Here is a 70,824-nt window from a genome sequence, read left to right as displayed (position 1 = left end):
ATCTATCTATCTATCTATCTATCTATCTATCTATCTATCTATCTATCACTGGAAACTCATGAGCTATGGTTATTGGGACCACACAGAGTTCTTTGAACTTGTGATAGCTGTTTTCTGGGGTACCTTCTCTGTGACTTAGGAATTTAGTCAGCCTGTTAGTACATACTTCCAAATGTACATTATATAGATGATATTGAGAAATACCCTCATGGATCCTAGGCAGGTAAGAGAACCATCAAAGTCAACAATACCAAATTGTTTAGCATTTAGAGTAAAGGATTTGTTTTGAGTCTCAACTGTACTGTGCATAAATGGGAATAATATTGGTTATACCTGGAAAGACTTATATGAACTGATGCATAGTAAAGTGAACAGAACCAGGAGACTGTTATACACAGTAACAGCAATATTGTTGAATGAAGAATTGTGAATTACTTAGCTATTCTCAGCAATATAATGATCCAAGATAATCCCAAAGGATTAATGATGAAGCATACTATCTGACTCCAAAGAAAGAACTGATATTGTCTGAACACAAACTGCAGCATACTATTTCACTTTATTTCTTTCATTTTTTTTCTTTTATTTGATTCTTTTTGTACAAAATGACTAATTTGGAAATGTTTTATGTAATTGCACATGTATATACTATATCTGACTGCTTGCCATCTCAAAGAGAGGGGAGGGGAGGAAGGAAGCAAGATATAGAGTTTGGAACTCAAAACTTTAAATAAAAATGTTCAAATAAAATTTAGAAAATATATGTGGCAAAAATAATACTGGTTAGAAAGGGCTTTAAATGTATAATCTTGTATTTGATCCTGCAGATTTTAGGGAATTTATTATGTATGGGAGGGGGCAAGATGTGAATTGATTAGGTCTGTGCTTTAGGAAAATAGTTTTGGCAATCATATGGAGGAGTCATTGCAATGGGAAAAGACTTGAGCTTGAGACCAATTAAGTTTTTGCAATAGTCAGGTAAAAGGTGATTAATACTTTATCTCGGATTGTGACTACATGAGTGAAAAGAAGGGCACCAATATGAGAAATATTTCAGAGATAGAAATGACAAAATTTAGCAACTGATTGGACATGTGGAGTGAATGAGAGTTGGAGATCTGTATGAAATGAAGAGAAGAGAGGGGAATGGCAATATGACCTTGAAGTTACAATGGGAGAATGAAAAATTGATAGAAATAAGAAAGTTTGGAAGAAGAGTGAGTTTTGAGGGGAAAGCTAATGAGATGTGTTTTGTTCATCTTGAATTTGAGATGTTTATTGTATATTCAGTTCAAAGTTTTCAATAAGCAGTTTGTGATGCAGGACTGAAACTCAGGAGAGAAGTAAAGGTGTATATATATAAAGATTGGGGAATCATCATCATAGATACAATAATTAAGTCCATGTATGTTCATGAGGTTACTAAAAGGAGAATGTAGAGGGAGAAGAGAAAGAACAGATTCTAGGGGTATGCCCAAGTCAGGGGTATAGTATGGATCTCTTATTAAAACAGGCTGATAATATTGAAAATGATAAATTCCAGAATTCATTCAATTAAGTATAATTACCCTCCCCCTTCTCATTGCCAGAAGTCATATTGCTCTGATGCCTCATCATGATATGTACAGAATATTAAGTTGTCCAAGGTTATATCAGTAACCATAGGTTCTAGGAAATCTCATCAAAATGAAATTTTTAGTTAAATTTGGAGAAATTAATCAACCAAAGTTTAACATAAAGTCATAAAATTACAAGTTGTGAATGTTTACAGGACTCTAAGAAATCATGTAGTCCAATCTTTTACTCTTTAGGAATCCATTCTACAATGTCTCTGATCAATGGACATCTAAACTTTGCTGCAAGATGATAAATAACTCACCACCTCTTGAAGCATTTCATTTTGTTTTTGAACTGCTTTTTAATCATTAAGAAGTGTTTCCATATATTCTGCTTTAATTTTTACTCATTGGTCCTAGTTCTTTCCTCTGGGGTTGAATGCAAGTCTGCTGCCTCTTCTAAGGGATGGCCCTTGACAAACTTGAAAAAAATTTTTAAAAATTTTCAGGTCAATTCAACAAATACCCTCTGTACATAGACAGTGGATATGTGTGTAAGGTGAGTTTGAAGGAATGACACAACAATCAAGGGATGAGAGACAGGAGTACACTGGGTATATAAGGAAGAGAGAGGTAGAATGGGGTAAATTATTTCACATGAAGAGGTGTGAAAGTGTTATTATGGTGGAGAGGAAGATGGGAGGGTGGGCAACAAGCATGACTTGAATCTTACTCTCATCAGTATCGACTCAAAAAGAGAATCATATATGCAATCAGTTGAATATAGAAATCTATCTTACCAAACAGGGAAGTAGGAGGGGAGGAGTTCAAGTAAAAGGGGGTGAGGACTGACAGAAGGAAGGGCAGATCAGGAGAGGTGGTAGACAGAAGCAAAACACTTATGAGGAGAGAGAGGGTGAAAGGAGAAAAAGGACAGACAGGAGGAAAAATAGGATGAAGGAAAATACACAAGTACTAATCGTAACTATGAACATGAATGGGATGAACTCTCCCATAAAGGGGAACCAGAGAGCAGAGTGGACCAAAAACCAGAATCCTACAATATGTTGTTTACAAGAAACACACTTGAAGCCAAGAGACACACACAAAGTAAAGGTAAGGGTCTAGAACAGAATCTATTATGATTCAACTGAAGTAAAAAAAAAAACAATCCTGATCTCAAAGTAAAACCAAAAATGGACCTAATTACAAAAGATAAGAAAGGAAAGTACATCCCACAAAAATGTACCATGGACAATGAAGCTATTCAACGCTACACATATATGCATCAATTGGCATAGCATTCAAATTCTTAAAAGAAAACTTATTAGTTACAGGAAGAAATTGACAGCAAAACTGTAGTAATGGGGAACCTTAACCACCCCCTCTCATAACTTGACAAATCCAACCAAAAAATAAACAAGAAAGAAACTAAGGAGGCAAATAGATTATTAGAAAAGTTAGATATGGCAGACCTTTAGCATGATTTTGACATAAAGAGTGGCATCATATGGAAATTAAGAGCAAGGAATAGTCTACCTGTCGGATCTATGGGGAGTGAAAGAATTCACATGACCAAAGAAGAGATAACATTACAAAATACTAAATAATTTTGATTACATTAAATTAAAAAAAAAACTTTTGCACAAACAAAACCAGAGCAACTAAAATTAGAAGGAAAGCAGGAAGATGAGTACTTGTAGCAAGTATATATGAAAAAGGCCTCATTTTTCTAATATATAAAGAACTGAATCAAATTTATAAAAATGCAAGTCATTTACCAACTGATAAATGATCAAAGGATATAAACAGGCAATTTTCAGCAAAAAAAAAAAAACCCAAACTATCTGTAGTCATATGAAGAAATGTTCTAAATCACTTTTGATTAGAGAAAAGAAAATTAAAAGAACTCTGAGGTACCACACTGAACAGACTGGATAATATGACAGAAAAGGAAAATGATAAATGTTGGAGAGGTTGAGGGAAAATTGGGACATTAGCGCATTGTCAGTGAAATGATCTAATCATTCTGGAGAGCAATATGGAACTATGCCCAAAGGTCAGCCCAACTGTGCATACCCTTTTATCCAGCAGTACTGCTACTAGACCTGTATCCCAAAGAGATCATAAAAAGAGAAAAGGACCTACCTATGCAAAAATATTTTGTGGCAACAAAATGTTGGAGATTGAAGAGATGCCCTCAATTCAGGAATGGCCAAACAAGCTGTGGTATATGAATGCAATGGAATACTGTTTTGCAATAAGAAATGAAGATACGGGTAGATTTCAGAAAAAAAAAAAAACCAAACATAGAAAGACAGTACACAAATTGATTCAAAGTGAAATGAGCAGAACCAGGAAAACTTTGTACATATATCAGCAACATTGTATCATGATCAACTATGAATGACTCAGCTCTTCTCAGCAACACAAGCATCTAGGACAAGTACAAAGAACTCCTGAAGGAAAATGCTGTCCATATCCAGATAAAGAACTGATGCACTTTAAATTCAAATTGCAATTTTTTTTCACTTACTTTATTCTTTCTTGCATTTTTTCCCTTTTGATCTGTTCTTTAACAAATGTGACTAATATGGAAATATTTTTAAATGATAGCACATGTATAATCTATATCAAATTCCTTACCATTTTTGGAAGAGGGGAGGAAAAGGAGTGAGGGAGAATACAATTTAAATGAAAAAATTAAAAAGCACTTACCATTTGCCAGGCACTGTACTAAATTTGGAGGACACAAAAGAACCAACAACATGTAGATGGTGTTTTCAAGGAGATTAAGAATGAAGGGAAGGAGAGATAAAGAATGATAATAGCTTAGTGGCAGATGGTAAGAACAAGTGAGGGTTTTTTTGAGATTGGGTGAGACTTGAAATCTTTTTAGGGAATAGGAAAAGAACTAGTAGGTAGGGAGAGGGAGAGGGAAAGAGAGAAGGTAAGGGGGGGCAAAAGAGGGGGGAGAGAGAGAATGATAGTGGGGACATATTGCTGAAATAAGGAAGCAATGAGTTCAAGAATGCATAAAGATGAAGAGAGAGAAAGATAGTGGAAAAAGATGTCTGAATGATATGAGATTTGGAGGAGGGGGAAGGACGGAGCTCTCAGCAAATGAGTTCTATTTTTTTGTGAAATATGAAGTAAGGTCGTTGACTGAAAGCGTGGTGGTTGGAGTTGCTCTGGAAGCCTTAAGGAGAAATGAGGTTTGAAATAGCTGTTAAAGTAGGGTGGTGAATCAGTTCTGGAACAATAGAATATTTGAGTAATTGTAATAGGGGTCCAATTGAGATTAAATAACATAAATTTGTACTGAATATGCTCAGGAGTTTCATAATTTCTCCTAGTTCCATTTAGTAGCATGCAATAAGGACCTAAGATGTTGTGAGTTATCCAGGATTAGGGGTTTGCCGGGTAAAATGAGTGATAAAATAAAAGTGCAAGGGAATCACGAATAGTATATAGAATAGCATAGAGTTCATTTGGTCCACCAAAAGGTCAAGATAGGGAAGAGTTAGGAGAATGTAGTTAGTGCGGGGGTGAGGGCCCAGGAAAGAACTAAAGGGAATGATTGATTTGCATTTTGTATAACTAGACAAAGTATTCACAACTATTAATCACATATCTTCTTCGAAATAATAAACTGGACTATGAGTGAATAGTATACATGTATTTTAAATGAAATATAAAATCACTTAGAAGTTACTTAATGGAAGAATTTATATAGAATCTTCTGGATAATGTTTTCCTCAGAGCAAAGTTCTATGGGGCCAGGTAATGTCACATTACCTTCATAAGCTTTTGATCAATCAGGACAAATGAAAAAAAAAAAACTCAAGCTTTTTTCTTTGTGATACCAAAACATTTATATGAAGAATGATCAATTCAGTCAATCATCCCAGATGTTTTGTCTATAGGATACCAAATATGCAGACAGTAGGAGATGATTGACTGATTTATCCTCCATCATCTATTCATTCATTATTAAGCATATGTAGAAACAGATGTGGGAAAAATTTGTAAGCTTTTTTTTTTTAAGCACCAAGGATGATAGGTAGAAGAACTGTTACAAGAGGAGTCATGTAGTGGTGGGCTTTGGGAGGAAAAAAAAGGAATTCTATTTTAAAGTTGCATGCAGTAGGTAAAGAGATTAAATCCTAGAAAACAAGGAAGAAAACATATTTATTAGTCCAAGAGCATGCATGCACACACATGCACACATAGGGAATGGGCAGTTAAGCCTCTACATGCTGTATGAGAACGATTACCAAGCATTTCAGCAATGTTCCAAATGAGCTTAACAGCTGGCTCTTGTTTGCCAAATCTCCACTAATGTATATAACCTCTCTATCGTGAGTCATTAACTTTCTTAGTATCACAGTGTCGCTCAATGTTTCCCACATAAAGTAATTACTGAGTGGTCTCTCCTGTGTGGCTGGATTAGCTGGACTCTGGAAAGTCTCCTTGAAAAGGAATAAGCGAGTTGCCTAAAGGAGCTAATATTTACCACAGAAATGCTATTGATGTCATGTTAAGGCTGAGAAATTAAATGTTCAAAAGTGAAGAAGGAATCGAAAAGTCAAGGTTCTCTGCCAAATTGCCATTTGACTATGCTGCATGTATTGTATTAAGGACTTGGGGGAAGTGTTGATGTCATATCATAATGTCTCATTACTGTGATGAAATCTCTATTTGGCTAAATATGTAAAGAAGGAAAGAATGTTTCAGATGGCTCAGCTGAGTAGCTAATGATGCACTCTGAGAACACGCACACTTTGTGTGTTTGAAAGTAGATGTTTGCTATTAGTAAGTCTATTTCTTTTATACAGTAGCTAGAGCTGGGATTAGAATAAGGATAAAAATGACCTCAACACTGAGGGGTTTGTTGCCATATGGGAAAGTTAATTACATATGGAAACAGCTTCTTTTCCTAATCCACACATTGACTACCAATTAATTATCCAATCCGAAGGAGTCCTTGTAGCTCAGTACAAACTCTACCACCACTGCTGGCAAAACAGCCCAAAGTGCATTGATAACATATTGGGGGATGCTTTTTTTTGTTTTATTACATGATGATATCCTTAGTCAAGCACCATTTCTTAACCACAAAATATTTTATTATTAGGGTTAAAGTTTAGGACTGGGTCTGTGGTTCCCTTGGTAGAGAGCACCCCCGAATGAGGAAATTTCCTCAGCTAGTGTATTATACAGCACCTTCTCTGCTATTGTGAGTCTTAGAGAATGGTCTCTAGAGCATGGAGAGGTTAATTGATTTACCCATGAAGGCAGGTGTCAGAGGTGGGAGTTTAACAGGTTTTTCAGGATCCAGGGCTAGCTCTCTATAACCATTATGCAGTTATTGACAATATTTTTATTATTAATTTCTAAGAATAATAATTTAGAAAAATTTTACTCAATCTCCAAAGATAAAAGGTAATTCCATTAATTTTCAGGTTACCAATTCTCTTCTGATGAATTACTTAAGCCATTCCCTTGAAAGAGGCCATGTTGCATGAACTGAATTGTGCAATACTTGGGTACTGTAATTCCATTGCTTAGCACAGTGTCTGGCACATAGCAGTCATTTAATAAATGCTTGTTGACTGAATATTGAAAGAGACTAGAAGGCAAATATTTCATAAGCAGTCTCTTTATATGTTAACACCATCACTATAAACTTATGGAGCATGTTTTCCCTTCTAAAACTGTTTTCTATTTGTATTCACCATGTTCTTGCTAATTTGTTTACCTTCTGTCTAGCCTATTATAATGGAAGTTATTTGAGGGAAGGTAATGTTTTTGCCTTTTATTTGTATCTGAAGTTCTTAGCACACTACCTAGTATATAGTAAACACTTAGTAAATGCTTGTTGGCTAATTTATTGATTTGCCATAAATCTTAAATTATAGGTGGACTAAGAAGAAAGACTGCATTGTCTGGTGAAGATGTTAATCACATTAGGGAGAATATAGTCCATGTAGAAATGGGGTAAAGTACACAGAGAGAATATAACTATGAATTAATAGAAGAAATTATAAGATAACTAATATTAAAGCTTGATCTGAAAAGGAGGTCAACAAGAATCAGTGAACTATCTGAAAAAATTGATGTTTAAATCTGCATGCTATATTTCAAAAATCATAAATAAAACTATTATAACCAGAGGGCAAAATAAATGTAAAAAGAATCCACCAACCACCTCTTGAGAGAAACCACAAAAAGAAAAGTCCCCAAAATATCATGAGCAAAATCAGGACTTACCTTGTAAAAAAAATAAACTCCAGAAAGAAACAGTTCAATAACCAAGGATACAGAAGTTTCAAAAAACAAAACATGTGTTTGCTGAGATTACACTGGTAGAAGTGTAGTGCCTAGAACAAAGGAAGTCACTATTTCACTCTATACATCATTGAACATTCGAAATATGGGGCCTTGTTTGCAGCAATGGCTCCCCATCTTAAGGAAAGACATCAACAAGCTTGAGAATATCCTGAGTAAGATATCCATAATGGTCAGAAGACTCAAAAACATATTATAGGAGTGAAGGAACTGTGAATGCTAGTAGGTAGAAAAGAGAAGCCTCAGAGGAGACAAAATCTAATTGCCTTTAAGTATTGGAAGTGTTATCATTTTGAAAGCTACCAAGATGGCAGCTAGATAATGAAGTGAATAGAGTGTCAGTCCCAGAGCAGGAAGAACTGAGTTCAAACACAACCTCAAACACTTTCTGGTTGTATGACCTTGGGCAAGTCACTTAACTTCTATTTGCCTCAGTTTCCTTCTCTATAAAATGGGGATAACAATAGCACCTACTTCCAAAAGTTGTGTGAAAAGAGGTGATCTTTGTGTGCTTAGCAAGGTGTCTGTCACACAGCAAGTGATATATAAATACTAGCTATTATTGCCATAATTGCTTTCTATCTCTCCAAAAGGTGAGAAACAAGATGTCGAAATAACAAGGGAGCAGATTTCAATTGGATGCAAAAAAGTGCTTCTTAAAAATTAGGGCTGTTCAAAAGTAGAATGGATTGCCTCTGGAGAGAATAGATTTACCAATACTAGAGATCTTCAAGTGGAAGTTGAATAAGTACTTATAAGATACTGTAGAGAGTGTTTTCTTGTTTAGGTTGGTTTAATGGTGTATGAGGTCTTTTCCAAATTTAAGTTATAATAATAATAGCATTTATACAAAAAATTAAGGTTTATGAAGTAGTTACATGTTATCTCATTTGACTCTCATGACTTTGCGAGGAAGGTAGTATAATTATACCCATTTTCCAGATGAGGAAACCAGGGCTCATGGAGGTTAGATAAGTGGCCTAGGATCACGTAGCTATTGCGTCTAGAGACAAAGATAAGATTGTGGAGTAAAGTTAGCATTTTTGCTGAAGTCTTTCAACATTCCCTCTAAACAAGTTAAAAAGCATGCCAAATTGATTTCTAAGCATCACAAACAACAAAAAGTCACAATGAGTCATTTTTTCAACCCAGTGCATCTTAGTAAGACAAAAAGAGAAGTCTACAGACACTAAGGTGGAGGTTAGCCAGAAGGGTGGTGAGACAGAAGTCATACCATCTGTGTACCTTAGAGGCAGAAGCAGCAGCAGCAGCAATAGTACTCAGATCACTCAGCACCCAAGCATGGTAAGAAGATGAACACCCGAGAAAGTGATTATAGGACTAACCATCAATATGGCCATATGATTTATACATAAAGGGTGATACCATAAGTATATTAGAAGAAAATGCCAGATCTATGAATAAGGGTAGAATTTATCACCAAAGAAGAGATATAGAGAATTATAGGATATAAAATGGATAATTTTGATCACATTAAATAAAAAAAAAGGGTTTGCACAAACAAAATCATTGCAGCCAAGATTAAAAAGGGGAAAAAACTGGGAGAAAATTTTTATAGCATCTCTCTAATAAAGGCCTAATTTCTCAAATGTATACAGATCTGAGTCAAATATATAAGAATACAAGTCATTCCTCAATTGATAAATGGATAAAGGATATGAACAGACCATTTTTAGATCAAGAAATCAAAACTATCCATAGTCATAAGAAAAAAAGTGTTCTGAAAAAGTATTGGTTGGAGAAATACAAATTAAAACAACTCTGAGGTACCACATCACAGATGTACTAACAGATTATCTAATTAGCTATCAGATTGGCTAATATGACAGAAAATGTAAATAACAAATGTTGAAGGAGATGTGGGAAAATTGGGACACTGATGCACTGTTGCTAGAGTTGTGAACTGATCAATCCATTCTGGAGAGCAATTTGAAGCTATACCTAAAGGTCTATAAAATTATGTATACCATTTGACCCAGCAATACCACTACTAGGTCTGTATCCCAAAGAGAGAGAAAAAGGAAAAGGGCCTATAAGTATAATAATATTTATAGCAGTTCTTTTTGTGGTGGCAAAGAATTGGAAACAGAGGGTATGCCTATCAGTCAGAGATTGGCTAAACAATTCATGTTATATGATTTTGATGGAAATGATGAGGAGGATGCTGTCAGGAAAACCTGGAAAGATTTACATGATTTGATGCAAAAGAAGTGAAAAGACCTGGAACGATGTAACAGCCATATCGCATGATGATCTACTATGACTGACTTAGCTATTCCCAACAATACAATGATCTAAGACAGTTCTGAAGGATTTTTGATGAAAAATGTTATACACCTTCATAGAAAGAACTGATGGAGTCTGAATGCATATTGAAGCATTTTTAAAATTTTATTTTTATTTTTTTTTGGTCTGTGTTTTCTCTTACAGCATGACTAATATGGAAATGTTTTGCATGAGTACACATGTGTAACCTTATCAAAATGCTTGATTTCTCAATGGAGGGAGGGAGCATAACACCAATGAGATATTCATAGTGCCCACAGTGGTTACAAATATGCTGGTGTAGTTCTGAATCACAAAATGTAGCAGACTTTCCACATGAAAGACAGAACCAAAACATTTATTCAAACTGGAGAAAGCTGAATTCCAAGACTAGAAAACTAAATCCATCATAGCAACCAAGATGTTGGTACACATAAGCAACGCAGCAAACACCAACATCCCCAGGCCTTCCCTCTGTCAGGCCTTCAAAACAAAACAGGTTCCCTTAAGCAAAAATGCCCCTCTCTCACTCATACTAGCTTATCCTCCTCTGAGCTGCCTGTTCTCAGCTCTGCTTGTGCTGCCCCCTCCTCCTTCCTACTCTACCCTTCCTGTTCCACCCTTTCAGCAAGCTTCTCCCACCGTGGACTCCATGTGATTACATTTGACCTATTAAGGGCTGGGAAGGTCTTTAAATTTCCTTAGGCCTATTAAGGGGCAGGAAGATCTTCAAATTCCCATTTCCATTACATTTGGCCCCAGGATCTTTCATGTCCCTTAAATAGATCAATGGGAATTTAGGGGTAACTGGTGTCAACAGAACTTTACAGCAATATAACAGGAATAACACACAAAAAACAACAGAAAACAGTATCTTAGGGTGGGGGTTGAGCACAAGCACTCCATTCAGACCCAACTATCTTGGGGTAAGGGGCAAATGTCTCTTCTTCTATGGCTATTTCCTGCTGAAATTGGATATAGAGCTGTCCCTGTCCCACAAGGTTTCATTCAAGAGGTCAGTTCCTTTTTTTTTTTTTTGCTTATTTTTTTGGAGGGGGGAAGGCAGAGCAATTGGGGTTAAGTGCTTGCCAAACGTCACACAGCTAGCAAGTGTTAATGTCTGAGGTTGGATTTGAACTCAGGTCCTCCTGACTCCTGGGATGGTGCTCTATTCACTGTGCTACCTAACCACCCCAAAAAGTAAGTTCTTTACCTCGCATCTGGAATATGATTGATGCCATGTCCTGGGGTGACATGTCACAGCTGTGGACAGGAGTAACATCCAGCTTAAGTGATCAGACATCTACAGGTGGAAGGTACCAGCCCTACAGGAAAAAAATCTAGAAAACAAGGTGAACAGACAAAAAACCAAGAAGAAAAAAAGAGACAGTAAACAGAAACAGGGTAGATATAGGGTCAGTAGTGTTTCTGGAGTCCATGAACCCACTATTGTAGCCTCACTCATGGTAGAATATATGAGTTAAGGGTACAATTTGGTAATCATCTTCTCCTGAATAAACAAAAATTACAATATCATCCTTCCTATGTGCTATAATTTCTGCAGTCTTTGGAACATCGTCTGTCTTCCACTTTACCGATACTTCAGCTCCCAATTTTATTCTATCAGTAGAACCAAACCCTTCACTTCCTCTGATAGTTATTTCACAAGGATGGACAGTTTTTACAAGTGGTACTTTTTCATAAGGAATAATAATCACTTGAACTATTCTATCATATTTACAAAATTGTATAGGTTCTTTACCTAAATTTTGGAATGTCACAATAATTTCTCCTTGATAATTAGAATCTATTACTCCAATCAATACATATATTCCTCAAGCTGCTAATCCTGATTTGGGTAATATCCATTCAAAGTGATTTTTATGGATTCTCATACATATTCCAGTGGAGATTTTTTCTAATTTCTTTTCTATCCAAGCAGAAGTCCTCTTTCAGGACTTCTCTAACAATAGTAAAGTTCTCTTTCAACAGAATTCTTTTGTCTGATAAAGCAATATCAACACAGATAGAACAACAGACGGAGTGCCAACAGCACACATTCTCTTTCTTAGCTCTGAGCACAACCAGTTCTGCTGGAGCTTTTCTATGCTCTGCTCCTTCCTGTTCCACCCTTCCTGTTCCATCCTTCCTGTTCTGCTCTTTTGGTGGGTTCCTCCCCCCAAGGGCTCCCTGTGATTAAGTTAGGCCTATTAAGGGCAGAGAAAGTCTTCAAATTCCCTTAGGCCTGTTAAGGTCAGGGGAGGTCTTCAAACTCCCTTAGGCCTAGTAAAAGCAGCACAATGTATACTGTTTCCAACAGAGACTCTTGATACAATCAAAGGTGAGGCTCAAAGGCACTTGAATAGCTGAAACAAGCAGCAAGGTACTATTTTACTTACTACCGGTATTAAAGGGAGAGAAAGAATTTGGAACTCAATATTTTAAAAAAGAATGTTCAAAATTATTTTTACATGTAATTAGAAGAAAAATGAAAAAAAAAAAGTTTACAGGGGATTCCTTTTCTAACACTGAGCATAAGACCTAGCTCCATTTGGCAAATCCATTGTGCATTAATTATCCAGTTGTAGGTGCTAATTCCATAGCAGAGAGGAATACTTGTAGATACAAGTAATTAGTGATGCTACCTGGGTGTGGGTTGCAGTTCCAGGAAAGAGAGAAATCATAGTCATGAGGAAACAGAGGATCTACCTATGTAAGTCTCCAAATGTAGACCAGGAAGACATTAACCGGACCTCTTTTCAAATCATCCCACTTTGGAGGCATCAAAAACTTACAGAAGTTCACACTGAGCTATAGAAGTTCATTCCTCCACCCATCAAAGGTGAACAAAGTTCAATTCTTACATAAAGTTAGGCTGGAAAAAAGAGAAAACAACAATAAAAAAGACCCTGACTATAAAAATCTTCTATGACAGGGAAGCTGAAGACACAAACTCAGAGGAAGACAATGAGTTTAAAACATCTACAAGCAAAGTTTCAAAGAAAAAAATGCATATTGGACAAAAGTCCAAGAAGAATTCCTAGAATAAAGTTTAAAAAGTTAAAAAATTGCTTTAAAAATCAAATAAGAGTGGTAGAGGGAGAATAGGGAAAGAAATGAGAGTAATACAATATAGTTATAAAAAGAGAATTAATGTTTAGTAAAAAATAAAACTAAAAAATGCTGAAGAAAATATCTCCTCAAAAATCAAAATTAGCTATATGGTTAAATAAACAAATAAAAGGTACAAACCTTTACTAAACAAAATAATTTTTTAAAAATTAGAATGGACAAAGTTGCTAATAAGTGATTGAAGAATGATTCAAACTCTAACCTTCCTAAATCCAAATTCAGGCACATATAATTCTAAATATACATTTAATGAGGATTGGCAAAAAAAAAGATTTGTTACCTTTGATAAACTCTGTTCTCTAATTATTGGTCTAGGAAATATGGCCACTGTATATAATAGCCTTTTCCTATTTCTCCCTGTTGGAATAACCAGCAGGACAATGATATGCCATCACTCTTCTATAGCTACTGACTAAAGCTGTGTCTGCACATAGCCAAAACCATCTGTCAATTAAATTTTTTGTTTGTTTTAAGAGAGGTAAACCAGACAAATATATTTCACATAAAATAGTCAAAAAATCAGTAAATTGATTTTTCCTCCTAATTTTCTACTTGCTTTACTGGGTTGGGTCAGAGTCATTGACTCAAATCTTTTAGAGGTGTGGAAATCGGCCCTAAGGCCTTGTTGGTGTCCAATCTACCATTCAAACAAGCTACTCCTGTGACCTACCCAGTTCTTGATGTAAAATCCTATGATGCACTAAACAATGTGATTGTGCAAATCAAGGTGCTTTGAAATGTGGCCATTAATGTCCAATGATGTATGTCCTGGCTTGCAGATTCTGAATGTAAGTAATGAGAGGGTGTGGGGCTTGAACTCTAAAGGGACAACATATAAAAGTGGTAGATAGCCCAATTGCATCTTCAAGCAGCCAACATCCTCTAAAGGAAGCCAAACACCTCAGGCATTATTCAAGGTACAAAAAGATATAAAATGGAATCTGGCAGCCTATAAACATAACTGGAGATTAGGTAATGCCAGGCATCCTGCCTATGGGGAGCTATGAAGAACAGGGTCTGTATGATCCTTGACTTGTGGGCCTGCCAAAGAAACCCAACAATTTTTGTTTAAGTTCTAAGCTGGATTTGATTGAAGAGAGATTGGCAAATTTTAAATGACTAAAATGAAAAGCTCTATAAGGCTGAACTGTTTAGTCTTAAAATGAGCTCAATAATCCAGAATTAGAGAAAAGCATGTTCCTGCCCAAACAGAAAGTCATCCATGCTTCTTTGTCTCCATTGTTTTTTGTTTTTCCCTTTCTCCCTATATCTTTCACTAAAATGCAGACATAATGGTAGAGGGTATTGTTTCATGATATGAATGATGAGGAACACTTCTGTTGTTGCCAGTTACTGTTGATTAAAGGGTGAGTGCTGAATAGACAATGAGAGAAGAGACTCATTTAAGGGATTCATTTTTTTTAAAGGGATTCATATGCTGCCTTATGTATCTTCAGAAGCTGAGAAATTTACCCCACCCCTTTTTGCTCTAATCTATAAAAAGATATGACTGTTCTTTTTTGTATACTATATTATTCCTTAGTATCCTAAGATAACAATTGCCAACATTACTAAAGGAAACACATGGTTCAGGAACTGTAACTTTAGTGTGGTCACACTTCTCCCAGGCCATGCAATTCACAACTTTTTCTCCTCTTTAGACAGCCTTTGTGTGATTTTTGTGACTATAAAGCATTCATTACTCATGGGCGAACTTTCAGTAATAAGCCTTTCAAAAGACTTATAAAATGTGAGGGGGGGAGGGAGAAGGAGGGAGAGTTACATCATATATAAGAGCCATTGATCAGCCTGTAATTTTATTTTTTTTTCTTTTCAATGTCTTATAATTAGTCTTTAATAATTTCCTTATCTTTCTTTTTTTAGCAACTTTTTATTATTACCAATTTAAAAAATTTTTTTAATTTATTAATTTGTTTGTTTCCTTATAGTTTACAGGATTCAATTCCACAATTCCTTGAATTTCACATTTTGTCCCCCTCCCTTCCCTCCCCCCCTCATGGCAGCTTATAGTCAAGTATAGGATCTGTAAATACTTTCACATTATACAATGGTCAGGTTATAAGGATGGATTGTACCAGCTGGAATGAAAAATGGTAAAGAGGACATAAAATCAAATAAGAGAAAAAGATCAGGTATTTTGCTTCCACCTGGATATAAATTTAGTTCTTTCTAGTTCTTTCTCTGGATGCACTTTTTTCTCTCCATCATGCGTCTTTTGGGATTGACTTATATCCCTGCATTGTTGAGAAGAGTCCAGTCTATCAAAGTTGGTCATCACATATATGTTGTGTCTGTAATTGTGTACAAATTTCTCCTGGTTCTACTCTTCTCACTCAGCATCAGTTCTTTTAAGCCTCTCCAGGTAAATATGAAGACTGCCTGCTCCTCATTTCTTATAGCACAATAGTATTCCATAACATGCATATACCACAACTTGTTCAGCCATTCCCCAATTGATGGGCACCCCCTTAATTTCCAATTCTTTACCACAACAAAAAGAGCTGCTATAAACATTTTTGTACATATGGGTCTTTCTCCCATTTCTATGATCTCTTTGGGATATAACCCTAGGAGCTCAGCCTGTAATTTTAGCATTTTCCAGATTACTAGGCCCTGCCAGAGTTTGTGCTTTTCTGACCTTTGGAAATCTAAATTCACCTTAATGACAAAAAGAGGCATTGGAATAAGACTTCAGTGGAGGAAGAGAAGCACATGGCTATGGTTTGGGGGGAAGGAGTGAAATAAGGTAAGAGAGTATAATTACATTCTTTTAAAAAAATTAATGGTAGATTGAAAATTGGAAAGTAAAAATTCTGTCTCCTTAAATTTTGCTGTGCCACAGATTCAAACACTGTGCCCCCACCCCCATACTAGCTGAACAATACTATAAAATACAACCTTGGTAACAAAGTCTCTCTCTCTCTCTCTCTCTCTCTCTCTCTCTCTCTCTCTCTCTCTCAATCTCTCTCTCTCTCTCTCTCAATCTCTCTCTCTTTCTCTCTCTGTTTCCCTGTCTCTCTCTCTCTTTCTGTGTGTGTGTCTCTCAATTTCTGATGCATACATACATGCACACATAATTTAAATTGTTGCCTTTTCTAACTAAGATTTAGTTTATGTCAAAAAAATCTCACTTGTGGGTCTGCTAAAGGTTATCTTTCTTTCCCACATCTATTTATGGATATTCAGATAAATTAGAAGACATTATCATCCCTATTTGCTCTTCTAGTTTTTCATGTCAAGTCTTCCAATATCATGTAGAATAATTTGGGGATTGGAGGGATACAAATAAGGGGCAAAATTATCTCATTTTTTTAAATGGAAGAGTATCTCACTTGCTTTTGAGTTATCATTAAAGCTTTAAATTATTTTGGAAATTGTGGCCACCAATTTGCTTACCCATTTTCTGAAATGAAATGTTCTAGTGACTGCAGAGTCTCCTTTCTCCAGAATTTGGCAGAATTATATTCTCATTCTCCAGCCACACTCTATTTCATAACTTTTGGCCCATACTTTTATACCTTGAAAGAATTTGTGATTGACATACTTAGCAGAAGAATGACAGTATTTTGAAAGGGTAAAAATAAGATAGTGTGGGGTACAGTATGAAAAATCTCAGATTTTATTGAGAATTATGTATATTAAACAGTGGAAAAAATAGAATTACAAAATTCAAATGTTATTCAGAAAAGATTGACAATGAGAAATACTGTATTAGTTGTTAATTAAATATGCTCATCAACTGTCCCTTCATGATAACCAAAGGATCATAATGAAAAACGATTTGTATCTCTATATAATATGACTCTATGGCATTTCTTAACAGACAAAACTGAAATTACAAGGTAAAGTGGTTTTAAAAAATAAATTCCAACAAATCTAGTGGTAGGATAACCAGTACAAAACAAAAGTAAATATGCTATAAGGCATAGAAAGACCAGATATTAGGAAGCCTTTAAATTGCTGTTAGCTCTTACTAATAGCTAATGGCTCTATGATATCCTTGTGGTTGCATTCCAGAGGAAAGGTTCTCATAAGTCTTTCAGTTCAATTTCATTCAATTTAGCAAATATGTTAATCACCTACTATGGGCTTGGACTCTGCCAGCCACTGGAGATGTAGAAAAAAAAATGAAATAAATTTTGTCCTTAAGGAGCTTACATTCTCTTAGGTGGGAGGCAGACATGTACACTAATGAGTAAATACAAGATAATTTTGAGAAAGGAGAGAGTACTAACAAATATAGGAGTGGGAAAGGCTTACTATGTGAGTGGGATGATCTCCAAGTTGAGATTTAAAGAAAATCAGAGATTCTGATCAATGGAGGAAAGGAGGAGAAGAGGGAGAATACAGCATTCCAAGCATGGTATACATTATACTCAAAGGCAGACCAGAGATGGAATGCCAAGTCTGAAGAACAGTTAGTAAGTTACCCTTAGCTGGAATGTAGAAGACATAAAAGAGAGTATTAAGAAATATCTGAAAAGGTAGGTTACAATCAGGTTTATTGTCCAGACAGAAAAATTATCCTAGGTGTAAGAGATAATTCATTCAATACAACAAGCATTTATTAAACATTTACTATGTGCCAGGCACTGTGTTACCTTCTGGGACTCCAGATATAAGCAAAAGGATAGTCGTTGTCCTCAGGAGCTCATGCTCTAAGAGAAGAAAACACATACAAAGCAAAATGAAAAATGTGAGGGGGGTCCAAAAGCAAGGAGAGAAGGTACCTACTTGTAGGACAAGGTGTCCACAAAGTGGACCCCAGAGGAGAAAAAAAGGAGTGAGCAAGGCTGGACGTTTTCCTTATGATGGCAGTTCTGGAAGGAAGTGGCCAATCAAAGGAAAGGGCCCACAGGAGTGCAATGAACTGCCAGAGTGAGAAGGCTGCCATGATGTGGAGAAAGAATAAAGGGTCACAAGCAGAACCTTCAGAAAGTTCTCCTTAAAGAAAACCAAGCTGTGTCTTAGGAAAATTACTGAAGCAGCTAAGCTAGGAAAATGCTGGAGAGTAGAGACTAGGGGTAAGTACAGCAGTTAAAGAAAACACCCAGACTACTGTGAGCCAGGCTTTGCAAATATTACCTCATTTTGTCCCTTTCACGACCCTGGGAAGTAGGTACTATTACTATTCTCATTTTAAAGCTGAGGAAAGTGAGGCAAACAGAATTTAAGAAACTTACCCAGAGTCAAATAGCTAATGTTTGAGGTTGAATTTGAACTCAAATCTCCTTGACTCCAGGCTCAATACTCTATCCACTGTACCACCTAGCTGACTCTACTATTGTAAAAGGCCAGGAGAGAGATGATAAAGAGCCTCACATAAGGTAATGGCAAAGTAGATAGAGAGAAGAGGGTGGATAAAAGAGATGTGATGGAGGTAGAATGGACAAGATTTGGCTATGTCCATCCTTCTGCTTATGGGCATCCACAACATACATTTTTATCTCATTCTGATAGGTCTGCAGGGAAGAAACTTCAGTGTCTTTTGGGAAGTCATGCCAGCATTTACTGACCCTTAAAGTGTAAACTGAATCCATTCTGCTAGTTTAAGGTCAATATCTATGTTTCTGGTCTGAGTAGAAATAGAAAGAGTTGCAGGATATTATTCTCTTTACAAAAACAGTATATATGCTCATAGACAGTTACTAATAGAAAACTGATACTCATTTGATACTCTTCATTCACATCTCTAGGAAATGTATAAATGTGACAATGTACAGAATCTATATTAAAACTAAGAAAACAAAGGGACTAACACAAAAGAAAATTCATTATTTTTATCCAAATGCAAAAATGGGGAGGGGCTAAAGAAAGTTTTGGTTTAGCATCTTATATTTATTTAATTGGATTGTTACACTCTTATGAATAGAAAATAGAAGGAAAATTATTGGACGAGAATTGAAGTTCTAAAGCAAAGTGAAGACAATAAGAGACATTTAAAATGTTGGCACTCATGCTGAAACATCTGGCTTAGGAACCTTTATTTTTCTTCCTTCACCATAGCTGGTGCTAGTCTGTGTCAATTTTTCCTCTTCCTACAGTGGGACTGAAGCATTTGTTTTATCATCTAGACGAGGGGAATAGGGATGAAACATTTTATGCACAATCTTGCTCTTACTTGACTTCACATAGCATTTGCTTACACTTCTCCTTTGGCATTTATCCCCTCTTACCTTGTGGTGTGAGGACTCTTGAAGGTGCATTTATCTTAAATTTCCATTTAGACTACAAGATCCTCCAGGGCAGCAACACTATCTTAGACAGTATATTATTCCCTACAGGACCCAGGATTGTGCTTTACTCAAATTATGACCTAGATACATATTGACTGGGTCTGGGTTTGCAGAATGAGACTTGGGCCCAACAGTATGCATGCATCAATGGTTGTATCGTCTGTTATTTCCAGCCTATAACGAGTATGATTCCAGATTCTATATTGTCACAGAATTCTAGAGTTGTATCAGTCCAAAATCAGAATCAGTCCAAAAGCAAACCCCACTAAAACAAATCCAGCAAGTAGTAGTGGTTTTTGCTTAAAGACCACAAATTTATTTTAACATTCTTTTTAAAAAATTTTCTGAGTTTCAAATTTTCTCCCTCCCTTCAACCCCTTCCCCAATCAATGAGAAGACAAGCAATATAATATCAATTATATATGTGAAGTCATACAAAACATATTTACATATTAGCCACATCACAAAAAAGGAAAAATTATTAAAGCTAAAAAAAATGCTTCAATCTACATTCAGACTCCATCAGTTCTTTCTCTTTGTAGGATAACATTTTTCATGATGAGTCCTACGGAATTTTTTTTGGATCATTGTATTGATCAGAGTAGCTAAGTCTTCCAGAGTTGATAAACATTATAACATGGTTGATAGTGTGTATAATAATGTTCTGGTTCTGCTCACTTCACTCTGCATCAGTTCATATGATTTCGAAGGTGTTTTTTTTTTTTTAAAACATCCTGCTTGTAATTTCTTATAGCATGATAGCACTCCATCCATCACAATCACATGCTACAAGTTGTTCAACATTCTCTAATTGATGCATATCCTCTCAAATTCCAATTCTTTGCCACTACAAAAAGAGCTAAATATTTTTTGAATACATGTCATTTCCCTTTTTCTTTTATCTCTTTGGGATACAGAACTAGTAGTATTACTGCTCTGTCAAACAGTACACAAAGGGCTATAGCCCTTTGGGCATAGTTTCAAATTGTTCTAAAGAATGATTGGACCAGTTCACAACTCCACCAATAGTTTATTAGTGTTTTAGTCTAGTTTACTTTAGTTTATTAGTTTCAGGATTTCCAAACTGGTGTTTAATGACTGACATACACCCTTAAACCCATTACTAAGGGAGAACTCTCTCTCTCCCAAAGCAGTGCATTCCACTTATCTTTAAGGTATTTAAGTCCAATAACAGTCTTGTTCTATTGCTAACAACCATTCTGTACAGCCTTTCCTTCCCTATGTCACTTTCTGTTGCTTTTTTAGTTATTTTCATCGCGTTGCTGTTCAGTCAGTGGTTCTGTCTGACTCTTTGTGACCCCTTGGACTAGAGCACACCAGGCCCTTCTATCCTTCCTTCTCTGCTGAAGTCTATCCACGTTCTTGTTTGTTATTTCCATGACATCTATCCGTCTCATCCTCTGTTGTCTCCTTTTCTTTTTGCCTCCAATCTTTCCCAACATCAGGGTCTTTTCCAGTTAGTCTTGTCTTCTCATTATGTGGTCAAAGGATTTAATCTTCAGCTTCAATATTTGACCTTCCAGTGAATAGACTGGATTAATTTCTATAAGTATTGTTTTGATCTCCTTACTTTCTAAGGGATGCTCAGAAGTATATTCCAGAATGACAACTTGCCTGCTATTCCAATTATCTTTTCATTTCTTACTTATGCATTCTAATCCCCTATGATGAATGTGACATCTTTTTTGATGTTATTTCTAGATGTTGTGGGCCTTCATAAAACTGATCAACTTTGGCCTCTGGCATCAGTGGTTAGAGCATAGATTTGTATTATGGTGATGATGAATGGTTTGTCTTGGATTTGAATAGCCATCATCATGTCATTTTTGAGATAGTATTCTAGTACTTCTTTTTTCACCCTTGTATTGACTATGAATGTTACTGTACTCCTTCTAAGGGATTCTTGCCCACAGTAGGATATGTAGTCATCATCTGGATTAAATTCACCCATTCCTATTCATTTAACTTCACTGCCACCCAGTATGCTGATGTTTAATCTTTCCATTTCCTTTTTGATTATATCCAACTTACCTTTGTTCACAGATATTAAATTCCAGGTTCCTGTGCACTATTGATCTTTATAGCATTGGACTTTCCTATTGTCACTAGACACATCCACAGCTGGGCTTCCTTTTGCCTTTGGCTCAGCCACTTTATTTGTACTGGAGCTACTTGTAGTTATCCTCCACTCTTCCCCAGTAGTGTGTTGGACACCTTTTGACCTCACGGGTTCATCTTCCATTTCCTATTACTATATTCAATCTCAAACTAGAAATAGAAATTTTAACTGCTAACTATTTTAGGAAGGATGTTTTTCAGCTTTTAGATATCATGCTCATTAATTCATCATAGAATTATCATATAAAATAAAGCTTCATGCTTGGACTCGATCAGGAGTCATCCACTTTTAAGATCATTTTCTTCTACTATTGTCTGGCCAAGTATAAACTGATATAACTTCTCTGAACCTAAATTGCCCCATATAATACCATAATAGCACTGTGCTACTGTCACTACAAAAGAATATCACGAGAATAAATTATATGACATGTGAAACTATTGAATGAATTGAAGCAAAGTACTACATGTAATTCAGATTTATTAGTAAATATAAGCATCTTAAGTTCATAGTGTCTTTCAGTAATAATTGAGGTCCACAATCAACAGTACTGCACAGTCAAATTCCCCAGCATTAAGCTTGTTGGGTTTTTTTTCTTCTTGTGCTCATTATGATTATTTATGTTTATTTGTATTGTTTTGCTTAATTACATGTTGTGTTTCAGATATCTTGTGCTATTTCTGAAAAATGGCATTTAATGAAGTGAAAGTAAACAGGTAACTGTCAGGAAGAGATGACAATCTGTTAATTTATGTAAAATGTAACCAACCAGATGTTCTAAGAAAATGTCTCAGTAAGAAAGACAGAACTTTTATAAATGCAATGTTCTTTAATGAAGAGGCAATGGAAATAAGTTGGAAAAAAATGAAGGAAGCCTCATAGATCACAGGATCTAGGAATTTCTGATATCTATTGAGTCATGGAGTAAAGAACGATCATATAAATATTGGGGGTAATTAGATGGCATAGCACATACAATACCAGACCCGGGGTCAGGAAGACCCAAGTTCAAATCTTGCCTGAGACATTTACTAGTTGTGTGACTTCAGGCATATCACTTAACCTCTATCAACTTTGATTTCTTCATCTACAAAATGGGGGTAATAATAACATCTACTTTCCTTTGTTGTTTTGAGGATCAGTAAGAGCACTTTGAAAACCTTAAGAGATATGTAAATGCTAGTTAGTGTTGCTATCATTACTATCATTATTTTTGTTAAATATTGCTCTTTAGAAAAGGAGATTACTTATTCCAAAGTGATGTCATATTTATAATTGAAAGAACAGATAATTGAAAATATACCATGAAAATACTAATTAGCAATGATTATTTACTGAGCATACACTAACACTAGAAGGAGGAGGAAACATGCCTATGGTGACTGCTACCTTCCCTCTAAACAACTTCAGGACTCTTCAAAACATTATCTACCTATGGAACTACTTCTCAAGATAACCAATGATCTAAGTCATATTCCTTACCATACAAGTAAAGCCTCACCCCTTAAAACCAAAACTCTTGTGTTTTTACCTTATAAAACTATGAAATACAGTTGTACCAATTACAAGATCTTCTAAGAATTCTTGGTTCATTCAGTCCCTCAATTAATTTATGTTTCCAGAATAACTGCAATGTAACAACAACAAAAACCCAAATCCACGTCTTTAGAGAGTTCATAGCTGTAGGCCAAGAATGATTGATGGTTTTCCTAGTGTATTCCCATTCATACTTTCAAATGCCCCAAATAAATAAATAAATTAAGTATTTCTTAAATGGTTACATGCATTTTGTCCCTCATAGGACTCTCCATCCTTCTGGTGAGAGACTGCTCAAGACTGTCTAATATAAGCCTTATATAATCATATCACTGTCTTGTGTTTAATTCCATTTCACATTCTCTCTCTTCATTGTGTTTTCTCTCTGAATAAAATGACATAGGAATATGAACTCATTTTCATGTGGACTGTCCATGGACATTCCATTGAAATGAATGGGCATCCCATTGTCCTGTAGGAATGTTCCAGGGCTCTAGGCTCAGACCCAGAGTGAATAACTTGAAAAAATGTGCAGCATATCAGTATGCAAATGAACATATCAACAGTCTGTCATGTCAAAATCTATTGTGTCACAATTATTACCACAAGTCCCACTTTGCTGCCAGGATTTTTACATCCATGACAGCTACAAGTAGATGAGTTCTTTCCCCTCCCCCCTATACTGGCATAGGGTTTAGCCAGGCCCAGCTGAGAATTGTATATAGCTGTTGAGTTACAAAACTAGATGAAATGATAGAATAGCAATATCCCTTATTGGTGAGTACTGAAAAAGAAATGTTTTGTTGCCTACCAAATAGAAAAGCTTCCTTACTCTGTTGTTCCCTATTACTCAATTAAGATGAAGGGTATAGGCTCAGCTAGGTGGTGCAGTGAGTAAAGCGCTGGTGCCAGAGTCAGGAGGACCTGAGTTCAGTTCCAGCCTCAGACACTTAACACCCATACACACACACAACAAAAGAAAAATAGCCGTGTAACCTTGGACAAGTTCCTTAACCCCAATTGCCCTCCAAAAAGCAAAAAAAAAAAAAAAGATGAAGGGTATAAGTCTAGTACCTAGTGGTGAATTAATGCTACCTAGACACTATTATTCACTTTGATGTTCCCAGGTGAATGCTGATGCCCCTTTAGGAAAAGCTTCATATTGGCTTATTTAATGAATAACATAAAGTAGCAGAGATATCATATATAATTTCCTCAAGTGTGTCTTTTTATTTTTTATTTTTGAGAGTTGTAGAAGTTTATTGTTACACTTCCATGAGAAGCGGGCAAGAGTCCTTTAGGGGACCTGCGAGTGAGAGGGGTACATGCTTTTACTTTTAAAGGGTAAGGCTGCCATTGTCAGGGCTGGCCTGACTGGAGGGGCTTCAATGCATAGACAAAGGTCAGAGCTGACCAAGAGGCGCATGTGAATAGATAGTTTAGATAAGATTTGGGCCAAGCCGGAGGAGACATGAGGATGTGGGCCAGACCAGAGGAGACATGAGGGATTAAGTAATAACAAAGGATTCCCAAGGTGTTGCCTAGGCCTAGTGCAGATAGGGGGAACAGTTCTGCTTGGCCCCAGCTTGTGCTCAAGTTTTTATCTGCTTTTTTTTTTTTGGCAAGTTCCTCCCACTATAGGCTCCATGTGATGGCATTAAGCCTGTTAAGGGCAACACAATGTAAACTATTTCCAACTTGAGACTGCCAACTTCCAAATAAATTTGGTGACACCAAATCTATGGTTATACTTTCATGTGGATGGCTCTTCCAATAGGGTAGATCACAACCTAACAACACTTCTGTAATGGCAAGCAAAGTAGAACTTTGTTCCTTGTTTGAGTTATTCAAGTACCTTTGAACCTCACCTTTGATTGTGTTGGGTCTTTGTTGGAAGTTGGCAGTCTCAAGTTGGAAATAGTTTACATTGTGTTGCCCTTAACAGGCTTAATGCCATCACATGGAGCCTATAGTGGGAGGAACTTGCCAAAAAAAAAAGCAGATAAAAACTTGAGCACAAGCTGGGGCCAAGCAGAACTGGGAGGAAGGATGCTTTTGGTGTTAGAACTCTGTTCTGTCTGTGTTGATGTGACTTTGTCAGAACAAAGCATCCTGTCTGCTGACAGAGGATGTTACTATTTTTACAGAAGCCCTGGGACTTTACTGATGGTTCAGAAACCCCAAAAGAGGACTTAACTTCTGTGTGTTTACAATCCTGAGAGAGGGTTTTGCTGTTGTTTTCAGAAGTCCTGAGACTTTACTGCTGATGTGTGTTTGGTTTCCCAGACAGAAGCCCTGTCTGTTGGTCTGTATTGATTTCACAGACAGAAAGTGAATTGAGATGATAGTGCCAGCAATGTGTGTGAATATTATTGTGGCTCTGTTAAGCTTTGTCTTCTCCCAGAAACAGAAACTTCAAAGGGCTTGGAGTGTACTAGTCACCTTGAGCTTCAATATGGAACAGGAGCTAAGACCTACCTAGCTGTGAATCCAGGCAACAGTAGGGTGAATCCAGACAAGAGCTGGGAGCAGCCAGTCCATGGAGTAGGAGCTGTGGAGTGTGGAAGTCAACATCCAGTCAAGATGAGAGGACCTTTACTTGGGTATTAGTGCTGACTGATAAGATTAGGACACTGTGACCTAGGGGTGGAAGATGTTTGTACTTTCCACTACCCCCTTAAGACTGATTACTCCTTAAGGTTGATTAAGTTAAGGATGATTGGAAACCAACCTCCAGTCAATATGAAAGAAGACTTTAGATAGGCAGTTTGTATTGATTGTGACTTGTAGAGATTGTGACTTACTGAATGATATCTTTTGTTTAAGGCTATGTGACCACTCTAGTAATAAGTTATATTGTTGTGAATGTTTTGCTTTAGTATATTGTTGAATAGAGAGTTCACTATACTATGTGATCAGAACCTTAAAATCATCCACAACAGTAGTCGTCAGAACTGCTTCACTTTACAACTTCAAACTTTTCAGCTTTGTAAAAAAAATTTTTTTAAAAGAGAGGCCTTGTAGCAATCTGGCAATGACTGAATGAGCGTTGGCTATGGATATAAGGAAGTGTTGTGCCACAGGGAATAATGAATATAAAGAATTGAGTGAAACAAAGGAAGATGTATGAAGTTGTACAGAGTGAAGAAGTCAGGCAAAGAGAAAAATGTATATAATAATTATGAAAATGTAACTAAAATCAACATTACATCAACAGAACTCTGTTCAATATTAAAAACACTGTCAATACTGAAGGACACATCTTTCTTTTCTCTTAATAGATGGTTAATTCTTTTGGAAGAAGAATATATTTTATAAGCAGATTTATTTATTGCAGTGGAATTTTTTTGAGAGCATATTTGTGTCAAAAAGAGATATTCATCATTTTAGTCGTATCCCTAATTTTGAGAAAGAAATGTGTTTATTTCAGGAATAAGTTCAGAGTTATTAAAAGTGCTGCTAAGTTGCTCATAGACAATTCAGCCCACTCCTCTATGATGCTTCAATTTTAAACACAATGTATTATGCATCTGCAGTATGTGACTAAGATATATGTACTTATGGACCCATTCTCTGGGTTATTCATTTAATTGCATATCATAGCTTCAGCAATAATCACTTCATTTACTTGTCTATTTTTCCAGTGTAGATACTCAAGCTGATGTCATTTAGGTAATTACAGATCTTGTTTCATAAGCTTTATAATGTTTTAAACTCAACACAATCAGTATACTGTCATTCAGAAACAAGAGCATCTGGAGAATTCAACAGTATAGGGAACATTTCTTCACTTTGGACTTTTCACTAAATATCTTCCACAACAGTGGCAAATGCTTTTGTCAAGCATACATCTTGGGTTTTTTTTATCTCTTTTTATATCAATAATCATAGCATCATTGACCAAAGCTCTTTTGTTCCAATTTTCAAGCAATCTTATTATTATATCATGTAATGTAGAAGATACATTAGAGGTTAATCTTTAAGGGGACATTTTGCTCAATCATATCAACTGATTTTGTAAAATATAGTAAATGAATAATAAGCATCATGTTATATTCTCTGTGCCTTTTAATACACTGTGTAACTAAAAAGATGAGATTTTTATATAGATTTTTGTTTATGAAAGCATGCTTCTGCCCATAGACAAGTACTTTTCATCAAGAAAAAACTAAATGCATGCATAAGTTATTTTCAAACAAATTTTGAAAAAATGGGAAAATAAAGGACATATGAATTAATAAATACTGATTTTTAAAAATAAATGTTTCAGTAGTAATTGTATATGATTGCTTTCCCCTCATTTAACAACTTTCTTATCTTTAAGACATAATATTCCATCCCCCAATGCTTCTGAAATAGTCTTTCTTCCAGCATAAATGTTCTCTGTGTCTATTTGATATAATTTAGTTACTCTTCCCACCTTTATTTCTTTATTGCTATTTCTATTTCCTCACTTAGGCACAAGGTAAACTATGACATTAGAATGGAAATGGGGTGGGTCTACTAACAATGATGGGAAAAAATCATTTTAATAGAAATCTTGGCAGTTTATTTTTTAAATGTGCTTGTGGGGAGCAAAGCCAAGATGGCAGAGGAAAGGTGGGGACTCAACCTGAACTTTCCCAAATTCCCCTCCAAACTACATTAAATAATGCCTCAAAGAAACCTGAAACAGCAAACCCACAAAAGGATAGGGTGAAACACTTTTCAAGCCCAAGACAACTTGGAAGGTCAGCAGGAAAGTTCTATCTCATTTGGGGTGAGAGTGGAGCACAGACCACTTCCCAGCAAACCAGCAGCAGACTTTAGGGGCAAATCAATCAGTGGAAGTAGAAGTGGCTTCTGTAGCTCTCTGCTCACAGATGGTAAGGAGGTTGCAAAACTGGTCAGAAGGAAATCACAGGGGTCACTTTGCTGACACTGTTGCATTGCTCACATGCAGATCCAAGTCTCAGTTATTGTTGGCATTCTCAGGGTGAGGAGGAGTACTATCACACCAGAGCATGTGACCAAAGAGATACAGAGACCCTGTTTACATTTCCATGGTGGAAAACAGTGCTTGTGATTGCTCACCTACCAAACCCTAGGCTCAGAGAGCAGTGACAACACCTCTCATTAGGTAATGAAACTCTGAAAGAAGTGAAAACTTACAGATCCCAGGAATCACCTCTGAAAGCAGCAGAAATAAAGGCCTAAAGATTGGGACAGTATCCCCTTCACCCCAGGAGCAGAGGCCCCTCTTTAACATAAAGTTAAAAGTCAAGAAACAGACTGGAAAAATGAGCAAACAACAACAAAAGAACCTGAACATAGAAAGTTACTATGGTGACAAGGAAAATCAAAACACAAATTCAGAAAAAGTCATAAAAGTCAAAACTGCCACATCCAAAGTCTCAAAGAAATGTGTAAGTTTATCTCAGGTTCAAAAAGAATTCCTAGAAGACCTCAAAAAAGAATATTAAAAGTCAAACAAAAAGTAGAGAAAAACTGGGAAAAGAAATGAGAGTAATGCAAGGAAATCATTTTAAAAAAGAGTGAACAGATTGGTAAAGGAGGCACAAAAAATACTGAAGGAAATAACACCTTAAAAAACAGAATAGGCCAAATGGTTAAAAAAAAAGGCACAAAAATACCCTGAAGAGAAGATTTCCTTAAGAAGTGGAATTGGTCAAATAGAAAAGTAGATGCAAAAGGTCACTGAAGAAAAGTAATTCCTTAAAAATTATAATTTGGCAAATGGAAGCTAATGACTTCATGAAACATCCTGAAACCATAAAACAAAATCAAAATGAAAAAATAGAAAAAAATGTGAAATATTTCATTGGAATAACAATTGATCTGGAAAATATATTGAGGTGAGATAATTTATCAATTATTGAACTACCTGAAAGTCATGATCAAATAAAGTCCATAGACATCATCTTCAAAAAAGGAAAACTGCCCTGATGTTCTAGAAACATGAGGCAAAATAAAAATTGAAATAATCCACCAATCACCTCCTGAAGAAGATTCCAGAATGAAAACTCCCAGGAATATTATAACTAGATTCCAGATCTCCAAGATAAAGGAGAAAATACTGGGAGCAGTCAGAAAAAAAATAATTCAAATATCATGGAGCTATAGTCAGGTTAACAAAAGATTTAGGAGTTTCTACATTAAAGTAGGCAGAGGATTTAGAATACGATATTCAAGATGACAAAGGAGCTAGAATTACAACCTATAATCACCCACCCAATGAGTTTCACTGATAAAGGTCTCAGTTCTCAAATATATATAGGATTGGGTCAAATTCATAAAAATAAGATGTATTGTCCAATCTATAAATAAAAGTATATAAATAGACAGTTTTCAGATAGAGTAATCAAAACTATCAAGATGCATATGAAAAAAATGCTCTAAATCACTATTAGAGTAATTCAAATTCAAATAACTCTGAGGCACCACCCCACACCTACAGATTAGCTAATATGACAGAAAAAAAATTACAGATTTTGGAGGGGAGGTGGGAAAATTGAGACACTAAGGTATTATTGTAGTTGTGAACTGATTCACCCATTCTGGAAAGCAATTTAGAACTATTCCCAAAAGGCTATAAAATCATACATACTATTTGACCCAACGTTACCACTACTAGGTCTGTATCCCAAAGAAATTTTAAAAAAAGAAAGGACTTATATGTACAATAATATTTATAGCAGCTCTTTTTGTGGTGGCTGTTTTTACTCTTGACTTCCATACATCTTTTCTTGGTAAACAAGAGTTAGGGTTTAGTCTCTGAGGCAAGTTCTATGGTCTACTGTTCTCATTCTTATTTCAGTTGTTCAACACAGATTAAACTCTTTTAGAAAAATCACAAGTCTGTGTCCCTATCTGTTCTATACATTTCCCATTTTTAAAATATCTATGGCTTACTTAAATAGTTTGGATTATAATTGTCTATATTGTGAGTCATAACTACTTTTCACTCTTTCCTCCAATTTGTTATTGATTTTCATCTTTGCTCTGTCTGTGGTTGGATTTTAAGGATGCTGCTGATTTGGAAATAATTCCACATCAGTCATCAGTAATTTCCTATCTCCTAAAATATCATCAGTTTCATTTTTTGTCATGTTATTGGGTGCTTGTGTACAGGAAAGTGGATAAGACATAAAATAGTTATGCAAACCTATTCCATTTCATCCCTTGACTCCATTTCTGATCATCTAATGCTGAACTTAACTCATAGAAATTTTTTCAGTTAAGCAAGATATGCTGAGTTCTGGTTAATATTATAAAACAGAAGTCTAAACCCACAGCATCCAGTGCAGCTACACTCTATTCTCCAAAGACTCTTTCACCAGACCCTCCAAGAATAGCATTTCTCCTTATATCTCTTTTCAGGGGATGTATGGCTTTATTGGATTTTTTATTTTATTATTTTTTTTATTATTTTAGGGTCTGCCTTGTTGTACAACCTTGTTGTGCAGTCAAGTATCATACCCTGAGGAGAACAAAACTACTGTCAGCAAGCACTTATCTTTGTTTTGCTAAAGTATTTTTTTCATGAGTATTTGATCTTCAGTCTTATGGACCAGCTGATGTTTGAGTTGCTCCCTGGGCTCTCCAAGATCTCAGGTTGAGAATTTGCCCCTAAAATTCTATATTCAATATCTCAAAACTCTCCTTTTAAAGAAAACATTTATTCTATTGTAATGGCAAGCAAGGAAGTACTTAATGTCTTGTTTCAGCTATTATTTAGAACCTTTTTCAGTTCAAATTTCTTTTAATCCTTGTCCATGATTATATCAAGTCTTTGTTAAAAAACAGAACTGGTTAACCCCAGAACTTGTGAACCCCTGTTGTTGATGTGACAGGAAGGGGTGGAACAGGGAGGAGCTTAATTACCATATATAAGGAGAAGCCCAACCTGGGAAAGGGCAGAACTGAGAAGATAGCACTTGTGGTGGCAGAGTTGAGGAGAAAACTTTTAGTATGCCAGTACTCTGTTCTGTCTGTGTTAATTTTCGTTTGTGATACTTTGTACAGGAACCCTGGGACCTTACTGGAAGCTCTGAAAGAGGATTTTTCTGGTTGTTTGTTTACAGAAGTCCTGGAAGCAGGTTTCAGAGGTCCTGGGATTTATTCATAAATTGTGTTGACTTCTCAGACCTTATTTGTGGGTCTGTGTTAATTTCTATGCCAATGATTTGTGTTGAGTTCTCTGACCTTATATGTGGGTCTCTGTTGATTTCACAGGCAGATAGTGAATTGATGATGGTGCTGGCAATGTGTATGGATGTTGTTTTGGCACTGTTGAGCTTTGTCTTCCCAGAAATAGGAAATGTGAAGGACTTGAAGTGGACTGGACATTGTGAACTTCAATATCGAACAGGAACTGGATGAGGAACTCAATGAGGAGCTGGACAAGGAGTTGCAAGCTGCTTGCTTGTGAATCCAGGTAACAATTAGATAGATTCAGGCAGGAAATGAACCCATGGAAGAAGAAGCATGGAATCTGAGAGCCAGCCTCAAGGCAAGATGAAAAAGACCTCTTCTTGGGTACTTGATGCTGACTGAGAAGATAATGATTACTGTGGCCTAGGGGTGGAGAACTTTGACCTTTGTACTTTATGTCCCTTAAGGAGGCTTACTCTTTAAGGATGATTGAGTTAAGGACTTACTGAATGATATCTTTTGTTTAAAACTATGGGACCACTGTGGTGAAAACTATTTGGCCACTTTAGAGATAAGTTGTCATGTGACAACATTGTGTATGCTGTACTTTGGTTTCTGTAAATGTTTTGCTTTAGTTTACTGATAAATAAATATATAATTCACTATACTATGCAATCAGAATCTTGAAGCTGTTCACAACAGCAGTCTTCTGGAAATACAGGTGGACACAGATGACAGTTTGTGTACATACCAAGGAAAACAGACTGATACAGACAGACAATCACAAGACAACAAAATGAAACCAGACTGTAGGTCAGTTCAATCCATTTCTACAAACAAATAAACAGATACAAAACAAAACAAAATGTCAAACCAAAACAGACCAGTACAGGTCCAAACCAAATAACACCAGATGGCAAGCCAAAACAGACCAGCACAGGTCCAAACAAAATGGCTTACCCCAATAGTTCCACATCTTGGGGAAACTTGGGAGAAGGCATTAAGCTGTGCAGCCACCACTCAGTCCCTACCAAATGGGTAGCCTAAAACACAGAACAGAGGATTAAGAGAAAGCTTACCTCTGGAGGATAGGAACAGAGCTCCACATACCCGAATGTAGGAATGAATCAGAGTCCAGGAGGGACCTGGCTAACTCTACCAAAGCCTAGGGGCCCTTAAACATCCTCAGGGGACAACTTGCCTCAGGGTTAGGGCAGGGCCAGTTCTTTCCATTCCCTGAGTCTGAGGTTCCAAGGTCTCCAAAGCAACACGGAACACTGACATATCACTGGGGCTTCCAATATGTTGTACTGAGAAATCAGTGAGTGAGACCATTAATCATTTTAAGTGTAGTTTAATAAAGCTGGCAACTGCCAGGGATCATGTACCCCAATTAGGCAGCCTTGAGATGCACATTCTTGGGGTTTATATAAACAAAAGCCACAACATAACTGTTACCAAGGGGAAACCATAACTTGCCAGTTATGAGCAAGCAAGGAAAATACAGAAGCCAAAAGTTAAGCAATCAGTTTGTTGCCTAATGATCTGTTTGTTGTCCAACTGGAAAGTCCCCAACTGGGAAGGAATGGGGGGGGGAAGGGTATGGGTTCCAGGTGTCAGGTTTGGGCAGGTCTCCTAGGCAGTCTTTGTTTATGGCAAGTCTCCTAGGCGAAATTTCCCAAGGTGGGAGCGATGGGGGAGGTTCATAAATGGTGCTTAAAACAATATAGCACCTTGTTTTGGTTCAAGTTTCTTTTAAGCCTTGCCCATAATTATATCAAGTCTTTGTTAAAAAACAGAACTTGTGCACCCCACAACTTTTGAACCCCTATTGCTGATGCAACAGAGGGTGAGGAGCTAATTACCATATATAAGGAGAAGTCCAAGCTGGGAGAGGGCAGAACTGAGAAGAGAGCACTTGTGGTGGCAGAATTGAGAAGGGGAACTTTGTGGTGGCCAGACACTCTGTTCTATTTGTGTTGATTTTTGTTTGTGATACTTTGTACAGAAGCCCTGAGACCTTGCTGGAAGCTCTGAAAGAGGATTTTCTTGTCTGTTTACAGAAGTCCTGGAGGAGGGATTCTGAGGTCCTGGTACTGTACTGAGAATTTGTGTTGAATTATCAGACCTTTTATGTGGATCTGTGTTGATTTCACAGCAGATAGTGAATTGATGATGGTGCCAGCAAAGTGCATGAATGTTGTTTTGGCTCTGTTAAGCTTTGTCTTCCCAGAAACAGAAACTGTGAAGTAATTGAGGTGGACTGGACACTGTGAGCTTCAAAATGGAACAGGAACTGCACAAGGCTGGATGAGGAGCTGAGAGCTACCTAACTTTGAATCCAGGTGACAGTTGGGTAGATCCAGGCAGGAGCTGGACCCATGGAAGAGGAACCCTGCAATTTGGGGGCCAGCCTTGAGTCAAGATTAAAAAGGCTGAGAAGATCATGATTGGGTAGCAGTGATCAGCTTAGAATCACTGAAAATGCTGTTTGTTTTCGTAAATATGATCAAGACAAAGCCATTCTTCCTACTGAACTTCTGCCTATTGTGCTGCTAATTGTTTAGATGTATGACTTTCCCAGGGTTTTGTCCTGATAGATTAAATCAAAGGACATCCTATCTAACTACAGTTAAAAATCTGGTTAATCAATATTTATCTATTTGAACTTTCTTCTGTGGATTGCTAGACTGATCATTGAATTTTGCTGGGAAATTGGGGGTGGGCAGAGGACTTTCTGAAGTCAGTACAATCTTATTTGCAAACAGGAGTATCTTCATCATCTGGATCAGGGATTCTTTGCCTTCTTTGTGTCCTGAACACCTCTGACTGTCTGCTAAACCTATTGACAGCTTCTCAGATTAATATTCTTAAATGCATAAAATAAAATCCATAGGAATACAAAGGAAATAAATAATATTAATATACAGTTACATTTTTTAAAGAAATTCATGGCCTCCATATTAAGAACTCCTAATTTAGAGGCACTGATTCTTTCATTTGGATTTTGCATAAGATATTCTATGTGGTATTGGTTTATTTATTGATGAAATTGATATTAATCACAAGATAGTGGAATAAAGTTATGTGGTGAATAGTTCAAATAATCATGTATAGTGTTAACATATACATGAGAGATAGTTGTTGGAGAAGTGTCTTTAAGGTTGAATTTTGCTCTCCTTTGTCAATTTTAAGGGTGTCTTAAGATACACATAAATTGATATAATGCAAATTACAATATGACAAGTGGATAAGAAGAGTATAAATTTCTATGAGGTAGAACAAATGAGGTAGAAATCACTTCAATATGGGGCAACAAAGGAAGGCTTCATATATAAAGGAATAAGGAGTTAGAATGCCATGTGTAATTTGTGAACAACAGAAAAGAGAATATTATTACTGTATCACAGAATGTGTGGAGGGAGGTAAAGAGTAAGACAATTGGGACAATTGAAAAGAGCCCCTATTATGAAGGAATTTCAAAGCCAAATTGAGAATTTTATATTCCATTTTAGAGGTAATTTGTATTTTAGTTGTTTCGTTCATGTCTGGTAGCTCTTTGTGACCTCAAATGGGGTTCTCTTGGCAAAGATATTGGAGTAGTTTGCCACTATCTTCTCCTGTTCATTTTACAGATGAGGGAACTGTGGCAAGGAGAGGTAAGTGACTAGCCCAGGGTCACATAGCTAGTAAGTACCTGAGGCCAAATTTGAGTTCAGGAAGATAAGTCTTTCTGACTCCAGGCCCATCTAGCTGCCTGCCCTGAAAGTAATATGGAGCCTTAAATGTGAGACTCTCTACATGTGTTGTGTTTTTATTGATAGGCAACAAAGAGCAACTGAAGATTTTTCAGCAATGGAATGACAAGTTCAAATTATTTTAATTCAATAGGCCCATATTAAGGAATTAGTGAGTATAAGACACTATACTCAATGCTAGATATACAAAGAAAAACCTAGCGGGGGCAAAGCCAAGATGGTGGTGTAAAAGCAGGAGAACTCCCTGAGCTCCCCCCATAACAACCTCAAATGCCTATAAAATATGAATCTAAACACACTTTAGAGCTAAAGAACCCACAAAGTGACAGAAACAAATCTCCCACTGAAGGCAGCCCGGCAGGCAGACAGGAAGGATTCATTTTAGCAAGCTGGGAGCAGAGCTCAACCCCGTGTGAGCCCCTGGTTTTAGCCCCAGGGCAGACCTGACCAGCCATGGCTGGAGGGACTTCAGGAGACTGGATCACCAGCAGCTGTGGTGGTTTCCAGAATATCAACCTATAAATGCCAAAGGCAAAGTAAACTGTCAGTGTGGACTTTGGGAACAGGGGAATTGAGAGTGTGGTCTGGCCTCTGCCCCAGGAAGCAGAAGCAGAATGGCTGCTTCAGAGCTCCTGGCCTGAAGATTGTGGGGGGATGAAACAATCATTCTGAAGGGTAATCACTCTTGCTTTTAACCTGCTTGGATCTGGATCACTATCTTGGGTGGTGGTCCTGGGGTGTGTGACCAGGTGCGAGAGCCAGTGGAAGCTTCTGAGAGGGCAACCAACTAATAGCTCTGGCAGCTGCAAGAACCCAGCAATGTGGAACAAAGCTTTCCTCTCTGGAAGCAGAGTTCTACTGTGGCAAAAAGCTCTAAAAGTCAAGTAATTGAGTGGCAACATGAACAAGCAAAGGAAGCAAAGCAAGAACAGCAATCCAACTTTGGATTCTTTTTTGGGGGACAAAAAGGATCAAAGCATGGAATAGGAGGAAGACAACAAAGTCAGAACTCCTGCACCAAAAGCTTCCAAGAAATATATGAATTGGTCACAGGCCATAGAGGAGCTTAAGAAGGATTTTGAAAACCAAATAAGAGAAGGGAAGGAAAAATTGGGAAGAGAAATAATGATGGAACAAAATCATGAGGAGTGAGTCAACAACCTGACTGAAGAAAAAAACACCTTTAAAAATAGACTAACTCAAATGGCAAAAGAGGCCCAAAAAGCCAATAAGGAGAAGAGTGCCTTAAAAAGCCAAATTTGCCAGATAGAAAAAGAATCTCAAAAGCTCACTGAAGAGAATAATTCCTTCAGAATTAGATTGAAGCAAATGGAAGCTAATGACTTTATGAGAAATCAAGATAGTATTAAACAGATCCAAACAAATGAGAAAATAGAACTCAATGTGAAATATCTTATTGGAGAAAACACTGACAGGGAAAATAGTTCCAGGAGAGATAATTTTTAAATTGTTGGACTACCTGAAAGCCATGATCAAAAAAAGAACCTAGAAATCACCCTTCAAGAAATTATCAAGCAAAATTGACCTAATGTTTTAGAATTAGAAATAGAGATTGAAAGAATTCATCAACTGACTCTTGAAAAAGATCCCCAAAAGAAAATTCCTAGGAATATTACAGCCAGGTTCCAGAGTCCCCTGATCAAGGAGAAAATAGTACAAGCAGCCAAGAAGAAACAATTTGAATACTGTGAAAACACAATCAGGATAACACAGGATCTGGCAGCTTTTACATTGAAGGATTGAAGGTTTGGAATATGATATTCCAGAGGTCAAAGGAGCTGGGTTTAAAACCAAGAATCATCTACCCAGCAAAAGTTAGCATAATTTTCAGGGGAAAATATGGTCATTCAATGAAATAGAGGACTTTCAAGTTTTATTGATAAAAAAAAACAGAATTGAATGGAAAATTTGACATTCAGAAACAAGAAGCAAGAGAAGCATGAGAAGGTAAACTGGGAAAATAAATCATAAGGAACTTATCAAAGTTGAACTATTTACATTGCTACATGGAAAGATGATAATTGTGTCTTATGAAACTGTTGTCACTATGGGGATAGTTGAAGGGAATATAAATGTATGTGTGTATATATATATATATATATATACACACACATATATGTGTGTGGGTGTGTACATACATATATATGTCTATATAGAAGGGTATATGGGCATTTGAATACATATGTGAGTGTGTGTATATATGTGTACAGGTATACATAGACAGAGGGCACAGGATCAATTGAATAGGAAGGGATGATACTTATAGGTGAAATTGAGAGGTGAGAGAGGAATATAATGAGAGAGAGGCAGAATGAGGTCAATTATGAGCTCAATAATAGAAGAGGCAAGGGACAACTGTTACAATGGAGGGGAAGAACAGGAAGGCAAATGGGAATGTGTCAACCTTACTCTCATTGAACTTGGCTTAGGGAGAGAATGAAATACACACTAAATAGGGTATCTCATCCTAAAGGAGAGTAGAGGGGGGAGGGGATGAGAGGGGGAATGATGGAGGGGAGGGCAGGTTGAGGGGCAGGGTAGTTAGAAGCACACACTTTTGGAAAGGGACAGGGTAAAAGTAGAGAATAGAACATGTGGGAGGCAGGATAGGATGGAGGGAAATATAGTCAGTTTTTCACAATATATCCACTATGGAAATGTTTTGCAAAACTACACATGTACAACCTATACTGAATTGCTTGTCTTCTCAGTAAGGGTGGGTTACAAGGGAGGAAGGGAAAGAGTCTGGAATTCAAAGTTTTAAAATGAAGTATTTAAAAATATATTATTATTATTATCATTATTGTTATTATTTTTACATGCAACTGGGAAATAAGATATACAGGCACTGAGGGATATAGAACCATCTTGCCCTACTGGAAAGTAAGAGGGGGTGTGGAGGAGGAGAGAAAAGATTGGAGGAGGGGGTATACAGTAGGATCACTGTTTTGGTGTAGAGCATAGAGTTAAGATGGGTAGAAAATTTGTAACTCAAAGGAAATGAATGATGTAAACTAAAAATAAACATAAAATTTAATTTAAAAAAGACAAAATAATTCTTGGCTTCAAATTATTTATGAGGAATATCTATGTACCAAGAATTACATCATGACAATGGTGTAGAAAAGGGATTAGATTGGGAAAGTAGGGATAATTATTGAGAAATTCTTAGGCATGAGGGGGGAAAGGTGATGAAATTAGCAACTTGTATAATTACATTAGAAATGGTACAACAAGGAAGACACAAAAATGAGAGGCATTATGGAAATAGAAGCAACCAGTCTTGAAGCTGTTGGATACATGAGAAGAAGAAAAGGGAAAGATGAAGATAGTTGAAGATTATAATCAAACTCCTAGGGGAATTATGATGCCATTGACAGAAACACAAAATTCAGAAACTGAAGCAGGATTTGGGAAGGAGTGACTAGTTCCCTTTTAACATTTAACTTTAGGTGCCTGTGGATCCTTCAGGTGGAAATGTCCATTAGGCAGGTAGAAGTACTAACATGAAGTATTATAGTCATTGTGCAAATAAATATGAAGGAATCATCTGAAAAGAACTGAAATCATAGAAATGGGTGAAATCCCCAAAGGAGAGGATATATAGAAAGAGCATTTGTTCTTGAGAATCATCACTGCTGCAAAAGCAACTCATTTATGCTACTGATTCCATATTAGAAGCCTCTATTTTTAAAAGGATATTTTTATATTATTATTAACAATAATATATTAATAATTATCACAATTTTCTTAGAAATTCACACACAAAATTGGCATTCTTATTCTAGGGCAACTGTGTGATTTATTAAAACTTTAATGTCTGATCCTCTCTGGTATTTTCAATACTGTCTAAAAGTTTGCAGAAGGAATATTTTCCCCCCAAATCCCCCATCACTTTTCCTGGGGATATGAAAATCCCTCCTTATACATAGATTCAATATTTGATTATCTATGTCAGGAACGTAAAACTGAAATAGACATGGGGGCAACTCATCTATACATAAAGATCCTGTGGGGCACATATGGACAGTTTCAAAATTTAATATTATCTATGTTTAATGGACTATTTTTTGTTTTGTTAAATATTTCCCAAAAGCATTTTAATCTTGTTTGGATAACACTTGGTAGTGTTGTGAGCCACATGGAGTAAGGTCCTGGGTTTGACATCTCTGGTTTACTTGGTATGATTCAAGGACAATGAGGCTTCTCTTCTTGTTCTTTTCTCCTCCTCCTCCTTCTTCATCTTTTCTTCTTCTTCTCCTCCTCCTCCTTCTTCATCTTCTTCTTCTTCATCATCTTCTTCTTCATCATCATCATCTTCTTCTTCTTCTTCTTCTTCTTCTTCTTCTTCTTCTCCTCATTTTTAACAGACCTGTGATTTTCTTAGGATAAGGAATTTGTAGGATTGAAATTCCCACATCTGTGCAAAAGGAGACCTGATTTGAAATTTAGAATCTTCAAGAGTTTCTGCCTGGGGCAATAAAAGACCAGGTAAATTTTCCTTAATCATATGGCCAATGACGCTTGTCTTCCTGACTTGGCAGGGTCTTTATCCACCATGCTAAACTACTTTTGTGAAACTGAATCCATGTTATGAGAAATTTGTTATTACCAATAGATTCTCACATTCTTTCACTTGCATGCTAACATTCTATAGTATATTTTGACTCATTATTAGACAGGTGCTCTCATTAGTAATTGATTTTGAGTTAACTGTGAGCAAGGATCTTCTATCGAGAATGAAACGCAGAAGAGACTTCAGCTGTTAGAAGCACCCTAACTCTGGAGAGCTATGTGTCAAGTGCTAAAGTGCTAAGCACTTTATAAATATTATCTCTCTTAATCCTTACAACAGCCCTGAGAGGTAGGTGTTGTAGTTATATGCAGTTTGCAAAAATGAGGAAACTAAGGTGAACAGATTAAGTGACTTCTGCAGATTTTTTAAAAAGGTAGAAGATATGGCTATTTTATAATCCTTTCTCCTATAAAAGATAAGTAGTTAAAAAATAATTGTTAATATCAGTTTCATCAAAGACACCACATTTTTAAGAAACCTCCACAGAAAAACAAGCCCATAAAACATATCAATAGGTGTTACGTGATGTTGTTAATGTGCTATTAGGGTTATTTTATAAGCTTAAAATACCTCTGTATTTTACATTATTTTTATTTTAAGTTTAAGATTAGTTTGTTAATAAAATTATAATAAATTATAGACAGATAAATAGATGATAGAAAAAATTCCATATGTTTTTAAAAAATGGTATTTAAAGGGGAGGCTAGGTGGTGCAGTGAGTAAGAGCACTGGCCCTGGAGTCGGGAGGACCCAGGATCGGTTCTGGCCTCAGATACTTAACACACACCCACACACACACCCACACACCCACCCACACACACACACACACACCAAAAAAACTGGCCATGTAACCTTGAGCAAGTTACTTAACCCCAATTGCTTAAAAAATATATATAAAATTTAAAAATTTTCCATGACTTAATCTGTACAGTTCCAAACTCTTATAGTGACTGGTGACCTGCTCAAAGAAGGTGTCCCATCAAAAATCATAGTCAGGTTATTTCCAGGACAGAACTGTGGCTTGAAAAGGAACTATATTCAAAGGTTTTCTTGAACTTCAATTAAGCTATCAAACAGATTATTAAATCTCATTTCAAAGCATGTTCCTCGATCTAGGCCAAGATGGTGGAGTAGAAACAGGACCTCCATGCATCTCTCCGGCTCTCACCACCTCCAATCCATGTAAAAGGAGACTCTGAACAAACTCTGGAGCAACAGAACCAACAAAATGACACAAAGAAGGTAACCTCCCACTGAGGACAGCCCGCCAGGCCGGCAGGAAGAGGCCAGCACAACACTCTGGGAGCCAAGCCCTGTTTCACATGAGGTTTTAGCCCCAGGGTGGGCCTGATCAGCCACTGGCTGGAGGGACTCCAGATCACCAGCAGCTGTGGTGGTCCAGAATTATCAACATATAGTTACTAGGGACAAAGTAAGAAGTCAGTGAAGTGTGGCCTTTGGGACCCAGTAGTTGGGAGTGCCTCGACTTTTGCCCCTGGGGCGAGAAGCCACTGAGGGCAGCAGCACAGCTACCGCCATGTGGCAGCTTCAGCTCCTGGCCTGCAGAGTGTAGGTAGACCAAGCAACCAGTCTGAGGGGTAATTGCTCTTCCTTTAACTTTCTTGGATCTGGATTGTGGTCTAGGGTGGAGGTCATGGGGTGTGTGACCAGGTGCCAGAACCTGAGGAGGCTAATAGCTCTGGCAGCTGTGAAAACCTCAGTGATTTGGGACAAAGCTCTTCTCTCTGGAAGCATAGTTATATTGTGGCAAAAAGCTCTAAGTCAAGTAATTGAGTAGCTACATGAGCAAGCAAAGGAAGCAAAGCAAGTACAGCAATCAAACCATAGATTCCTATTTTGGGGACAAAAAGGATCAAAGCATGGAATAGGAGGAAGACAACAAAGTCAGAACTTCTGTACCAAAAACTTCCAAGAAAAATATGAACTGGTTATAGGCCATAGAGGAGCTTAAGAAGGATTTTGAAAACCAAATAAGAGAAGTGGAGAAAAAATTGTAAAGAGAAATTAGAATAATGCAAGAAAATAATGAAAAGAGAGTCAACAACCTGACTGAAGAAAATAGCACCTTTAAAAATAGACTAAATCAAATGGCAAAAGAGGCTCAAAAAAGCCAATGAGGAGAAGAGTGCCTTAAAAAGCCAAATTTGCCAGATAGAAAAAGAACCTCAAAAGCTCACTGAAGAGAATAATATCTTCAGAATTAGATTGGAGCAAATGGAAGTTAATGACTTTATGAGAAATCAAGATACTATAAAACAGATCCAAACAAATGAAAAAAAAAAATAGAAGGCAATGTTAAATATCTCATTGAAAAACTGCTGACCTGGAAAATAAATCCAGAAGAGATAATTTAAAAATTATTGGACTACCTGAAAGCCATGATCAAAGAAAGAACCTAGAAATCATCCTCCAACAATTCTCAAAGAAAACTGCCCTGAGGGTTTAGAACCATAGGGCAAAATAGAAGTTGAAAGAATCCACTGATCACCTCCTGAAAAAGATCCCAAAAAGAAAACTCCTAGGAATATTATAGCCAAGTTTCAAAATTCCCAGATCAAGGAGAGAATATTACAAGCAGCCACGAAGAAACAATTTGAATATTATGGAAACACAGTCAGGATAACTCAGGATCTAGCAGCTTCTACACTTAGGGATCAAAGGGCTTGGAATATGATATTCTAGAAGGCAAAGGAGCTTGGATTAAAAGCAAGAATCACCTACCCAGCAAAACTGAGTATCATGTTTCAGGGGAAAATATAGTAATTCGGTGGAATAGAGGACTTTCAAGCATTCTTGCTGAAAAAACCAGAGTTGAATAGGAAATTTGACATTCAACAAGAAGCAAGAGAAGCATGAGAAGGTAAACAGGAAAAAGAAATCATAGGGAACTTTTTAAAGTTGGACTATTAACATTCCTACATGGAAAAATTATAATTGTAACTGATGAAACTTTTCTCAGTATGAAAATAGTTGAAAGGAATATATATATATATGTCCCTATTGGAGGGTATATGGGCATATGAATACATATGTGAATGTGTATATATATATATATATATATATATATATATGTATGCATGTATATATTGATAGAGGGCACAGGACCAATTTAATAGGAAGGGATGATACTTAGAAGGTGAAATTAAGAGGTGAGAGAGGAATATAATGAGAGGAGATGGGGAGAGACAGAATGGGGTAAACTATCATATAGAAAAGGCAAGGGAAATGGTTCCAATGGAGGGGAAGAATAGGAAAGCAAAGGGAATGGGACTACCTTATTCTCATTAAATTTGGCTCAGGAAGGGAATGAAATACACACTAAATAGGGTATCTCATGCTACAGGAGAGTAGGTGGGAAGAGGATGAGAGAGGGGATGATGGAAGGGAGGGCAGGCTGGGGGGAGGGAAGTTGGAAGCACCCACTTTTGAAAAGGGACAGGATCAAAATAGAGAATAGAACAATTGGGAGGTCGGGTAGGAGGTAGGTAAATATAGTCAGTCTTTTACAATATATCTACCGTGTTATTGTTTTGCATAGCTACATATGTACAACCTATACTGAATTGCTTATCTTCCCAGTAAGGGTGGGTGACAAGGGAGGAATGGAATGAATCTGGAATTCAAAGTTTTAAAATAAAATGTTTAATATATATATATATATACACACACACATACACACACTATTATTAATACTATTTTATGTGTAATTGGGAAATAAGATATAGAGGCACTGGGGCATAGAAATCCACCATGCCCTACTGTAAAAGTCAAAGGGGGTATGGGAGAAGATATAGGAGAGAACAGATTGGAGGAGGGGATGATGTCCTGTGGGATTACTATTTTGGGGCCGTGGGTAGCGGAAAAAACGGGGAGAAAATTTGGAACTCAAAATCTGGCAGAAATGAATGATTTAAATCAGAAGTTAATAAACATTTGAAAAAAAAATCAAAGCATGTTCCTCACAACGACTTTGTTATGTACACCCCACATTGATATATGTTGTTATCTAATCTACCTCAGCAGAAGGTGCTTGTTAGTTTCTGCAAACTCCTTGTTTTATTGTTATCATATTTGTCTCACATGGAACCAATACTCACCAAAAATTCCAATTTCATTCCATGTTATGCTTCCTAGCCAGTGGTCCCCTGCAATATCTAATTTTTTAAAAAGACCTAAATATTAGCATATGCATTGATCGATGTAGTCATCTTAGTTTGACCTATTGTTGTGAGCTACTGAGGTGATTTTTAATTTTGACCCTGTCACCACCCATCATATTAACTGCTTCTCTCATTTTTTATGTCATAATTTACACATGCTGGCTGTGTGAACCTGGTAAGGAAGTGAACCTCTCAGTACCTTAGGCAACTGTCAAAAATGGTAGTTCTCACATGTTTTGGTCTCAAAATCCATTTATATGTTGAAAAATTATTAAGGACTTCTCAAAAAGCTTTTGTTTATATGGATTATATCTAGTGAAATTTATCATATTAGAATTCAACTATATTATTATTTTCCTTACTAGGGTTTTGAAATTGAGAATCCCTTAAAAATGTATCAGGGACCCCCCCCCAATTATCTTTAGAATCCACTTTGAAAACCACTAGTTTAAGATTGTAAATTGAAGAGTAAACATCCATCTACAAAGTAAAGGGATTTTCCCTCCCGTGTGCATTCTTGATACCAAAAATCACAGGACTCGTCAAAAATGAAGTTTATGATCATGTCATCACTTTGTCTAAGTCAACGAACTTGAGTTTGCTGATGCTTCTTCTCCTCAATGCCAAAGAAAACAGTGCTAGAGACGAAGTCCTATGGTACCTCACTTGGGTCTCACAACAAGCCTATGAGACAGAAGCTGCCAGCATTATTTTCTCCACTTAATAGAGAAGGAATTAGAGCTTCACCAACCTGAAGCAAAATGGCTTAGATATAGATTAATGTTAAATGAAATAAAATTGTTTCTGGCAAAGTTGGTTCTAATTTGAAGAGCACATTATAATTTATTGTTTATTTTCTTTAATATATCTAATGTTGTCTTGTATGGTCCCATCACCACGAACCCTGAGAATGAACTCTGTGTGCAGCAGAATCCAGGGGTTGGGGGAGAGAGGGAAAGGGGAAGAGACAGAGACAGGGATACAAAGACAGACAGAGACAGAATTAGAACAACAGAGATGGAAGAGACAGAGAGATAGAAAGTTGTTTTTTTTTTCCTTTTTGGAGGGGAAAAGGCAGGGCAATTGGGGTTAAGTGACTTGACCGAAGTCTCACAGCTAGTATTAAGTATCTGAAACCAGATTTGAACTCAGGTCCTCCTGATTCCAGGGCCAGTGCTCTATTCACTGTACTACCTAGGTGTCCCTGAGACAGAAAGTTCTTAAACTGAATTGAATCATCTTAAACATAACAGGGAAAAGTCTCTTCCAAAGAAGTTACAGAAAATGAAAGTCCATCTAGTACAGTGAAAAACACCACAGAAATGAGGAGAATTGGAGGAAAAGAAGAGATGATAGTTTGGGCAGATTTTATTTTTCACAGAAACTTGGAAGTAAAATCTGCAAGTGTTGCTCTCTTTCTTAGAGAACATTTCAAAATGGGAGCTATAATGAAATAGGTCCTTGATGGAATTAGAGAAGAGCTTGTAAAGGTAAGGGAATTTGAAGACCTTCCCTGCTTTGAAAATAAACTCTGCCCCCCTAACAGGTAAAATGCAATCACCTGGAGCCTGTGGTGGGAGGAATTTGCTGAAGGATGTAGCAGAGCTCATAGGAAGCTGGGAGTCAGAGCTAACTAGACTGGGAGGAGAAGAGGACGTGTACCAGGGAGTCAGTCAAGCTTTTGAGTAAATGCTAGTTTGTGGAAAGGTTAAAGGATACTGTAGCTTTCTATGCCATTGTGGCTTATTAACTTCTTTGCTACTATGATGGAATTGGCTTACTGGTTTTAGGATTTGGTTTTCTGGTGTCTGAATAAATGTTTTGTTTCTGTCCTCTATATGGAGAACCTATTATATTTTGCAACTGAGCACCATGCAGATATATATATATATATATATATATATATATATATAGAGAGAGAGAGAGAGAGAGAGAGAGAGAGAGAGAGAGAGAGAGAGAGAGATCATGAGCACTGTGAATATTGCATTGGCACTACAGAGCTGCACATCCAGAGAAGAGGGTGAGTGGTGGAGTGGGTAAAATGCCCATACTAGAATCAGGAACTACTGAATTTAAATGCAGCATTGGTGTTGTTGTTGTTGTTGTTGTTGTTGTTGTTGTTCAGGCATTTAAGTCATGTTCAACTTTTTTTTTACTCCATTTGGGATTTTCTTGCAAGGGGTTTGCCATTTCCTTCTTCAGCTCATTTCGCAGATAACCTAAGGCAAACAGGGTTAAGAGACTTGCCCAGGGTCACACAGCTAGTACATTTCTGAAGTCAGATTTGAAGTCTAGAAGATAAGTGGTCCTGGCTTCAGGCCCCACACTTTGTATATTGGCACCACCTAACTTCCCCAATACAGCCTTAGACACTTGGTAACTGTGTGACCCTGAGCAAGTCACTTAACCCATTTGCCTCAATTTTCTCAGCTGTCAAATGGGCATAATAATAGCACCTGCTTCCAGGGGGTTTGTGAGGATTAAAATGAGATGATATTTGTAAAGAGCTTTGTAACTCTTTAAACACTCCTATATAAACAGTAGTTGTTGGGTGTCGATGATGATGTTGTAACGTTCCCAAAGAGCTTTCCTCACAAGCACCAGGTGAGGTAAATAGAAGCAATAGGGACTAGATTTGTGATGTCTTAAATATTGAGAGCTCAAAGCTAAGGGAACTCCTTTAACTATGCAATCCAGTACTTTCTACAGTTTTAGAGAGCTGCCTAGAGCAATGAGAGGTTAAGCGATTTTCATAGGGTCACATAGTTAGTAGGTTTTTCTTGACTGCAATATCAGCCTTCTCTCACTGGGTTGTGCTGGTATTACCAGACTTGTGATGAAAATAGGTAGAATGTCATGACTCAGTTGTGTAATGTGTAGTCTATAGAAAACCATCAGTAAAAAAGTTTTAAAATATTTAATGATTTGTTAAGATCTTCCTTACTTTTCCCTGGACCAAAACCTCAAATTGGTTTTCTGTTTCAAGCCTATCCCCAATCCATACTCCACTCAATAACTAGGATCTGACAGTGTCACCCCCTCCTTCTCAGTAAACTCCAGTGGTTCCCTATTACCTCCCAAATCAAGTATAAAATCATCTCTTTAGCGTTTAGAGGCCTTCACACCACCTATTGTAGGAGGCCTTTCCTCTTCAAATCTCTTTTCCCTTATTCTTATACTTTACATGTCTGGTATGTGCATCATTATTTTCTTCCCCATTAATCTCCTGAGGCATGTGGGGGAGGGAATAAGCATTTATATAATAACTACTTTATGCCAGGCACTGGGATAAGTGTTTTATAATTATCATCTCATTTGGACCTTACAACAATCCTAGCACTCAGTTACCATTGTTATCTCCATTTTATTTATTTATTTTTTGAATAAGATGTTTCTTTGTGTCTGCACCTTTAGAATTTCCAAAATCAGGGTGGTGGTATGGTGAGGCATTTTGGACTATGAAAGAGTAAATCTAAGCCACCAAGGTAGCAGTTCTTTATAAACCCAGCTTGGTTCTCCTCCAATGTCTCCTTTTGGAGTTGTATCTGATCTTATTGCCAGTTTTGATGCGGATCCCCTGAGGAATGGGACGATTTTGCTTCTGCTTCTTTGAAAGGAACATCTTGATCCTGAAAGTATTGTGGGAAGACATTGTGAGGTCTCAGCAGGGCAACCAGAAAACAGCACAATCCAGGTTCCAGCGGCAGCAAGGTCCAAGTCTTACGGCAGAAAGCTGCTCAGTCACCAACAATACCACCCCCAAACCAAACAGGAAGAAGAGTGTTATCTCCATTTTATAAATGAGGAAATGGAGGCAGGAGAGATTAAGTGACTTGCCCAAGGTTACACAGCTAGTTGTTGTTTCAAGACAGGGTTGAACTCAGGTCTTCCTGCTTCCATGCCCAGAACTTTATCCACTACACCACTGTAATGGTAATATAACTTGAAACTGAAAATCCCTTTGTGTTGACAAAGGTAGCAGGTGCTTGGCACTTAGTAATTCAACAAACCTCTGTTGGGAAAACAGAAGGTATGAACTCCTGTCTCCTGTTGCTGATGAAACAGGAAGCTAATGCTGCATGCATATAAGAAAAGTCCCAGAGAGGGAGTGAGAGATTTTTTTTTTTTTTGGAGCAGGCTCCAAGGAGGCTGCAGAGGAAAGCCCCTCCCAGGTTTGAGAGAATGATTTTGATTTTGAAAACCTGGATGAAGTTATTTTGATTTGGGGAACTAGCTGAAACTTCTGTGAGTCTGAGGGCCAGCCTGAGTTGCTGAGGATTTCCCAGAGCCAGACAGAGCTGTCAAAGACTGAGGAAGCATGACTGTGATGCTGGTACTTTGACCGAGTCTGTTTGTGGCTTTGTTAAGCCTTGACTTCCTGGAAACAGAGACTGTGAAGGATTTGAAATGAACTTGACACTGTGAGCTCCAACACGGAACAGGAACTGCACAGAGAGCTGGACAAGGACCTGGGAGCTGTCTGCCTTTGAACCCAGGTGACAGTTTGGTGTTTGGTGAATCCAGGTAGGATCTGGGACCATGGAAGGGGATCCAGGATATCTGATGGACCACCCCAAGTCAAGCTGAAAGAAGACTTTACTTGAATACTGTGTACTGACTGAGAAATTGTAAATTTACTAGTGACCTAGGGGTGGAGGGTCTGTGTAGTTTCTAATGATTGAATAGTGAATGATGAAGGATGATTGATTGACTAAATGATTGTACTTAGTGATTGATGATTGAATAAGTAATTGATTTGTATCCTAGTATGTCCCATGAGTAGAAAACTTTGACTATTATATTTTGTGGTTGAATTAAGGATTTTGTGAATGTTTGAGTTACTAAATGATTGTTCTTTTTTCAAAACTTTGTGACTACTGTAGTGGAAACTATGTGGCCATTTTCTGTGATAAGTTGTTGTGAATGCTATATTTTGATTTTCTGTGATAAGTTGTAATATTGTGAATGCTGTACTTTGATTTATTGTGAACGTTTTGCTTTGATTTGTTATGGAATAGAGTGTTTACTATACTGTATAATCAGAACCTTGAAAAGTTGTTCACAGTAGCATTCTTCTGGAAAGCTGCTTGTGCTTGGCTTTACAACCACACACCTTCTTTAAATGTAAATTGTAAAAGTTATTGGTGCCCAACACATTTATGTTAGTCTTTTTTTTGGAAGGTGAAAGGCAAGGCAATTGGGGTTAAGTGACTTGCCCCAGGTCACACAATTAGTAAGTGTGTCAAATGTCTGAGGCGGGATTTGAATTCAGATCCTCCTGACTCCAGGGCCAGTGCTCTATTCATTGTACCACCTAACTGCCCCTAAAATATAGTCTTTATTCTGTCTGAGATCAAGTAGCATACAGCTGCTGTAGGCAATTAAGCCAAGGCCTGTAACTTCCCTGGTTGCGCTCCTGGAAAACAAGAAGTGTGTTTTTGCCTTTCTTTGTATACCCAGTGCTTAGCACAATGCCTGGCACACACTAAGTGTTTCATTACTGCATGTTGACTGACTGACTGCCTTGCTCATGTTCACACACAATCTCAGTGAGGCACCTTTCTTTACATTAGATATTTGCCAGATAAAACCAAACCAATAGGGAGACTCTTTCCCTGGACATGTGTTTCTTTAATGCATGTTACAAGATGCTTATAAATTTAGGATCTTTGAGTTTTGGCAAGGCTGCATTTTGGCAGCCTGTATCCAACAACTCACACATATACAGCTCCTACTTTAAAAAGAGGAGTGTGAATTTATTGAGCACACAGAATGAAAATGTACATCGATCACTTTGGGGACACTTTAGCTCAAAGAATATGCAAATAGTTGTTCATTAAAAAATGGTTATTAGCTCAATCAGAGGCTACTTTCCATGAGAAACTTAGCCAGTAACTCATACACCATCATCAAACAGAAAGACACATGCACAAAAAGGCCTAAGATTCAAGAGTTGGAAAAGATAGACCAGAGATATTGAAAACTGAACAGAGATTTAGAGGCTATAATTAATAATAGCAACAGCAGCAAACATTTATTCGGTGCCTACTGTGTACAGAGAGTGAGCAGTGAGATGGCACAGTGAATAGAGTTCTGGGCATCGAGTCAAGAAAGACTCATCTTTTTTTTTTTTTTTTTTTTGCTTTTGGGAGGGGCAATCGGGCTTAAGTGACTTGCCCAAGGTCACATGGCTAGTTTTTGTGTTAAGTGTCTGATGCTGAATTTGAAGTCAGGTCTTCTGCATTGTGCCACCTAGCTGCCCCAGACTTATCTTCTTAAGAGAGTTAACATCTGACCTGAGACACTTACTAGCTGTGTAAATCACTCAGCACATCATTTAAACCTATTTGCCTCAGTTTCTTTATCTCTGAAATGAGTTGGAGAAGGAAATGGCAAACTGCTTCAGTATCTTTTCCAAGAAAATTCCAAAAGAAGTCACAAAAGTGGAAAATGACTAAACATCCCCCCTTCTGCATTGTCATTTCACCAATTTGCCTGAACTTAGACTTAACCAGGTAAGATAAAGTATCTTACCTGGAAAATACTGGTCACTTGCATAACAACAAGGACACCTAAAACTGTTTTATTTTATTGATATTACTCTCTAAATGGCAACAACAGCATAATTTTAAAATACATTTAAATAACATGCTATATATTTTTTTACAAATGTTTTTATTTTATTTTATTCCTTACTTAGATATTTGGTAAAATGTATTTTGGATAAAATACAAATACGGAAACTAGGTAGAACAATGAATAGAGTGCTGATCCTAAAGTCAGGAAAACTCATCTCCCTGAGTTCAAATCTGTCTTCAGACACTTACTAGCTGTGTGACCCTTGGCAAGTAACTTAGCCCTGTTTGCCTCAGTTTCCTCATCTGTGAAGAGAACTGGAGAAGGAAATGGCAAACCACTCCAGTATCTTTGCCAAGAAAATCCCAGATGGGATCACAGAGTCATAAATGATATTTCACTTTTTTTGGATAAAGTAAACTTCAATTTGCTTGTAATATGCTGACTTTGACTCTTGATACACCTTTATATAAAACATTTATTACAGATTAAGAGTGGGCTTCTAGTGAAATGGGTCACTTCTATAAAGTGAATTTGAAAGTTCTCTGGTAGGTGTGGTAGAATGAAGTGAACAGACTTAGGAGGACAATTTATATGATGAAAGCAGTATTACACAGAAAAAAAAACCAACTGTGGAAAACTTTAGAACAATGTTGTTGGTTTTTCCAGGTCCATTTTATTTTATTTTTTTTCCAATTTATTTATTTATTTTTAGTTTTCAACATTTATTTCCACAAGATTTTGAGTTACAAATTTTTCTCCCCATCTTTCCCCTACCCACAACCCCAAAATAGCTAGCCTGCTGGGTACCCTTTTCCCCAATCTATTCTCTTTTATATCCTCCTCCATCTCCCCCCCTCCCCCGCCTCCATCCTTCTAGTAAGGCAAGATGGATTTCTATAACCCAGTGCCTGCATATCTTATTTCCCAGTTGCATGTAAAAACAGCAACAACGACAACAATTTTTTTATATACACATTTGTTTTTAAAACTTTGAGTTCCAGATTTTTTCCCTTCTTCCCTCCTCACCCACCCCCACTGGGAAGATAAGCAGTATAGGTTGAACATGTGTAGTTACACAAAAGAGTGCCATAGTAGGTATATTGTGAAAGACTAACTATATTTCTCTCCATCCTATCTGGCCCCTTGCTTATTCTATATTCTCCCTTGACCATGTCCCTTTTCAAAAGTGTTTGCTTCTAACTACCCTCTCCCCAAATCTTCCTTCCCTCCTATCATTCCCCTCTTATCCCCTTCTCCCCTATTTTCCTGTAGGGTAAGATACTCAATTAAGTATGTATCTTATTTCCTCCTTAAGCTAAATTCAATGAGAGTAAGGTTGTCCCATCCCCTTTTACCCTCCTCCTCTTCCCCTCTGTTGTAACAGTTTTCTCTTGCCCCTTTATATGAGATAATTGATCCTAACCTATCGCTCCCTTTCTCCTCCCAATATATTCCTCTCTCACCTCAATTTTATTTTTTAGATATAATACCTTCATATTTAATTCATCCTGTGCTCTCTGTCTATGTATACATGTACATGTTTGTGCACACCCTCACATATATATGTATGCACAACTATACCCTCCTATACATACTTATATATGCATGTATACATACATACATACATACATATACACATATATATTCCCTTCAACTGTCCTCATACTGTGAAAAATCTTATGAGTTACAATTATCATTTTTCCATGTAGGAATGTAAATATTTCAGCTTTAATAAGTTCCTTATGATTTCTTTTCTCTGTTCACCTTATGTTTCTCTTGCTTCTTGTATTTGAAAGTCAAATTTTTCTGCTCAGCTCTGCTTTTTTCATCAAGAATGCTTGGAAATCCTCTATTTCATTGAATGACCATATTTTCCCCTGAAGCATTATAATCAGTTTTGCTGGGTAGGTAATTCTTGGTTTTAGTCCTATCTCCTTTGACCTTTGGAATATCATATTCTGTGCCTTTTGATCCCTTAATGTAGAAGCTGCTAGGTCTTGTGTTATCCTCATTATGTTTCCACAATACTCAAATTATTTCTTCCTGACTGCTTGCAGTATTTTCTCCTTGACCTGGGAACTCTGGAATTTGGCTAGATTATTCCTAGGAATTTTCTTTTTGGATCTTTTTCAAGAGTCAATTGATAAATTATTTCAATTTCTCTTTTGCCCTCTGGTTCTAGAATATCAGGACAATTTTGCTTGATAATTTCTTGAAAGATGGTATCTAGTCTCTTTTTTTGATCATGGCTTTCAGGTAGTCCAATAATTTTTAAATTATCTCTCCTGAATCTATATTCCAGGTCAGTGGTTTTTCCAATGAGATATTTCCTATTGCCTTTTACCTTTCATTTGTTTGGATCTGTTTTATAGTATCTTGATTTTTCTTTTTTTTCTTTTATTTTTTTCTTTTTATTTTTTTTTATTAATTTGTTGGTTTCCTTTTAGTTTACAAGATTCAATTCCACAATTCCTTGAATTTCACATTTTGTCCCCCTCCCTCTCCCCCCCTCCCCCCGGCGGCTTGTAGTCAAGTATAGGATCTGTAAATACTTTCACATTATACATTGGTCAGGATATAAGGATGGATTATACCAGCTGGAATGAAAAATGGTAAAAAGGACATAAAACCAAATAAGAGAACAAAAAAGATCAGGTATTTTGTTTCCACCTGGATATAAACTTAGTTCTTTTTCTAGATGCACATTTTTCTCTCCATCATGAGTCTTTTGGGATTGACTTATATCACTGCATTGCTGAGAAGAGTCCAGTCTATCAAAGTTGGTCATAACACATACGTTGTGTCTGTAATTGTGTACAAATTTCTCCTGGTTCTACTCTTCTCACTCAGCATCAGGTCTTTTAAGCCTCTCCAGGTAAATATGAAGTCCATCTGCTCCTCATTTCTTATAGCACAATAGTATTCCATAACATGCATATACCACAACTTGTTCAGCCATTCCCCAATTGATGGGCACCCCCTTAATTTTCAATTCTTTGCCACCACAAAAAGAGCTGCTATAAACATTTTTGTACATATGGGTCTTTCTCCCATTTCTATGATCTCTTTGGGATATAACCCTAGGAGTGGTATTGCTGGATCAAAGGGTATGAAAGTATTTAAAGCCCTTTGGGCATAATTCCAGATTTCTCTCCAGAAACGCTGGATCAGTTCACAACTCCACCAACAATGCATTAGTGTTCCAGTTTGCCCACATCCTCTCCAGCATTTGTCATTTTCCTGTTTTGTCATCTTAGCCAATCTGACTGGTGAGATGTGGTACCTCAGAGTTGTTTTGATTTGCATTTCTCTAATCAATAGTGAATTAGAGCATTTCTTCATTTGCTTATAGATAGATTTAATTTCTTTCTCTGAAAACTGCCTGTTCATATCCTTTGACCATTTATCAATTGGGGAATGACTTATATTCTTATAAATTTGACTCAATTCTCTGTATATTTTAGAAATGAGTCCTTTGTCAGAGACATGGGTTGTAAAGATTCTTTCCCAATTTCCCAACTCCCTCTTAATCTTGGTTACATTGGCTTTGTTTGTACAGAAACTCTTCAATTTCATGTAGTCAAAATTATCCATTTTACATTTTATAATGTTCTCTAATTCTTGTTTAGTCATAAAGTCTTTCCCTCTCCACAAGTCTGATAGGTAAACTATTCCTTGTTTTAGGAGACTGCTTACAGTATCAACCTTTACACCTAGATCATGAACCCATTTAGACTTGATTTTGGTATATGGTGTTAGATAATGGTCTATGCCCAGTTTCTGCCATACTATATTCCAGTTTTCCCAGCAGTTTTGTCAAATAGTGAGTTCTTATCCCAAAAACTAGGGTCTGGGGGTTTATCAAACAATACAGTACTATAGTCATTGACTTCTGAATCTCATGTGCCTAATCTATTCCATTGATCCACTCCTCTATTCCTCAGCCAGTACCAACTAGTTTTGATGATTGCTGCTTTATAGTACAGATTGAAATCTGGTAAAGCTAGTCCACCTTCCCTAGCATTTCTTTTCATTAATTCCATTGATATTCTGGACCATTTATTCTTCCAAATGAATTTTGTTACTATTTTTTCTAGCTCTATAAAGTAGTTTTTTGGTAAATTAATTGGTATGGCACTAAATATATAATTTAATTTAGGTAAAATTGTCAGTTTTATTATATTAGCTCGACCCAGCCCTGAGCAATTGATATTTTTCCAATTACTTAGATCTGACTTTATTTGTGTGAAAAGTGTTTTGTAGTTATGCTCATACAGGTCCTGGGTTTGTTTTGGCAGGTAAATTCCAAAATATTTTATAATGTCTACAGAAACTTTAAATGGGAGTTTTCTTTCTATCTCTTGCTGTTGGGTTTCATTAGGAATATACAGGAGTGCTGAGGGTTTATGTGGCTTTATTTTATATCCTGCAACTTTGCCAAATTTATTTATTGTCTCAAGCAGTTTTTTACTTGATTCTCTAGGATTCTCTAAGTATATCATCATATCATCTGCAAAGAGTGATAGCTTGGTGTCTTCACTGCCTAACTTGATTCCTTTGATTTCTTTTTCTTCTCCTACTGCTAACATTTCTAGTACCAGATTGAATAAGAGGAGTGATAGTGGACACCCTTGTTGAACCCCTGATCTTATGGGAAATGCTTCTAACTTGTCCCCATTACATATAATACTTGCTGGTGGCTTTAAATAGATGCTACCTATTATTTTAAGGAAGGCTCCATTTATTCCTGTACTTTCTAATGTTTTTAATAGGAATGGATGTTGTATTTTGTAAAAAGCCTTTTCTGCATCTATTGAGATGATCATGTGGTTTCTGCTAGTTTTATTGTTGATATGATCAATTATAATGATGGTTTTCCTAATATTAAACCATCCTTGCATTTCTGGAATAAATCCTACCTGATCAAAGTGTATTATTCTTGAGATAAGTTGCTGTAGTCTTTTGGCTATTATTTTATTTAGAATTTTTGCATCTATGTTCATGAGGGAAATTGGTCTATAATTTTCTTTCTCTGTTTTATCTCTTCCTGATTTAGGTATCAGTACCATATTTCTGTCATAAAAAAAATTTTGTATGACTCCTCCTTCACTAATTTTCCCAAATAGTTTGTAGAGTATTGGAATCAATTTTTCTTTAAATATTTGATAGAATTCACTAGTGAATCCATCTGGCCCTGGAGATTTTTTCCTAGGGAGCTGACTGATGTCTTGTTCAATTTCTTTTTCTGAGATGGGATTATTTAAGTAATTTACTTCCTCTTCAGTTAATCTGGGCAACTTGTATGTTTGTAAATATTCATCCATTTCCCTAAGATTGTCAAATTTATGTGCATACAATTGGGAAAAATAATTCCTAATTATTGTTTTGATTTCCCCTTCATTGGGGGTAGATTCACACTTTTCATTTTTGATACTCATAATTTGGTTTTCTTCTTTCTTTTTTTATCATATTGCCTAAGGTTCTGTCAATTTTGTTTTTTTTTTCATAAAACAAGCTCTTGATTTTATTTATTAATTCAATAGTTTTCTTAATTTCGATTTTATTAATCTCTCCTTTTGTCTTCAATATTTGTAATTTAGTATTTAATTGGGGATTTTGATTTTGTTCTTTTTCTAGGTTTTTTAATTGCATGCACAATTTGTTGAGCTCCCTTTTCTCTAATTTAATCACGTATGCACGCAGGGATGTAAAACTTCCCCTAAGAATTGCCTTTAATGCATCCCACAGATTTTGGTATGTTGTCTCGTTATTATCATTCTCTTCAATGAAATTGCTGATTGTTTCTATAATTTCTTGTTTGACCCACTCATTTTTTAGGATTAAATTGTTTAATTTCCAATTAGTTTTCAGTCTGTCTTTCCCTGGCCCTTTATTGCATATAATTTTTATTGCATCATGATCTGAGAAGGATGCATTTAATATTTCTGCCTTACTGCATAGAATTGTGAAGTTTTTATGCCCTAGAACATGGTCAATTTTTGAATATGTGCCATGAACCGCTGAGAAGAAAGTATATTCCTTTTTATCCCCATTCAGTTTTCTCCAGAGATCTATCATACCTATCCTCTCTAAATTCCTGTTCACCTTCTTAAATTATTTCTTGTTTATTTGAGGTTGGATTTATCAAATTCAGAGAGGGGGAGATTAAGGTCTCCCACTAGTATAGTTTTGCTCTCTATTTCTTCCTCTAATTCCTTTACCTTCTCCTCTAGGAATTTGGATGCTGCACCACTTGGTGCATATATGTTACGTAGTGATATTGCTTCATTCTCGATGGTGCCTTTTAACAGGATATAGTTTCCTTCCTTATCTCTTTTAATTAGGTCAATTTTTGATTTTGCTTTATCTTAGATAAGGATTGCTATCCCTGCTTTTTTTACTTTAGCTGAGGCATGATATATTTTATTCTAACCTTTTACCTTTACCTTGTGTGTATCCCTCTGTTTCAGATGTGTTTCTTGTAAACAGCATATTGTAGGATTATGATTTCTAATCCATTCTGCTATCCATCTCCATTTTATGGGAGATTTCATTCCATTCACATTTACAGTTAGAATTGTTATCTATTTCTTTCCCCCCATCCTATTCCTGCCCCTGTTAAAGTTCATATTTTCCCTCCCTTCTCCCTTCCACCCCTTAATAGTTTTCCTTTTGACCTCCGCCTCCCTTAATGTTCCCTTTTCAGCCCACCTCCCTTTTCCTCCCCCTTGCTCTTACTACTTCCCTCCATACAAACCAATCCCACCCCCCTTTCCCCCTTTTGTAACTCTTTCCCCCTCCTACTGCCTGTAGGATATTGTTATACTTAATGAAGTATGCTATTTCTTCTTCACATCTCATGCAAAGATCCTCTCCCTTCCCTCTTTCCCTCTAAAATGATTCTTTCTGTGTTTCTTCTCTATAGCGTCCTATGCTTAACTGGTTGTTATTCCCTCCTTGTACCAGAACCAATGAGGGAAAAGCTCATGTGCTTCCCAACACCCTCCCCTTTTTTCCCTCTGCTATACAGTTTTTATGCCTCTATGAGTGGCACAATTTACCCTTTTCCACTTTAACCATTCCCTTTCTTCCATTGCAGTCCCTTTGTAGCCCTTAACAAGATATTTTTTAAATCATCATTTTGTGCATTTTATAGTCATACCCTCTACTTGTCTATAACCAATTTGCTCTTATTAAATAGCAAGGTGTGTGTGTGTTCTCCTTGTTTACCTTTCTAAGTCACTGTTGCATCTCGTAATTGGAGGTTGAATTTTCCATTGAGTTCTGGCTTTTTTATCAAGAAGGTTTAGAACTCTGTTAGAACTCTTTGCCTGGAAGAATATGCTCAGTTTCGCTGGGTATGTGATCCTTGGTTGTAACCTGAGCTCTTTTGCCTTCTGGAAAATTGTATTCCACTACCTCTGATCTTTCAGTGTAGAGGCTGCCAAATCCTGTGCAATCCTCACTGTGGACTCTTGATATTTGAATTGTTTCTTTCTGGCTGCTTGAAGTATTTTCTCTTTTATCTGGTAGTTCTGGAGTTTGGCCACAACTTTTCAAGGACTTTTCAGTTTGGGATCTCTTAGAGCAGGTGTCCGGTGGATTCTTTCGATTTCTATTTTACCCTCAGGTTCTAGTATCTCAGGGCAGTTTTCCTTATAACGAGCTCTTGGAGAATGTTGTCCAGGCTCATTTTTTCATCATAATTTTCTGGTAGGCCTATGATTCTCAGATTATCTGTCCTGGATCTGTTTTCCAGGTCAGTTATTTTTTCTTTGAGGTATTTTACCTCTTTTTCTAATTTTTCATTTTTGTTGTTTTGCTTGGCTAATTCTTGGTTCCTCATAGAGTTATTTGTTTCCATTTGGTTAATTCTGGTTTTTAGCAAATAATTTTCCTTGGTTAATTTTTGAAGCTTCTTTTCCATATCATATACTTTTCTTTTTAGAGAGATGTTTTCCTCATTATAATGTTTTTCTAATTCTGCTATTTTCGTTTTGAGAGAATTATTCATTTTGTCTTCTATCTCTCTCATTTTGTTTTCAAAGTTCCTTTTGACCTCATCTAGGAGAGCCTTCTGTGCTTGGGACCCATTCCCTGTTGAAGTTTCAGCTTTGGGTGTGGAGTCCACATTGTCTCCCTCTGAGATTGGTTCCTCCTTCTGAGGATAGTAGGATTCCAGAGTCTTTGTCTTTGTGGTCTGGTTTCTACCCATTTTGAGTCAGGGTCCAAGCCTCGCCCTTCCTCTAGGATTCCAAGCCTTTACTGTAGAGGGTTTTGCCCTGGGGCAAGAGTTATTCTGTTTTCAGGGTCAGAGGGGGGGTTTGGAGTAAGTGAGGTTCACTCTGTCATCCTAGACTTTGGAGGTCCTGAAAGGGGCTTTAAAAAAAAAATTTCTGGACAATGAAGTGGTAGCCCCAAGAGTGTTTGCTGTCCAGGACAGGGGCCCCTGTATTTGCTTCTTACCTTGCTCTTTCCAATCCCAGCCCTTTGGTGATAGGCCTGGTAGTGGACCTTGTGGTTGGTGGGAAGACTTGCCCTCCAAGTTGATCAGGCCCCTTCCTGCCCTGCGTCTCCCGGCCACGCCTTCCCAGCCTGCGTCTGCCGCGCCACGCTTTCCCGGCCTCGTATCTTGGTTTTTCATAAATTCATTAACTTCCATTTGCTCCCGTCTAATTTTGAAGGAATTATTCTCTTCAATAAGATTTTGAAATTCTTTTTCCATCTGGCAAATTCGACTTTTTAAGGCATTCTTTTCTTATTGGCTTTTTGGGCCTCTTTTGCCATTTGAGTTAGTCTATTTTTTAAGGTGTTTTTTCTTCAGTAAGCCTGTTGACTTGCTTTTCTTGCTTTTTTCTTTTGCATCATTCTCATTTCTCTTCCCAATTTTTCCTCCACTTCTCTTACTTGGTTTTCAAAATCCTTCTTGAGCTCCTCCATGGTTTGTAACCACTTCATATTTTTCTTGAGAGCTTTTGATGCAGGAGTTCTGACTTTGTTGTCTTCCTCCCATGCCATGCTTTGATCCTTTTTGTCCCCCAAAAAGGAATATTTGGTAGCTTTGCGATTCCTCTGCTTGCTCATGTTGCCAGTCAATTACTTGACTTTTCAACTCTTTGCCATGGTAGAACTCTGCTTTCAGAATGCAGCGCTTTGTCCCAATTTGCTGGGGTTTTTGCAGTTGCTGGAGCAATTAGTAAGGTGCCCTCTCTGCATCCCCACAGGCTCTAGCACGTGACCACACACCCTAGGACCACTACTCAAGATAGTGATCCAGATCCAAGCAGGTCAAAGCAAGAATGATTACTCTCTGAATAGTTAGCTTGGTCTCCATAAAATTTGCAGGCCAGGAATTCCTAAGGCAGCCATGAGGCTGTGCCACTCAGCCTCCCCCGCTTCTTGCCCTGGGGACAGGGGCCAGACCATGCTCTTCCATTCACCCCTGTTCCAACAGAGTTCCACACTGACCTTTTACTTTGTCTTTGGTGTTTATAGGTTGAGAAGTCTGGAAACCACCACAGCTGCTGGTGCTTCACTCTCCTGAGGACTGCTCTGGCTGCTGCTGGTTGGGGCTGCCCCAGGGTCAAAACTGCTCATGCAGGGCTGGGCTTGGCTCCCAGCATGCTGCAATAGACCATTCCTGCTGGCCTGCCAGGCTGCCTTCAGAGGGAGATTTGTTTCTTTCTGTTACTTTGTGGGTTTTATAGCTCCAAAACTTGTTTAGAGTATTTTTTTACATGTATTGAAGGAGGTAGAAGCCAGAGCCACAGAGAAGTCCTGTTTCTACCCCACCTAGAACAATGTTTAATGAAATGACAGTGAATGTTCAATAAGATGATAAATCATGACTTCAGAAGACCTAAGAAGTCTATCACCTATCTACTTATCACCTACATTAGATGTAATGAACTTAAAATGTGAAGAGAATTTTTTTTTAATGTGGTCAATGTGGGAACTTGTTTTCTTTGACTATGTATGTTTGTTATAATGATTTTCTTTTCTCTTTTTCTTTTTAACTGTCAAATTTTAGGGAATGGAAAGTAGAATTTAAAAAAGAGAATATTTGTTAGTCAGAAAAATAAAGTTATGAGGAAGTAAAAACTTATATTTGATACATTTTTAAAATATATTTTCTGATAATTTCCATAAAATCATAAGGAGAAATAAAAAGAAATGTTTAAAGATAAATGGAGTAAAATGAATAATCTAAGATATTTAAAATATAGTGTAAGAGTTATAATTCCTTGTATTTCTGCCACAAATATAAATAAAAGACTTCTCTTAAAATTTGAAAACATCTGTTTAATTTTTTAAAGAATTTTATTTGTGATGTCCCTTTAATGCTTCAATCTTTAATGGATCTATGATCTCCATAGTGTTGTAACCCAAAAAGTATATTCTTATCCTGTGTGATTAGTGTCCATGATATCCTCCAGAGAAAAGCTACCTAGTACCCTGCTAACCTTCATCTCTCTCTTTTAATATTCTATAGGTACCTTTGAAACAATCAGGTTCTTTAAAAAATATCTCTTCCTCTCAAGACACGATCACTTCCTTTTCTGGTCATACATGTCATGAAGGATATCTATACCTATTGTTTATATTCACATGCACAGATATACATACATACATATATATGCAAGTTATTCGTTACCACCATGAGCCTTTCTATTGTTCTTTGCCTCCCCTGTCATTTTGATTTTTCTGTATTAGCAGTGGTTTCTGTTGTCCCATAGTTTATAGTCCTACAGAATCCTGGGGAGAATCATGGTATTAAACACTTTAATTAAATCTCAATAAACTTTTAATTAGATTTGAAACAATTGGGTTCTGGAGGACAGAGCTGTCTGGGGGAGAAGAGGAGATTTAAAAAGGAAGAGATCTATCAGTTGATTAAAAAAAATAAGCAACCTTTATCAAGAAAAAAAGAAAGATACCTTTTAGATGAATTACATTTTGGTGGCAAGATATTTTATTCCCAAATGTTTGTGAATTCTAGGACTTCTTCATTTGTGAAATGAAAGGTCAGGTAGCAAATTAACATTAAAATAATAAAATGAGTGCTGATCAAAAGTTCACTCCTCATGCAAATCCATAGAAAGAGTCCATCTGAGGGAACAGCTGTCAGAACATCTTTGTCAGCAGGTGAACTGAAGTTTGCTAAAGCACACACACACACACACACACACACACACACACACTCACACATCCATGTTTAAAAATAACAGCGATAACTTTAGTTCCCAAATACATCAACACCTGCACAAGAACAATACTTTCCAGAATTTTACCCTCATTCTACCTCCACTTAATCATGATTCACTTTGTATAGATCAATGACATATCATCCCTCTTTTATCCTTTCTTTACCCCTGCCCATCACTCACTTTTTATTTCCAAACAATAGGTGTGTCTATCATTCAGTAATGATACTTTATCCAGATTTTATTTTTTTTCTTAAATAGCACCCAGAGGCAGGAGGATTATATTACCTCACAATTCTTTGTATTTTTCTTCTCTCAGTCTTTGAAATCAGGCAACAGTTTTACCATCTTAAAATTCTCACTGTCATCTTATTTGTCAAAGGGTGAACATTAACATCAATACCACCGAGCCCTGTGAATAGCCACTGAGTGTCTGACCTCACTAGTCCCTGTGAACCTGGCACTTCTGTTAACATTGACCTTTTCATTTCAAAAAGATAACAGCCTCCAAGACACATGATTTTATTTTGTTAGCTGGGAGAAGTAGAAGGAAAGAAATTGAGCTCCATGCTGAATCACAAGATTTGGTTAGCAGCAACAGAAAATTCAATAGTTAATCCCCCAACAATCTTATTTTTATTTACATTTCAAAGATATTTTTAAGCAAACTTACTTCGGACATTGCATACAGATCTAGGAGACACCATTTATGCCTCCTGTTTCTGATTACACGATTTTCACCAATTACTATTCATTCATTTATTAATTCAATAAATGTTAACAATAACCTATTCTCAACTGACTTGATAGATATGAAGGTAAATAAGATACTATGCCTACTTTAAAGGAGCTACCGTGTTTCCCCGGTAATAAGACCTATCCCGAAAATAAGCCCTCCACTTACTGTGTAAGATTCCTCTAAAATAAGCCCTCCCCCGAAAATAAGCCCTATTGAGATTGCTACTGTAGTGAAGGTGATCCCCTGCGCTACAAGCTACATTACGGTACCCTCTGTATGCACCGTTGCCCCTCCCCCCCCCCGGTGAAATGCACGCCGCGCTCTGAGCTGCATCCAATCAGAGCTGCAGCAGTGAGCACGTCATCCTGTTCTTCCCCAATGATTTGCTTATTGAATAAAGGTACATTTTTTTGTTCAAATTTACCTGTTTATTAAAATTGCTGTCAATGTTCATTAGAATAAGCCCTCTGGTGTTTTTCTGTCCAAAAAAATTAATAAGACGGTGTCTTATTATCGGGGAAACACAGTAATATTCTTGTTGGGGAGAAATGAATAAGATACAGTATTTAAAAGAATGTCATATGGATATAGTCTTTCTTTAGTGAATAACAGAGCTGATCAAGTCAAAAAAGGCCTTAGTTAACATCCTTCCTCTGCTGCTGTTAAGTCATTTTTGAGTCCCATCTGACTCTTCATGACCCCATGTGTGTTGTGCTTCGATTTGTTTTTTGGCAAAGATACTGAAGTGTTTTTTTTTAATTTCCTTCTCAAGCTCATTTTACAGATGAAGAAACAGGATGGCTAGGTGACACAGTGAATAGAGCACAGGTGCTGGAATCAGGAGGACATGAGTTCAAATCTAGCCTCAGACACTTAACATAAAAACTAGTTGTGTGACCTTGGGCAAGTCACTTAACCCCAATTGGCCCTCCAAACAAAATCCAAAATAAAAATAAATACAGATGAAGAAACAGAGGAAAAAGCAAAAATGGTTAAGTGAATTATTCAGGGTCACATAGCTGGGGTCTGAGACCAGATTTGAAATCAGGAAGATTAGTCATCCTGACTCTAGGCTCAGCACTCTATCCACTGCACCACCTACCTACCCTTAATAAATAATTTTTTGGAGGGCAATTGGGGTTAAGTAACTTACCCAAGGTTACACGGCTAGTTTTTTTTGTGTGGGTATTAAGTGTCTGAGGCCAGAACCAAACTCAGGTCCTCCTGACTCCAGCATGGCACTTTACTCACTGTGCCACCTAGCCGCCCCTTAATAAATAATTTAATATCTCTGAACCTCATTTTACCCATCTTTAAATTGGTGTTACCAGAATGTCATCAATGGCAGCCTCACAAGGCTTTCTATAGGGATCAACTAAAATCATATACACAAAGTACTATACATTTCTTAAAGGACTGTATATATGTTAGTTTTTATTGTGAGAGACTAATCTTATATTGATTAGTTTTAGATGGAAGAAATTATAGGAAGGTGGCTTTGTGCTCAGTGTAAGAAAAAACTTTCAAAACTTAGAACTGTCTAAAAATGAAAAAAAATGTATCAGGTAAGGTGGTGATTCCTTATTACTGGAGCTATTCTTTTACACATTGCATTGTCACTTGTCACAAATATTATAGACATGACTCGGGTTTCTGGGTGGGGGCAGGGTTAGATTGGATTACTTCTATGGTCTCTTATAATTACAAGTGCTTTACTGTAATAATAAAAAAATAAACAAAATTCAACTTATTATTATTGATAGATGATGTATTGTACTTTAAGGCTTACAAAGGGCTTTACATTCATTATCTTATTCAGTCCTTATAATAACTCTATGAAATATGTACTATTATCTTCCCCATTTTAAAGATGAGGAAAACAAGGCTATCAGTGCTTAAATGATTTGCTAAGAATTCCATTGCTAATAAGGTTGTGAGGCAGGGTTCCAACTTGCATTATACACATAAGTGAATGAATTAAAACAAAAGCATGTTAGCACTTACTGTATGCAAAGAATTGTACTGAACACTGGTGATACAAATTTAAAAGTGAGATAGCCCTTGCCTTCTAGGATCTTACATTCTTAGGGGACCTGAAACTAGAAAATGAGAGGAGGAAGATGAGAATAATGGCAGACTACAGGCAACATGGTTTGGAAAAGTAGCATGGTGCCTTGGTTCGAGAAAAGACAAGATGAAAGCTTACCTGTCACATCAAGTTTCAGTGAAAGTGGTAGAGAAGAAACAGAGTGTGGATGACAAGGTTTGAAGGTTTCTGGTAAGTGCAGAGTTCCCTGATACCAAGCAAATGAAGTAGAAACTCACCTATCAGAGCCCATGGTCCCAGGGGGAGGAATATATAAAAGGTAGAGAAAAAATGCCAAAAGTTTAACAATAAAATTCCCAAGTTTGCCCTAAAATTACTTCTGCAATGATCAAAAATATTGTCAATCAACAGATGATTTCTAAATTTGTAAGAGCTTCCTTTAGTGTTTGACACATCTTTTCTTTTTTTCTTCTTCTAATTAGATCAAGATCTTCAAGAAGACATAAATCCATTTTATAGTTGTGTTCGTTTTAATACTTAATCAACTACCTTCCTGGAAAGTCATTGCTTTTAAATTTAACTTTTAAACTTTCCTTTCAGACAAATGCTATCATTTACAAGTGATTTGGAATGCAAATCATGAAAAGTGCTCAATACTCTTAGCTCCTATCCTTTATGAATCAGTGCCCCATAAACCGTTGTCAATATCTATATTAAATACTTATTGACTAAGGTTTTATAGTGGTCTTATTCACAAAGGACCACTGCTGCCAATGTGACTCCTGAGTATTGTCAAAGGAATGTGTTGCTTTGAGAAAAATGATTCTTTATGAACTCAGGAAGGAAAATTGGCTATTGCTAAGTTGCAGGCATGAAGAATATCAAAGAATATCCAACAACCATATTTTTGAGCCATTTGTACTACATGGCATTTTAAAGGACCAAAGAGGGGATTTATGTAGCAATTGTTGTTGTTGTTGTTTTAATCAAACAACTGATGGACAAGTCTTGCTAAGAAGCCTGATTTATTGATTCCAATGTCCAGTTTTGACAACTGACAGCAACCGCCTGCAAATGCAACCTTTTTAGATTAGTAAACAGGAGAAAAATGAATTTTTATTCAATTACTAAAGTTGAAGTTTGAAAAGGGAGTAGAGTAACTTTGGAAAAGTATCTTTCTCAACCTTGGTACTGGTGAATCAGAGATGAAGAGATGAGCTACAAAAAGCCAATATATCAGAAAACCGTATTGGAAAACCAGTGTATACTGTAGAACATGTTTTACAAAGCTGTCTTGACTGACCATATGACAACTGAATGAATATATGAAGGGTGTTAAGGGTATCAATTGTTTTCCTTTTAAAAAATTTTAATCTTTCCATTTTCTAGATTGATGGACACCCATTTAGACTCAATATTTCAGAAGATTAACATTAGTATGGTAATCCTGTTTTCTGCTGCTTTGGTTTACCTGTGTTGCTTGGGTCTATGGCTGCAGTATAATAGGATTTAATACTGGGAGGGACCATGAAGCTTACCTAGTCCAACCCTTTCATTTTACAAATAAAGATGTCAAGGCTCCCAGAGGTGAAGAGATATCCAAAGGCACACAGATAGATCTGGGATTCAAACTGAGATTCTCTGGCTTCAAATTGAGCATTCTTTCTAGTACACCATGTCTTTCCACTATACATCCTGTCTAAAACAAGCAATCAATAACAACAACAAAAAAAAACTACTATATTGTCCTGAGGAAGACAACATGGTATGGAATGCTAGCCCTGGAGCAAGGAAGACCAAGGTTCATGGTCTGTCTCTGGCACATAGTAACTGAGTAACCATGGACAAAGTCTCTTAACTTCTCTGTGCCACTGTCCTTCTCACCAATGAAATAGAAGATCCAAACCAAAAGAGATTAGCCCTTAATGATAATATATGTCTTAAATCTTCTTGTATGGAAGGAAAGGGAACTAAAATTAAGGTAAATTTATCATTTTGTTTATTGACAATGAGAGGTATTTTGCTGATTTAGTCTAAATATCTCTCCAAAACAAACAAAATGGTTTTGAATTTCATTCATCATCATGATAAGTGTCCTAGGTCTATCTTAGGGCTTGAATCAAAGATAATAAATTGAGCTAACATATGTAAGGCACTTTGCAAGTCTCAAAGCACTTTATTATTTCTATTATTGCTATTATTTTTAATAATTATTATTGTTATTATTGAGAATTGTTTTTTTGGCATCTAGCTGTTGTCTATAGTTGCAAGTATCAGAGTAAAGTGACAGGATGAAACCAAAAGTACTACGATAGAAACAGTAGTAGAATATGAGAAGAGGAAATGCAAAGAAAATACAAACTATGATCCAGACACAACTCATTGGGGAATGGCTTCTATTTGTTTACTCAGGAAATGGTTATTAATTTACCCTACCATGTATATAATATTGTACTGGGTGATGGGGATTCATTTCTCCTTTTTTTTTTTTTTTGCTTTTTTTTGGAGGGCAGTTGGGGTTAAATGACTTGCCCAAGGTCACACTTTTTGTGTTAAGTGTATGAGGCTAGATTTGAACTCAGGTCCTCCTGACTCCTGGGGTCAGTGCTCTATTCACTGCACCACCTAGCCACCCAATTTCTCCTTTTTTTTAGACAATAGTACTACCTCAAGGAATATATAAAGTAATACGATTTATCCACCTTTGGTTTATCCACCTTTGGACATACTACAAGGTAGATAGGGATGGCTTCACAGGAGAGCTTTAAGCAAAGTATTCTAAAAAATGTTGAGAAGGTAGAGGATAATACAGTACGAGGGAGTCAGGTAAGAGTTCACAAAAGACATAACATCTCAACTGAGCCTTGATAGGAATTTTGAAAGGCTATGATAAGGGAAGAATCAAATATGACATTAACCATTCAGATATTGGTGCTTGCAAAAGAAATGGAATTGTGGAAAGTGTGGAAAAAGAGAATGTAAAGGGGGAAATATGAACATTCACATTTTAGAAATTATATAGAACTACTAACTCTCATTGCAGGAAAGGACCCCAGAGGTCAGAGAGTACAATCCCTGGCAACCATAATATCTATAATACATCTGAGAAGTAGCTGTCTAGCCCATAATTTAAGTCATTCCAAGGAGTAGGAAACCACTCTTTCCCAAGAATATTAGTTTCACTTTGGGAGAGCTATCATCATTAGGAAGATTTTCCTTATATCAGGCCTAAATTCTCCTCTTTTCAACTTCTACCAACAGTTCTGTCCAGTGTATATGGCGTGTTTAGGAAGACTAGCATCCTCTGGTGCCAAGCTCTTTTCAGTTCTGTTCATCCATCTCTGTGTCTGCCTCTCACCCAGTTCCAAGAAACTCTAGCATGTGCAGTGGCCACACCCAAGTAAAACCGTTTTAGCAGATGTGCTAAACCTGGTTAAAAGTAACCAACAGGCCTCAAACTCATCAGTGAGTGAGGGGGATGTCTAGCCCAAGCATGTGAAGACTTCCCTGGGCAGAATGGGTAGATGAGAATAATTTGTTCCAATTACCATGAAGACAGTTGAAGCAGGTATTGCGGAGAGCTTAGAGCTTGGTCAGACATCAAAGATGTCAGTTATCCACTGAATCCTAGGTCATCCTGCCTTTTGACTTTCCAATGGAATTCAACTGTGGAAGAGAGAGTGAGGCTAATGACTTTACATGATTCTGTTTCACTTACATCTAATTCACGCACATTAAGACAAGTTAAGACGTGAAATCACAACATCATAGAAAAAAATCCAATCCCTATTTGCTTTTAGAGTCCTTCAAACATTCTAAGTCATCTCTTCTCTAGACTAAACATGGTTGTTCCTCTGATTCTCATGGGTCTTATAACTAATGACCTTTGCTATTCTGATTGCCTCCTTCTGGGGTCTCTTGCTTATCAATGTCAACACATTACTATTTTATTGTGACTTATGGAAATGAGTTAGCCCAAAGCAATTATAATCCTGGAGGTGTGTTCAGACAAAGATGGAAGTCAGGAGGACTATCTCTTCCCTCTTCCTGGTGATTATGTATCTCTTGGTTCCTACAATTCATTTTTTATTCATACTGATAATATAGGTCTAGATCAGGGGTGGGGAACCTATAGTCTCAAGGTTACACGTGACCCTATAGGTCTCAAATACAGTCTTTTGACTGAATCCAAACTTCACAGAACAAGTTTGTTCTGTGAAGTTTGGATTCAGTCAAAGAGTCATATTTCAGGATCTAGAGGGTTACATATGACCTTGAGGTCACAAGTTCTCCACACCGGGTCTAGATTTTGTCCACTAAAACCACAGCTATTTTTAGACAAACTGAAAGATGGTTATAATGTGAGTCGAAAGGAGGGGAAATGCAAATTAGATTATGGAGGAAGCATCTGTTAAAGCTAGCAACTAGTTATATAGGATGTCCCAAAAGTCTTAGTGCAGCTTTTAAGCTTTAAGAGCCCAAATGCACAAAAATACTGTGCAAAAGGAGACTTTTGGGATACCCTGTATAAGTGCATTTTAAGGGAGAATGTCAGATTATAAACCTGGCTGACTGACCCATATTTGTCACATAAAAAAGGAAAAGTTTGTTCAAGTGTTTTATTTCTCAATTTTTTGATAATATTTTGTGTAGCACAAATATTAATTACTCTTTAAATTTTCTGCAGAATCTATGTGTAAATCTGTTTGAAGTGAAACCTTTTTTTACTTGGAATTTCCTTTATGGCCTGTTCAGTTTTATATTCTGCGATTGGATTGTTTAAGATCTCTACTTCAGACTCTGTTAATTTGAACATCTTATATTTTTATAGGTAAGCTACTATTTCTTTTAAATTACTAGTTTTAATGGCATAAAATTGTATACAGTAGTATGCTAGTATTATAATTGTGCATAATTCTCTTTGTCTCCTTTTTGGCATTTCATCTTACTTTAAAAAATTTGGTAATTTGATTTTCTTCTCTTTTTGATCAGGTTAGCTAAAGGTTTGTTGATTTGTTAGTCCTTCAATGAAGCAGCTTTTAAATTTCATTATTGTTTCTATATACTTCATATTTTCCATTTTTAACTATTTCTTCTATAATTCTCAAGTTTTTACACAAAAGCCTTCTCTTTCTAGAAGTTCATTTTGTTCTTTAACCATCTTCAAACTTAACTTCAGAGTTAATTCTCCCTAAGTGCCCCCACCCCTGCCTTTCAAGGTCTTTTTTATGTGAGGTCTTCTCCCATTAGCATTTAAGTTCCTGGGAGGCCAGGACTATCCTTTTGTTTTTAGTTTGTATTTCCTGCATTTAGTATAATGCATGACAAATAGTAAGCACTTAATAAATGCTTACTTATTTGGCTTCTTTTGTGTTTGTTTTGTATGTGTATATTATTGATTCTTTAGGTTTTTAAGTTGCATATTAAGATTCAGTTAATAATTCTTTCTTTTTCTATTGCACTGAGTGAAGCCAGAAAGGCCAAGATTCAAATCCATCTCTGATATTTTTTCAATGTGGGATATTAGTCAAATCATTTAACATACCCTTAGCGTTAGGTTCCTAACCTATATAAACAATGAGGAATATGGACAATATGGTCTCTGTGATCCATTCCAGGTCTAGATCAATGTTGCTAGAACCAGTGGACCTCCCCTGCTCCCTCCTAGGCATATTTTTTTTTTTTCTCTTAGTACTATTTTATCAGGATTCCCTAAAGTTCAGTATGTTTCTTCATTGTTAACATTAGCTTTCATGTAGTAGTTTGATTGTTTTTTTTAAATTTTCTTTTACCCATTCATTTCCCAGACATTATTAAATCTCCATTTTGTGTTCTTTGTATTAATTACTATTTTATTGCATTTTGTCTACAACTCATGTGATTAGCATTTCTACATCTTAAAATTATTTAAAATTTCTCTGTGCTATGGAGCATATGGTCTATTTTTTGAAAGGATATTGTGAGACTGAGTTATATATAGATACTTTAATGTTCTCATTCAGAAGACAGTATAAGTCTTACTGATTTAATTTTGCCAAAGGGTTTCTTTATTTTGGGAAAGTATTCTTTATTTTAATTTTTATTAATCTTTCTGTTAGGTTTATCCAAGTTTTTTGTTAATTTTTGCTAATCTTTCTGTAAGATTTTCCCAGATCCTAGAAAAGAAGATTCTATAGTTATTATGTGAATATTTGTCTTTTTTGAAATTCAGTTCACTTTTCCTGTGGTAGTTTAGATATTAAGCCATTTGGCATAGATAGATCTATCTATCTATCTATCTATCTATCTATCTATCTATCTATCTATC

General features: G+C 36.7%; 1 protein-coding gene across 1 annotated transcript; it reads right to left on the bottom strand.

Annotated features, from left to right (window-relative positions):
* Positions 1-47,349: 47,349 nt before the first annotated feature.
* On the bottom strand, positions 47,350-47,681 carry LOC138166445 (large ribosomal subunit protein eL39-like). Its single transcript, XM_069094930.1, has one exon. The coding sequence runs from the start codon at positions 47,598-47,600 to the stop codon at positions 47,445-47,447; it is 156 nt and encodes a 51-aa protein (XP_068951031.1). The 5' UTR covers positions 47,601-47,681; the 3' UTR covers positions 47,350-47,444.
* Positions 47,682-70,824: the final 23,143 nt, after the last annotated feature.

Source organism: Petaurus breviceps, unplaced genomic scaffold (genome assembly GCF_028583685.1).
Source record: "Petaurus breviceps papuanus isolate PSGF00001 unplaced genomic scaffold, PetGlider_PUasm1.0 224, whole genome shotgun sequence".
NCBI lineage: Eukaryota > Metazoa > Chordata > Mammalia > Diprotodontia > Petauridae > Petaurus > Petaurus breviceps.
This window is presented reverse-complemented; position numbering and strand designations above follow the sequence as displayed.

What these genes read in the sequence shown, in the direction of transcription:
- LOC138166445 (XM_069094930.1), bottom strand. Translation starts at nt 47,600, where the DNA reads ATGTCTTCCCACAATACTTTCAGGATCAAGATGTTCCTTTCAAAGAAG.